The sequence below is a fragment of the Cupressus sempervirens genome, chromosome 7, assembly GCF_028749045.1.
Source record: "Cupressus sempervirens isolate cs-2001-9-10 chromosome 7, ASM2874904v1, whole genome shotgun sequence".
NCBI classification, from domain to species: domain Eukaryota; kingdom Viridiplantae; phylum Streptophyta; class Pinopsida; order Cupressales; family Cupressaceae; genus Cupressus; species Cupressus sempervirens.
In genome coordinates this window covers 923,909,135-923,981,223 of record NC_143124.1, presented here as the reverse complement: position 1 = coordinate 923,981,223, position 72,089 = coordinate 923,909,135, and the positions used below count along the sequence as shown (strand labels likewise).

The window sequence follows — 72,089 nt, the reverse complement described above, 5'->3', positions numbered from 1 at the left end:
GAAGTAAGTACTCCATTTAATTAAATAATTTTGTTTAATTAATTAGAAATGCCTTTCCCATTTAATTAAATAATTACATTTAATTAATCAAGATAGGCGTATTTATTAAATTAAATAAATTTAATTCCATAGTAAATTAGCCTTAGGATATAATTTAATTTAATTTAAGTATAAATACTTAATAATTAAATTATAATTAAATCAAGTAGGTTTAATGCAACTAATATGAGTATGTACTATAGGAATTAAATAAGAAATATGATGAATGCAGATTAGGGTTTTTCTGCATCTGACAATTAAGTCAAGTAGCGAATAGCAGAATGAGAATTGCCTATTAGAATAGGACTTAGAAATTATCAATTCAAATGGACTAGAATTGGTATAATGGCAATGAGCCAATTTTGGGGTATTACATTTTTCCCCTCTTTGAATGAATGTGCAAGCAACACATTCAATTCAAAGATAATCAAAAATTATGATGCGAACATGAGATTGGTTCCGAAGGTGATGATACAGAGACCAATTGATAAGCTTTTAAGGACTATCTCTAGAACAGAGCTTAATCCTAAGGAATCCAAGTAGAGCACTTAGATACCTAAGATTGATAGTATTTTAAAGATTATCTCCAGAACGAAGCATAATCTTTAAGGATCTAGACAAAACATCTAGATACCTGAAATTCATAAGGATTTAAAAGGTTTCTTCAGAACAAATTTTAACCTTTAAGGATCTAGATAGAACATCTAGATACCTGAAAATAATAGCATTTAGAAGACTATCTCCAGAATAGAGCGTAATCTTCAAGGATCTAGATAGAACACCTAGATACCTGAGATTGAAAGCATTTATAAGACTATCTCCAGAACGAAGCTTAACCTTCAAAGATCCAGATAGAACACCTAGATACCCAAGAGATTGAAAAAAAGATAACAAGGTCCAATCATGAATCATAGAATCATCCCCAGAATGAGGCTTGATCCTCAGGAGTCAGGGTTTAGACTATCCCAATATCCATCTATCAAACTTTCAGAAGAGTTGCTATAAGGTTGATCAATTGATGAAAAGATAAGATACATGGCAAAGATGCCAAATAGAAGGGAACAAAATGCCACGAGTGATGAGATGCCCCAAGTGATAAGGACATAAGATGGGAACTAGATGCCCCAAGCAATAGGTATTCAATGATGTAATCATCCTGCCCCCTTGGGAGCGAAATTGAAAGATGACACACCAAAAATAGATGTGAAGCAATATATCATGAGATATAGAAGAAATTTGAGATTCAATAGAATGTAGAAGAGATCAAAACGATCTGAGCAATAAAGAAGAGATCAGAATGATCAGAAGAAATATGAAGAGATCAGAATGATCTAAAGAAATATGAAGAGATCAGAATGATCAGAAGAAATATAAAGAGATCAGAATAATCTGAAGAAATATGAAGAGATCAGAACGATTTGAAGAAATATGAAGAGATCAGAAGTGATTTTGAGATCCAAAGGACCAAGTTTGAGTTGAAAAGATTCCAAGAATTGCAAAGTATCAGAAAGATTTGGATTGCACAAAAAAAAATTAAAATGCATTTTGAGCCACTTAACTGTGTCAGATTTTGAATTTGATCCTGAAAAATGGGTTCAGAGAAACCAAAGTAGCCGAGAGGGTGATTAATCAATCATTGTGTAGTTCATGAAAGAATATGATACTTTGAAGAGATCAGCAATCCCTCATCAGAGAAGGTGAAAGTAGATTTTCAATTGAATCGCATGCTTATGCAAGTGAAGTATGTAATGCAAGACTATGTTAAATGCAACCCTAGGTCTGGTCATTGCGCCTCGACGATTTATCATCATTAGATATAAAAGAAAGCTCGTATGTTATACAATCCCCACTGACATTGCAATCATGAAAATATGAATATAACATACGTTATTGGGGTGTCAGGATTAAATGTAAGCATTTGAGGCACAAGAAGCTAGAATGACTAGAACATTTGTCCCTTTTAATGTAGCAAGTTAACATAAGCATCAGAGCATAAATGCTAGGATGACCTGAATGTTGCTTGCATGACAAGCACACCAAACACACGGGAGATTCCTCTTATGCTAAGTATTCAGTATTCATTCTGTTTGCAACGACCCTTGCATTCGTAACTTGAGACAGAAGTGTGCTAGATATACTTGCAGTGACCCGTACGTTCACTTAATAGGATGAGTATCAGTATGTACTATAGCATGAAGAGTTCACTCCAACAAACAAGGAGAAGAACCAATGTCATTGACGTATCTGTATAAAAAGAGTTGAGGTAAACACGACCATCCAATACAAGATGGAGGCTCTTATAGTGGACACCCTTCTTATAGGAATAGATCAACTTATTGGAACTAAATCGCAAACAGAAAGCAAAGAAAAAGATCATGCCCCCAGTCATTAGTTCTCTAGTTGAAGATGACATCATCAAGTTGCTCGAGGAGATATGATAAAACAAAACAAAGCAAAAAAAGAAAATGCTCAGCATATCCAAACAAGTATATCATTTTTTTTGCGTTCAATGTTTTTGGGATTGATGTCAAGTGCTAATGTCCAGAACATGTAAGAAAGAAATCTCTTCAGTAGGGTGACAACAGTAGGCAGACACAGTCAGAATGACTGGTGACTGAGGTCAAAGAGGAATCTTTACGATGAAGAACCTAAGAAAGACTAAGCGACAGTAGACAGACACAGCCAGGATGACTGGTGACTGACGCAAGAGATTTTCCATAAAGGAATCTGGAGACATGACTTAGGAAAAGTAGACAGACACACCTAAAACAATTGGTGACCGTTGTGAAAGAGAGATTATATGAGGAGAATCGAGAGAGAGAGAGAGAGAGAGAGAGAGAGAGAGAGAGAGAGAGAGAGAGAGAGAGAGAGAGAGAGAGAGTTTTTAGATTAAGGTAAAAGCAGGTTTTGAAGGGGCCCTGAAACCCATTACATGAAAGAGAAAGATAAACCATTAAGCACAACCAGGTGTAGGTGTGTGTGTGTGTTAATGTCTAATGCCAATTGAATAGAATGTAAGTTGAGTTCTATGTATGCTATGGTTTATTCATGTTAATGTTTTTGCTAGCTATGATCTAGACACAAATTATAAGCAAGGTTCTAACAATTGAATTGATTTATTTGATACTAATTGATATTGATGTGTGAGATGTAACTTAGAGTCTTCTATGATTTATTTTTATCAAGTTATTGTGTTTGATTATTAAAGTTTATTAGGGTGATGTTTTGAAATACATCATCTAGATAAAGAAATTGAATCTTGTAGTATGCTTGTCAATGTTTAATGTTCATATTCCTAGATTGTTGGCCTTCAAATTAGGATTTTCAGATTTTTGAAAAAGTAGACACGAAAATATTTCACTCATGGTCTCAAATAAAAAGGTACGATGCTCAGAATAAAATTAGTTGTATTGAAAAATATATGACACAACTTAAGAGGTTCAAATAAACTCAATAAAAACACCCAAAATGCAAAAACAAATATTAAAATTACAACATCAAGACAACTCCACAAAGAAAACATAAAAACTTTAAAATAAAATTGAGAAATATTATTTTTCCCTAAAAAAGTATATTATCGTCATAAATATACCTATATCCACAAGAACGATAAGATGAATGATTTCCTGTTTTTGAAATTAGGTTGCTAAAATCTTTTTCAAAGTATTTAATCCCATACATTTTTTTTTCAATATTATGCTCAAATAGCGGACTTGGAAAACCATTTATTCGTAAACCTGATTTGTTATACATCTACAAATACTACTATATAAATATACTACTATATAGTGTGTGTGTGTGTGTGTGTGTGTGTGTGTGTGTGTGTGTGTGTGTGTGTGTGTGTGTGTGTGTGTGTGTGTGTGTGTGTGTGTGTGTGTGTGTGTGATGTTCCTTTTATATAACAATACTACTATATAGTACACATAAACGCACAACAAATAATTTAAATGTTCAATGAAAAATAATATAACCAATAAACAATTAGGTTTGAAGTAATATGAATTGAGACTAATGCATGTTAAAGAAAGGGTATTTCTTAGCTATTTCAAAGTGACTATTGAAATTTCTCTTGAATCAACAAATGTATTATGAGGAGTGATATAATCGAAGGCTTGATGTTAAAATGATGTCAAATTATGGATTTATATTAAATTTTTTTAGCATCAAAGATGTCTATGTATTCACATTCTATTTGCCCCAACATGATAGTGTCCTTCAAGTGTGTTCCTATTCTCAATACCTACCAAATTTGTAAAGTTGTTTGTGTTTTCTTCTATCTATATCAATAATGTATTGATCTAAATGGATATTGAAAAATGACAATTCAAATATGTGATTTTGAGTTGATAGTCATTTGATAGTGTTGTACATAGAGAGAAAAACATAGAGAATGCACCATGATTCTACAAGTCTCTTAGAAAATATCATACCTACAAAAGTGTCTATTGATATCTATAATATGTCAAGATCCAAACAAACTATTTATTGTTTCTATCTTATCAAAAAAATATTATTGGGCATAGGTGGTGCAAGAGCACCTAAGGGTTACATGTTTTCAACCCTCAAAATTTGGTTTGTAAGATCCAATGAGGATCATGATGTGAATAAGGGCTAGTCAAGAGTCCTCTAAGTGAAGTTTGAAGGTTTAGAAGTTGTTTATTTGTGTTTTCCAAGGTCAGGAAAATCTTGTCAATATGTTGGCAAAAAGTTGCAATGTAAGCCAAACTTGGCCTAGTGTAGGAAATGGCTCAAAATGGTCTAGAAAGCCATGATTTAGATATAGACAGGTTTGATAGGTGTTGAGACATCATTTTGTATCATTGGAGTGCAAATGTGTTGAAGGAGACAAAAATTTACATTGATAGCAAGAATTTGTCACCATAACTTTTACATTTTGCGATGTTTTCATGACACCATTTGAACAACATTATGCATTTCACAAAAAATAGTAATGGGTTTGAACTAATAGTTGGGACATGATGGGATGACATATATAAGGCTTAAAAGGCATTGTATAGAGGTTGGATGACATTTTGAAGTTTGATAAATATAGTTGCAAGCATTTTTTTCTGGAAATTTGGTCATAGTCTCATTGATTTTGGTGTAATTTGTGCCAAATGGATTGAATCCTCAAGTTTTGCATTGTAAATAGCTAGAGCAGGTTGTTTTCTTTTATTTTGTGCTTCGGTGTTGGATCTTGTACAATTTTGATTGACTTAATAAAAATCAAACTCCTGATCATTGTTCATTGGTCAGTTGAGGGTTTGGTTTAGAATAATACCTTAAATCTCCATCGCGAGAATTTCATGGCTATCGGAGGTCTGAAAGTGGGGCCTATGTACATAATGCTCCTTTTTGTTGGAGTCCAAAAAACCATGTTTGCTATTTTTAAGCTCTAGCCTTAGGCGAGCTCTACCACAACCCGACTAGGGAAGAAGAGTAACGAAAGTTAAATACTTGCAAGAGTTGATTGGATTTATCAATCAAATGATGTTAGTAGATGTAATAGATCCTAATGAATCCTTGGTAAAGACTAGTAAGTTGTTTGAATCCATTTGAGGAATTTTTCAACTTCAAGATTGGTTGCTAGTCTATTTCCTTTGAAAATCACCCATATTAGGTTTTGGTGTTGTACAAATAGTCTTAAAATAAAAACTTCAAAAATATCAAAAAGAATAAAAAAAGGTTATCTTGAATGGTAGTTTTTATGCGGTTATTTGGCATGTTTTCAAGCTAGAGGCCAAAAATCTAAAATAGGGGCCTAATTGTTGTCCTAAAAGGGCTAGTTGACCTAAAGAGAAAAACCAAGAGATTGGTAAGGAAAAGGTTGTGGAAGAAAAACAAATGGAGTGTTTCATGTTTGAATTGGTTAATTTGGAAGCCCTAGACTCTTGCAAGGTAAATGTGGAAGGGATAGTAAGTGAAGCTTTAATTTATTATAGTGAACTTGAAGAATAAGGGATTGCGTTTTGAATTGATAGAGGAGCTTTGAGAGGGGAGGGAGAAAGTAGGTCAAGCCTCCTAATCTCTAAGGAAAAGTTTGAATTCCAGACAGAGCCATTCTGTACAGAAAGAGTAGTCAGCAGTTGGACAGAGGATCCTCCAGTAGATAAAGGAAAGTTAAAATCTATCATAGTGGTTAGTCACAAGGAGTATCCAAAATTGACAAATGATTTAGATTCCACTAAGAAACAAAAATCTAAAGGGAAAATAAAAACATCAAAAAAAAGTAAGGGCTGGAGCAAGAATGGAGACAAAGTAGATCAAGGTCCATAGGAACATCAGATATATAAAGAGAAGGAAAAAGGAACTCTCAGCACTACTACAACCAAGCATAAGAAGGCAGAGGCTACACCTAATGATAAAGACACAGAGTTTAAGATATTTATGCTAGCAAAGATGTCAAACATAGAGAAAAAGTTTAGCAAGCAAAAGCTACACGGGATAATCAAGAAGGCAATATAGAGGAAATTGAGAATTCTTTGATATTTAATTCAATTGGGAAAAATGAAATGCAATTAAATATTTAGAAGGAAATGGGACAAATGAAGCACTATTAGCCTCAGAAACCTAATAACAAAATGGAAACTCCAATCACAAAAAACAAGTTCTGGCAAACTCTTGGTGCCACAATAAGCTCTCCATTTACACCCATCAATATTCAGCAAAATAGAGGAATGAATACAAAGAGAGCAAATAAGGTGTCGATAAAGGAATTTTATGACTTCTTGAACAAGGATAGTACTTTGGATACTATAGTGGAAAATTTGAGTGTTTCAAATCAGAAGAAGCTAGCCTGAACAATCTAACTAATGAATTGATCCAAGTGTTTTATTTTGAAAATATTGATAAAAGCACTAACGTTCAAAAGGAAGAATTAATGTAGAGAATCCTCAAGTTAGGTGGGAACAATTATACTTATGAAGATCTAAGAAAAGATTTATTAAAAATTGCAAGTGAAGACAATAAATTGAGCCAATCCTAGATGATAGAGCTTGGTACAACTATGGAGCAAGAGGGCAATGATATTGTTGGTCTGATTTTTCACAGTATAGAAAAATTCTAAAAATTTGGGTGAAAAATCATTTAAGTCTTTGAATTAAGAAAATTAGGGTTTTCATTCCTCATATTTTCAAATTTTTAGGTTACCCTAGTCGTGCTCTGTTTCATGTGTTGTATTTTCCTTTTAAATTCTCAAGGTTTGTCTCTCAGCTTAGTCATTAAAATACCCTAAGTGTGAAAAACCCTAGGTCTCTTTTTAAATTTTTGAAAAGATTTGTAGAGCGCTCAAAATTTTCCTTTTACGGTCTTATGGTGTAGGGTTGAGCAGGTGAGCGCAAAGGGTTTGAAAAGGCATTCCCGGGCATATGCTTAAGGTGATTTGCGAGTAAGCATAAGGGTTTTAAAGGAAGACGTTATATTGCTTTATGGGGATACGAGTAAATAGTTGAATGAAAGGGTAGAGAGGTATTGTGTTATGATTTACGCATATACGTTTCAATGGATAGCATAAGGGCGTAATACCCCGGCATAGCGTAAAGCATGATCTGAAAGGGTGCATGAAAGGTTTTACGGTTCTACGGGTAAAAGGATTCCATAAGAACAAAAGTAAAGTTCAAATGTGATTACGTGCATACATTTTTTGAGCTCGTGGACAATCGTAAAGCCATGTTTTAGTAATAAAAGTGTCGAGTGGGACCTGTCAAATTGTTAGATGGGCCCTGGTGCAAGCGAATTAGATTAAGACACGACATCCATGTCAGATGGGTCCAGCCCGCGTGGCATACAACTTAAGGTCTGAATTTTGTATGTGCACAAAATCAACTGCAATGTTATTTTTTAATTTTTTGAGATCAAATTTGGGTCGTAGATACTTAAAAAGGGCAGTTTTATCATTATGCCATTATGCTTGCAAGCTAAGTGTATGAACAAAGAGCCTTTTTATCCTTTCTCCGTGGTTACGAGTTGAGTTTCAGCATATAAGCATTGTATGCATGAATATGTGGCCTCTGCTAAAACACACACTTCAACATGGTCATTGTATGCGGATTCATCCCGAAATGAACATTAGATTGTTCATCGAAAAATCAGCCTGCAAAGCGACCTGTTGCCTTCTATCTAAAGGGATTTTTCCTATTAATATCCTCATAATCAAGGTGCAGGCAACCAGACCCTGTAAGAACGAAGGATTTGAATGCAATTTAAGCTATATGAATATGCAAGTAACCTAGATGAAGTACAAGAAATTATTCTAAGAAATAAAAGACATTAAACTAAAAATGCATGCATTATTAGGCTAGATGAATCTAAACTAAGAATGCAAGATGTATGTAAAAATATGAGCAAATGTGAGTATGAATTCTAGCAGTAATTCAATGCAAATTCTCCAAATTCATCCTCCAAAATGAAGAGATGAGGGTCTCTTAAATAGACTTTCCTGAAATTCATCAACGGTTGAGATCAATTCAGATCAACGGTCAGGATTGAAGATAAGGTTCAATCATATAGGGAGATTCCCAAATTAAAGGGAGTTAACAAATTTAATTTGAGTAAAATAAGGAGTTAACTGATTTAATTTGACTAGAAAAAGGAGTTAACTGATTTAACTCATTTTTTATCAATAGTGAACTGGAAATTTCCCTTTTTGAATTGAAGAGAGATTTTATTGAGATATTTAAATTAATAAAATGAGATATGCTCTCATAATTACTTTTTCTATTTAATTAAATAATCTTTAATTAATTAGAGACACTTTTCTTATTTAATTAAATAACTTCATTTACTTAATTAGGAATGGCTTCCCATTTAATTAAATAACTTTGTTTAATTAATTAGAAGTAAGTACTCTATTTAATTAAATAATTTCGTTTAATTAATTAGAAATACCTTTCCCCTTTAATTAAATAATTACATTTAATTAATCAAGATAGGCGTATTTATTAAATTAAATAAATTTAATTCCATAGTAAATTAGCCTTAGGATATAATTTAATTTAATTTAAGTATAAATACTTAATAATTAAATTATAATTAAATCAAGTAGGTTTAATGCAACTAATATGAGTATGTACTATAGGAATTAAATAAGAAATATGATGAATGCAGATTAGGGTCTTTCTGCATCTGACAATTAAGTCAAGTAGCGAATAGCAGAATGAGAATTGCCTATTACAATAGGACTTAGAAATTATCAATTCAAATGGACCAGAATTGGTATAATGGCAATGAGCCAATTTTGGGGTATTACATTTTGCCCCTCTTTGAATGAATGTGCAAGCAACACATTCAATTCAAAGATAATCAAAAAGTATGATGCGAACATGAGATTGGTTCCGAAGGTGATGATACGGAGACCAATTGATAAGCTTTTAAGGACTATCTCTAGAACAGAGCTTAATCCTAAGGAATCCAAGTAGAGCACTTAGATACCTAAGATTGATAGTATTTTAAAGATTATCTCCAGAACGAAGCGTAATCTTTAAGGATCTAGACAAAACATCTAGATACCTGAGATTGATAATGATTTAAAAGGTTTCTTCAGAACAAATTTTAACCTTTAAGGATCTAGATAGAACATCTAGATACTTGAAAATAATAGCATTTAGAAGACTATCTCTAGAATAGAGCGTAATCTTCAAGGATCTAGATAGAACACCTAGATACCTGAGATTGAAAGCATTTATAAGACTATCTCCAGAACGGAGCTTAACCTTCAAAGATCCAGATAGAACACCTAGATACCCAAGAGATTGAAAAAAAGATAACAAGGTCCAATCATGAATCATAGAATCATCCCCAGAATGAGGCTTGATCCTCAGGAGTCAGGGTTTAGACTATCCCAATATTCGTCTATCAAACTTTCAGAAGAGTTGCTATAAGGTTGATCAATTGATGAAAAGATAAGATAAATGGCAAAGATGTCAAATAGAAGGGAACAAAATGCCCCGAGTGATGAGATGCCCCAAGTGATAAGGACATAAGATGGGAACTAGATGCCCCAAGCAATAGGTATTCAATGATGTAATCATCCTGCCCCCTTGGGAGCGAAATTGAAAGATGACACACCAAAAATAGATGTGAAGCAATATATCATGAGATATAGAAGAAATTTTAGATTCAACAGAATGTAGAAGAGATCAGAACGATCTGAGCAATAAAGAAGAGATCAGAATGATCAGAAGAAATATGAAGAGATCAGAATGATCTAAAGAAATATGAAGAGATCAGAATGATCAGAAGAAATATAAAGAGATCAGAATGATCTGAAGAAATATGAAGAGATCAGAACGATTTGAAGAAATATGAAGAGATCAGAAGTGATTTTGAGATCCAAAGGACCAAGTTTGAGTTGAAAAGATTCCAAGAATTGCAAAGTATCAGAAAGATTTGGATTGCACAAAAAAAAATTAAAATGCATTTTGAGCCACTTAACTGTGTCAGATTTTGAATTTGATCCTGAAAAATGGGTTCAGAGAAACCAAAGTAGCCGAGAGGGTGATTAATCAATCATTGTGTAGTTCATGAAAGAATATGATACTTTGAAGAGATCAGCAATCCCTCATCAGAGAAGGTGAAAGTAGATTTTCAATTGAATCGCATGCTTATGCAAGTGAAGTATGTAATGTAAGACTATGTTAAATGCAACCCTAGGTCTGGTCACTGCGCCTCGATGATTTATCATCATTGGATATAAAAGAAAGCTCGTATGTTATACAATCCCCACTGACATTGCAATCATGAAAATATGAATATAACATACGTTATTGGGGTGTCGGGATTAAATGTAAGCATTTGAGGCACAAGAAGCTAGAATGACCAAAACATTTGTCCCTTTTAATGTAGCAAGTTAACATAAGCATCAGAGCATAAATGCTAGGATGACCTGAATGTTGCTTGCATGACAAGCACACCAAACACACGGGAGATTCCTCTTATGCTAAGTATTCAGTATTCATTCTGTTTGCAATGACCCTTGCATTCGTAACCTGAGACAGAAGTGTGCTAGATATACTCGCAGTGACCCGTACGTTCACTTAATAGGATGAGTATCAGTATGTACTATAGCATGAAGAGTTCACTCCAACAAACAAGGAGAAGAACCAATGTCATTGACGTATCTGTATAAAAAGAGTTGAGGTAAACATGACCATCCAATACAAGATGGAGGCTCTTATAATGGACACCCCTCTTATAGGAATAGATCAACTTATTATAACTAAATCGCAAACAGAAAGCAAAGAAAAAGATCATGCCCCCAGTCATTAGTTCTCTAGTCGAAGATGACATCATCGAGTTGCTTGAGGAGATATGATAAAACAAAACAAAGCAAGAAAAGAAAATGCTCAGCTTATCCAAACAAGTATATCATTTTTTTTGAGTTCAATGTTTCCGGGATTGATGTCAAGTGCTAATGTCCAGAACATGTAAGAAAGAAATCTCTTCAGTAGGGTGACAACAGTAGGCAGACGCAGTCAGAATGACTGGTGACTGAGGTCAAAGAGGAATATTTACGATGAAGAACCTAAGAAAGACTAAGCGACAGTAGACAGACACAGCCAAGACGACTGGTGACTGACGCAAGAGATTTTCCATAAAGGAATCTGGAGACATGACTTAGGAACAGTAGACAGACACAGCTGAAACAACTGGTGACCATTGTGAAAGAGATTATATGAGGAGAATCTCAAAAAGAGTGACACTTGTGACAATAGGCAGACGCAGTGAGAACCACTGGTGACTGTCACGAAGGAGATTCTATGAGGAGAATCTCAAAAATAGTGACACTTGTGATAGTAGGCAGACGCAGTGAGGACCATTGGTGACTATCACGAAGGAGATTCTATGAGGAGAATCTCGAAAATAGTGACACTTGTGATAGTAGGCAGATGCAGTGAGGACCACTAGTGACTGTCACGAAGGAGATTCTATGAGAATCTCAAAAATAGTGACACTAAGGGGGAATGCCCCCGAGCTGTGACAAGACTCAATCCATGGATACATGAGCAGGAAGCAGGAAAGAAAAAGCTTGAAAGTGACTATACAGAATAGCCAGAAGATGTGCTGCAAGATGGAGCATTGGGAATAAGAGGTGCCTGTTTACTAGGTTTTCACCTTCTTAGCAAAGTGTTTTTTTTTTTTTTTTCCAGCTTTTTTTCTGATTTTTAGATTTTTTTTCAGAGATTACTAGCTCTCAAGAAGGATTACCTTGATTTTGTTCTAGTGTCTAGCAAGGTGCAAGACAATATGTAGGATGAGATGTAGTAACAAGCTGGTGGATAAGTGGAGATGGATAGGCAAGGAGTATGAAGCAGTGAATGTTACCCTCAAGGAAAGCCTTCACAAGATTACCCAAGCTAGGGAAAAGGATATAACAATATAAGCCCATGGTGTAATGAAAGGTGTCACATAAGTAATCCAAGAAAATGACCATGTCAAGAGATTGCTAAGAACTGAGTTTTCTTCTTTCTTTCATTGATCAAGACCAAAGGGTTAACTGAATAGGACAACAAAGTTTGTTATGGAGTTTATGAGTGAATGACTTCAGGAATGAGGACATCTGAAGGATAAGCAAGATCATGATAGAATGTCATGGATGGAAGAATTATGCATGATGCTTGTTTACCAGGTTTTCATCATGGTACTTATCCAAGGTGCCACAAGAAGTGGTTTTCACCATAGGATGGATTTATTTTTCTTTACTTTTGCTACCAAGGCGCTTGTTTCCAGGTTTTCACCAAGGCACTTCCTTTTTTTTGTTTTTCTTTTTATTTCGGATTTTCAAAGTTTTTGGAAAGAATTCAAGCCTTCTTCAATTTGAATAGTGCTCCTATAAGAAAGATAAGGTATGATAAGCCAAGGCCATAGCAAGGTACACTCAAAGATGTTGATAAGGTAATGGAAGGGAAATGAAAGGAAAATGAGAGGTAGATGGAGGATAAGGTTGTTGGTTTTGGAAGACTGAAAAAAGCAAGGATGGCAAGCAAACATAAGATTTAGAGAATCTCATGAGGGTGGATGAGATAATAGGCAAGATCAACATTGACACACACCTTGAAGGGTAGTGGAATGATGAAGGAAATATGGATGAAATAGATTGAGGCTTAGTTATATGAGGTAGCAAAGCCATTTTGGAGAGGGTTGGAATAGAAGGTTTTGAAACCTTTTTAGGAAGATGTTGGAAAGGAGATGGAGTGGAAGCCTTTGGAAGCTTAAATGTCAACTTTGATTTATTTTCAATATTCAAGTCCTTCAAAAGAGACTTGGGAATCCATAAAGCTTTTGATTTTTCATTAGATGCTTTGGAACGCATTTCTTCAATAACAGATTTAAGAACCCATACTTTCTTTGGTTGAGCTCTTTGAATAGTGGACCTTTGTGGTCTCTTTTGTGTATTTTCCTTCTTAACATTCACATGTTGATTAGAGGAGACAGTGAAATTTTGAGGATGGATTCATGCACTTGTCTTTGAGTTGATCATCCAAATTGCTTCCAAAGGACTTGGGGCTTGTGGATGAGTGAGGCCAATATGACTAGTTTAGATGAAAAGGTGAATGTGAATAGTTCAAGTATGTGTATCTTTGTTGATCTTGAGGAAGGGTAGGAGGAACATGTAATGAGCTAGTAGTGGCAATAGGAGATAGAGGAACATAAGGTCCCAATATGGATGGAAGACTTGAAGGTTTTAGCTTAGAAAGGTAGGGACCAAGGATAGATTTAGAAGATGTGAATGGACCATGAGTATGGATATCAACATCTTTAGAGTGAGCAATATGACCAAAGCCATCAATAGATTTATGAGTAACTGTTATAGGAACAATACCTTTGATAGGATTATTTAAAGCTTGAGCATAGTTTGGAAGTGAATGTAGCGAGGTAGAATAAGAGAGCGAGGGAACACTTTTCTCTTCAAAAGGAATTTTAGGTAACATAGGAAAAGTATCCTTCTCTTGGTCTTTTATAATCTCCTTAAGGATGGTGGAAGGAATATCTTGATCTTGCTTAGTAGAGGTGCATGGCATGGGAGATGGAGGACTATGTGGCTCTTGAGATGGAGGCATGAGATCTTGGATGAGGGAGTATCTGAATCTGTATTCAAATATATTTCTAGAGTCTCCATAACAGGATCTTGAAGGGACAATGGAGGAGTAGTTGGATTGGGGATAATAGGAGGAGCAACACATGGAGGTTTTGGATCTTTGCTTTGTGTAGTATGTCAGAGGTTTGCAGCTAAGTCAAGATTAGCTTGAGTTTCCCTTAAAGGTAGTCCTTGAGGGTACACATAGTCAACTGGGAGAGTAGTGAATTCTTTTGGTGAATATGTGTTAGAAAGATTGGACAATTCAGAAGCTGGATGTATGTTGGAGGAAGTAGAAGTTGTGTTTGAACTATTACTAGATATGGTTTCATGAGTTTGATCCTTCTCGAGAGTAGAATCTTTAGCAGTTGAGAGCTTAGATTTTTGAATTATGCCACTGTCAAAGAGATCTTGGATCTTATTTTTCAGCTCCTTACAATGGGAAGTTTTATGTAAATTATGTCTATGATAGGCACAATAGTTACTCATAAGGGAAACTCCTGCCAAAGTGAGCTTAGGTAAAGTAATGAGTTTTTCTTCAAGAAGTTCTTCCAAGGTTAATTCATAAGATTTTCCCAAAGGTGTGAAATCATGCTTTGGTTTAGGTTCCCAAGGTTTGTTTTCAAAGATATTCCTAGATTTCTTGGGCGTATGTGAGGTGTTCTCAGATGTCTTGGATTCAAGATCACAAGAATGTGATTTTTGGTTGTCATAGGAGAAAGGGAAAATTTCTCTCAAGGAGAATTTGTTTGATGATTTTTTTTCCTCTTCTTTTAGTCTTTGAAGTTGAGCACATATCGTTTCAATTTGTTTCTTCATGTTTGTAATTAGAATCCCTTCTTCCTCACTACGAATATTGGATTTAGCACATTTGTTGTTAGCCATTTTGATGTACTATGTTTCAAGCAGTGATAGCCAATTTTTAGAACATAAGTCAAGTTGCCACAGTCATAGACAATGATAAAAAGTAAAAGCTTAGACAAGGACCACACTAGAACTTAGTCTCAATGGGACAAGATAAGAGTGTTGTATACTAAGGCATGAATAGTCTAATTTGAAGGCTAGAACAGCCAAAGATTATGACTATCATAACACGGAGTACAACAAGCACTAAAGGACAAGAGCAAGATAATTGAGAGAGAAGACTAGTTAAAGTATGGATCACAAGTCATTAGCTAAGCGGGATGCCACTATTTGAGACTATTTTTAGATAGAGAAGCAGTAAACTGATGCAAGAAACAAACTTGGTATAGAGCACAGATAGCTCTAACAGACTAACTTGATAGTTGAGACTCAAGATCTCATGTGAAGATCCTCTGAAAGGCACATGAGAAAGTACACAGAGCCATGCAAAGACTTAGGATAGCATAAATATTTCACACGAGGATGTGTTTTAGGCCACGCAAAGTTGTTCAAGGTTAACTTGGATAGCATAAAGATCTCGCATGGAGATGTGCAACTGTTTGCATGAGAACTTGGACAAAATTGCATGAAGAAGTGGTAGGACAACAAGTATTCACGCAAAAGTTCGCAAACTATGTGCGAAAATGGAAACTAGACTGACAACTGAACTGGATTTTGAAAAGACTTTGAAGATTTCAGACAGTTTTGGATAGATTGTTGATTCATTTCAGTAACCAGGCAGATAAACAGGCACGTAGAACAACAAGCAGGTGATTTCAAGCACATCTGAAAACAATGAGCAAGGGCAAAAGCAACCTTGCACATGAACAATCAAGTGACTTATTCTGTGCTAAGCCCTAGGAGAGCTATTTGTGTATGTTTTCAAAGAGTTTTGCAATCATTGCACACATTCCTAGAAAATAAAAGTTGGCTTCTCTAAGGTTTTTAGTAATGGTTTGACGCTACAACTTTTATGACTCACAGGGGTGACCTCCAATCTCGGCGTACTTAGGTTTTGACACAATCCGAGAACTTAATCTTCAAGAGCTACTGGGGAGATCTGACAACCCACAATGAACCACACCCATGGAGATTTCTTCCACAAGGACATTTATATAGTGGTTGTCACTACCATGGCAAAAATGGCTATTATAGCTTGAGGTTCCGTCAACGCAATTCGCCTTGTAGAGGGATTGTCTGCTAGGTTAACCCTCTCTAAAGGTGACTGACTCACAATAGTGTACCACAAGGGGACTTAGCTTCTAGATTCAAGGTTTTGACACCTTTTCACTTTTAGCCCAATCAAAGCAGACAGATTAATCTGACACGCTAAACTAAGAGTATCTCTTAAAGATCTATGATATCAACTCCCAGTGATCTATCAACCTCTCCAGAGAAAGGATACCTTAATCAACAAGTTGAAGATTCATCTATCTACGAGATGCTCAAAGTATCCTCCCCGCCTACAAGCAATCCATCTTAGAGAGGAGTTTCACTAGGAACCTACTCCCTCAAGATCCACGAATAGTGTTCATGGGGGCTTAATTACTATGTGTGTACATATGTTAATCCCTGAAAACAAATCTATCCAAAAGCAATCAAAAAGCACAAGGTGGTACACTTAACACTTTAACTAATGTGAGGTGAGTCCAAAGATGTGGAACATTTAACCTCTCACACAAGCCAAAACGAGTCCACAACTCAGAAATTAGTGAGTTCTAGAAAGCACAAAAGGGTTTCCTTGTGGAGCCTTTAACACTTATGTCCTGTAGACCCCTCCCCTATTTAACGTGGTGCTGAGCTTGCAACCGTAGGGTGGAACGAGGGGCCGATGGATTAGCGAGTCCAATAACCCAAGATAGCTAATTAGATCTATCACTAAAGACTAAGCCTGCTAGATGAAACTAATAGAGATCACAACCTAGTATCAAATTATGCATGTGTTGTAAAATGAGAACATGAAAGAAAATACACACACAAACTTGACACAAGAGATGTTCATTTTAGCTCCAAATGAAGTGTTATAAATCAAAAATAATTACCTGGTAATCCTCGCAACGTGCTTAGTAGATGTTTACCTATTTCTGGCAACTTTAGCATGCTTTTCCCATTGTCCCGCAAACCGTTGTTATGCTATTCCAAAAAAAATCAGAAAACACAGAAACATGAGAAACTGCGAACAGTTAGTAGAAAAACCAGAAAACATGAAAAATAATGCAAAAAATTATCTCTGTCAGTAGAGTTTCGCGCGAAATTCCTGACAATCCACACGAAGAAGTTTTACGGCCTGTGCAAAATTAAATTCGGCTCACGCGAAATTATATTCGGCTCGCGCGAAGAAACAGGTTTTGCGCGCCAAAGAACTTTCTCGCGCGATGCGAAAATAATCTTTGCACGAAGATTCTTGATTCTCGTGCCAAAATGTACAGTCTCGCGCGAAGATTCCCGAATCTGTATGGAACAGTATGGATAGAGAACAAAAAATGATTAAAAAAATACAGAAAGAGGTTAGAAAAACTAATTTTCGGGCCCCACTGTGGGCGCCAGAAATGTATGCGTGAATATGTGGCCTCTTCTAACACACACACACTTCAACACGGTCATTGTATGCAGATTCATCCCAAAATGAACATTGGATTGTTCATCTGAAAATCAGCCTACAAAGCGACCTGTTGCCTTCTATCTAAAGGGATTTTTCCTGTTAATATCCTCAGAATCAAGGTGCAGGCAACCAGACCCTGTAAGAACGAAGGATTTGAATGCAATTTAAGCTATATGAATATGCAAGTAATCTAGATGAAGTACAAGCAATTATTCTAAGAAATAAAAGACATTAAACTAAAAATGCATGCATTATTAGGCTAGATGAATATAAACTAAGAATGCAAGATGTATGTAAAAATATGAGCAAATGTGAGTATGAATTCCAGCAGCAATTCGATGCAAATTCTCCAAATTCATCCTCCAAAATGAAGAGATGAGGGTCTCTTAAATACACTTTCCTGAAATCCATCAACGGTTGAGATCAATTTGGATCAACGGTCAGGATTGAAGATGAGGTTCAATCATAAAGGGAGATTCCCAAATTAAAGGGAGTTAACAGATTTAATTTGAGTAAAATAAGGAGTTAACTGATTTAATTTGAGTAGAAAAAGGAGTTAACTGATTTAACTCATTTTTTATCAATAGTGAACTGGAAATTTCCCTTTTTGAACTGAAGAGAGATTTTGTTGAGATATTTAAATTAATAAAATGAGATATGCTCTCATAATTACTTTTTCTATTTAATTAAATAATCTTTAATTAATTAGAGACACTTTTCTTATTTAATTAAATAACTTCATTTAATTAATTAGGAATGGTTTCCCATTTAATTAAATAACTTTGTTTAATTAATTAGAAGTAAGTACTCCATTTAATTAATTAGAAATACCTTTCCCATTTAATTAAATAATTACATTTAATTAATCAAGATAGGCGTATTTATTAAATTAAATAAATTTAATTCCATAGTACATTAGCCTTAGGATATAATTTAATTTAATTAAAGTATAAACACTTAATAATTAAATTATAATTAAATCAAGTAGGTTTAATGCAACTAATATGAGTGCATACTATAGGAATTAAATAAGAAATATGATGAATGCAGATTAGGGTTTTTCTGCATCTGACAATTAAGTCAAGTAGCGAATAGCAGAATGAGAATTGCCTATTAGAATAGAACTTAGAAATTATCAGAAATAGACCAGAATTGGTATAATGGCAATGAGCCAATTTTGGGGTATTACAAGCATAAAAGGGTAGATAAAGGAGATGAAGAAAAGGCTTTACACTTCTACGAGAAAGGGTAAACGTAAGAGCAAGATATCATCTGAGAAGGCTCTTCAAGGTTACGAGGTAAAGGCAACTCGTAAGGGCATATAGGCGTAAAGGGTGAAGAAGGCTATGATAAGGGTTTTATGCTTATACGATGAAAGTCTAAATCATAAGAACAAAAGTATCAAGTGAAAAGGTTTGAGGTCATACAGGGTAAAGGTCATCATAAGAATGTAAAAGGGATTTTCAATATAGTGCCAAGACATCATTACGTTCTTACATTTAGGGTATGTTGAAGTGTCTTTGAGTGAACGCAGAAATTCATCAAGGGTATCTTCGGTGTTACGAAGATTGAAGTTTGACTAAGCGTAAGAATGGGAGACCATAATTTGAAAGAAAGCAGCTGATGTGTCATGCCAGGTAAGCAGGAAAGACAAAATCGCCATAACCAAGTAAAATAGAGCTTTGAAAAGTACATCAGAATCAAATTTCGTAGCTGATATACCTTGATGACAACTTGCATGAATAGTTTTAAAGCTCATGCATGCCAAATTTATTAACAAAGCTAGTAGTCGCATGATTAAAACATCAAGGGTTTAATTAAATAACAAAATATTTGCGACTTCGAAGAATTTGTTTTCTGTTCCATTCTGAAATCTACCAGTTGCAGAATTTTGTGTATCCTATGTAAAGAGTCGCGAGCATACTTATAGAGAAGATGGCAGACAAGGAAGTTGAAGAAATGCATGAAGAAGAAGTCAAAGTTGAAGACGAGGGTGACGATGTTGTAGAGGTCACACTTGAAGGAAAAAGGAAGAAATCTACTGCTAAGACTAAGAAGAAGACAAGGGTCAGGAAACCAAATAAGCATGCTGAGGATTGGCTAAAAATTCTCCTAGGATCATCAAATGGGATTTCGAAAAATGATCATGTTTTCCAAGACCCATATATTTTTGTTGGAGATGCTAAATGCCCTAGAGTGACTGGTTATGATATTTGTAGGTACTACTATTAGAATAGAATAGAAAATGTGCCAGTGTGTAACCCATGGAATAGAAGTATGGAAAAATTGATATTTCCAGAAGTGTTCATTGATGTTGATTTGTTGAAAGCCCTAATGAATTCCTACAATCCAATAACCAGAACATTCCATAAGCATAATGGGAGCATACTATGCATGTTGGACAAAACTTCTTTTGTTGAGGCCTTTGGATTAATGGGACAAATGGATGTACCTATTGACATTGCATATTTACAGGGAAAGTTTGACAAGAATAAAACATACTTTGTGAACAATGTTATGCTATCACATATTCCTTACAAGGTAAAAAAGGCAGGGTTACTTCCAAAAAAGGTGGGGGATTTTCTACCTTCGAGTAGATTTAAGAATTATTTCAAAAACACAGTGTATGGGTTGCACAAAGTGATGGGAAGTGATGGTGCAGAAGATTGTGTGTATGGTTCCCTTTTTCTGATGGCATGTGATATACAAGACCCTTTCCACCACAAGGAGTATGATTATGTAGCCTTCATCATTAATAGTATGCATATGCAGATTTGTAATGCAAAGAAGGGAGAGATGAAAGACTTCAAGTTCCACCATTATTCACTGCTGATGCACCTTATCTTATATAACAACATTGGATACATCAGCGGGGACTTCATTGATCAAATTTCTGATGAATTTGGTGAGTTACCTATGCAACTCTGGACTCGTATTTGGCATAAGGATTTCTATTATTCAAATGCCCTTGTGTTCTTTAATTTGTTTAGTTCTATTATTATGAGGATGGTAGACCATACCTTTTTTCAGAGCACCAAATGTTTTAAGACCTTTGCTTAGACCTACTTTCCTAGATGAGAAAAATAGGATAGATCATAATTGGGGGGACATCTTTTTGTTTAAGGAGTACACATCATTTAGGGTATATGCATGTCCACAGCATCCTCACATTTTACCCAAATATTTACCCCCCAGATTGGCCATTATTGAATTATTTTGGCAATTTCTATTGATGAACAAGGAAATGATCCCCCCTACCTTACACAAGCATGCATTTGTTTGTAGAACTTTTAAAATAGGGGATTTTGAAATTGGGAAAAATGCATATGAGGAATTGAGTGAGTATTTCAGCCAATATAAATTTGCTACTGGGCCATATAGGATGTTTGACCCTAAAAATTATATTACCAATGAGGTTAAGGCCATTAGGGGATATGTCCTGCCTCCAAGCAAACCTAATGGTGGAGAATTTTGACTACATAATATCCCAAATGCCACATGAACCAGAAGGAGAAGAGCCCATTGTAAATAGGGAATCACCTAAACCAGATGTGTAGCTGAAGGATGAGTTAGAAGAAGAACAACCATCAACCTCAACATGGGTCCCTAAGGGAAATAAATGACAAAAAATAATGCATATCTTGGAGAAGGTAGTGAGTAGAGCTTTGCAGGTAATCCTAGGAAATGACGAGTAATTTTTTTTAAATTAGGCAAAATTATCTATATCAATGAGCTACTAAAGTAGAAAAGGCTTCCACTAATTTACAAATTGCAACTTCAAGATTGGATGACAGGCTCATCCAATTTGAAAAATTATAGAAGATGGTGATTTTATTAAATCATCAGAGTTTAAAAGTTTCTTGTATAAAATAAAACAAAATGAGCACACTTTGAGCCTTATGCTAGGAGAAGACCCTGAGAAGAATAAAGAACTGGTGGACAAACTGCTTGCATATGATCCTGAGACTGAAACAATGACCCCTGCAGAGGCTAGGGAGTGGTATGATTCTTATACCACATTGGGATATTGAAAGGGCATTTGTTTTGGATCAAATGAGAAGACAAGACAAAGCTATCAGTTATGAAGCCTCTAGCAGTGAGGGTTTTAAAAGAGGGCCAGGGTTTAATATAGACAGAAAAACCCTAGCAGTGTGGACTGTGGCCCCTGACACTAAAAAGCCCAAAGTGATGGATATAGAGGAAACTCCACAAGGCAACATGATTGTGTGGACCTTGGAGAACACTACTGGGAAAGAAATCTCTAGCTTAGTCAAACACTTTGCTCTCATGAATGAAGTAAAGGTGGAAAAAATTGAAGACAAGCTAGCTTCATTGTATAATGAATGTTTAGATATAAGGAAGTTGTATGAAGAAGAGCTCATGATGAGCCATGTGCAAAAACAAAAGATAGAAGAGTTGGAGGGGAAGATATAGAATTTAGAAGCAGAAATAGTATCCCTTAGGGAACAACTCAAGGTAGCTTTCGAAGCAGAACATGCACCAAGGCAGGAAATAGAAGAAAGGCACACTGTAGAAGCAGAGGCCCAAACAAAGGAGATATCTATAGGGGTAATAGTGCCAGTGCCTATGATTAGTGTGGACGGGAGCTTCCCAATCTGACAGTGCCACCAAGAAAAATGCTTTGATAAATGTATTAAATCACAGAATAAGCACTCTGAAAAGAATATCTCAAGATGCTTATAATGCATTCATCAATCTACAATTTGCAGAACAAGTATGCAAGGATGCAATTGGATGGCTTGAGCCTATTTTTCAACAATGGGGGCCATATATGCAATTATTTGATAGGTTGATACCCTTGTTAGCCAAGAAGCTAGATATCCTAGATAAATTTATTACTATGAAGAAAGGTAAGGATAAACTGAAAGACTTATTGCAAATTTTCACAAGGAAGCTGGCAGTAATTCAAAGAAAAATGAAAGTGCTGACAAATGGTTTTTATTCTTTAATTCTTCTTGTTACTAATTCTGATGACAAAATGAAAGATTTCAATGAATGGTCTAATTCTTTTGACCATATTGTAGACTTGCCACAGGTGGCACCCATTTTTCAAAATGATATTGATGAGTATGTTTTTAATGAACTAATTGATACCCTATTCAAAGTTGAAACTGAAATGAATAGGTTTGACATAGAAGGAAGGATAATTACTGATGCTAGGTGGTAGAAAACTATTGATGAACTAACAACAGTCAAGGAATGTAAATGGCCCACCAAAAGAGAACTATTTGTCTAGGAAGCGATTGCAAAAATCAAAGCCATACCAACAGGGAACAGTTAAAGAAAAAGACAAAATTAAAGATCTTATGCTCTAGCTGTCATCTGCAACTATTTTTTGTTTCTTTTTGAATTAAGGTGTCTAGATATTTTCGAAAAAGGTTGATGTACTCATTTTTGTAAAAGGACACCTATCAATCACATTTTCCCTTTGCTTATTGCAACTCATGCCTATATAAATGAGTTTTCAAGGCAATGTGAGGGTCCAAAAACTTGTATAATTTTTGTGTTTCTCAAGAAAAGCACACACAATCAGCCCAATAGTATGTAGTTTTTTTGAGTTTGCTTCCACTTGTACTCTCTGATGACATAGTGGAATGACAGAAATAGCAATCTGTTCTGGGCTTTCATTTGATTTCTAGTGGTCATTGTATTAGTCATCTGGAAGGATAATACAAAGGGGTATTTACACTATATTTGTGTCTTCAATTTCTATCTCCTTTTTATGGGTTTGTCTACTTTGAAGTCATTTTAAATAAAGTTTAAATTGGCTGAATGCAATTTGGATGGGTTGTATGCTGATATCACCGTTGCTTTTAATTCAAAGAATTATAGAAATGCTTTAATGAATCAGTAGGGTTTATGAGTTTATAGAAAGGATACTTCATAAGAATGGAAATGGGTGATTACAATTGATTAATTCATTTACAAGTTTTTTTTGAATTAGATCTCCTGCCAATAGTTAATTTTATGCCTAATGGATAAGGCACTGGTCACATAAGTCAGAAGTGAGCAAGGGTAAATTCTGCTGCTACATATCAAATCATTTAAAAAAAAAATCAAAACCATTTTATTCCATTTTGTTTAAAGCTACAAATTCTAGTTACCAGTCGTTTGCATATAGCGTTTTGAGTCTTAGATAGCCACTAATGCTAGGAATACTAGTAAACCATAGGAGATTTATAACAAGATCTACTTATAGGGGATGCCTATAGATTTTAGAAGATTTTTAGAGAAAATTGATAAATTATGTATGTTCCTAAGGGTAAAAGATGAGAATCAGAATGAAACTAAGATAATTTCATACCACAGTTTGCATTAGAATCATCCCTAGGCATACTCGCGTTGGTTTAGTAGAGCCTAAAGAGTAGAAAACCATTTTTGGTTTTGTTGAAGTTGGGTCAAAGTGGTTTATTCATATAATTGCTATTAGGAATTGGCTATCCTTAGATTGTGTGAGTAATTTCCCTGTGATATTAAGCATTTTGTTGCTCAGTAGTTTCAAACACCAACAAATATCAGCAATGACAGCAAATTTGGATTTGATTTAGACTCAGGGAAGCATTCTAGTCTCCTAAATTAGACATTTAAAGAATTTGAAAATGAAGAAAATGAAAAGAACGTTGTCGAGAAGATGTCTACTGTTCAAAAGGTGAAATCATGTTTAGATCAGCTTGAGATTCATATGAATCAAGGCCTCAAATCTCCTATTAGTGGAAAAATGAAAGGTAAAAGAGGAAGAAGATCATTAAAAGAGCTCAAGGAAGCAGATGGACACAACAGAGAACAACAAAAGATAGACCAGATTTTCAATAGTGGGAAGCGGAAGTGCCTTCCTGAGGAGGTATAAAGATCACCACATGGAATGCTAAGGGTCTTAATGCCCCTAGCATAAAGATGTTATTAAAACATAACTTCAAAGCCTTTGAATCTAATATTGTTCTAATTTAGGAAACTAAATTAAATAAGCTAGAAGGAGTTAAACTAGATAAGATGTTAGGTCTTTGGAGTTCTATTTTTCAAGAATCGTTAGGGGCTTCTAGGGGTTTAGGCATCCTTTAGGATCCCATGAAGGTTTGTATAAACACTCTATATAATAGTAACAACTGGATTAGTGGTAGTGTACAAAGTTTAAAATCAAATCTTAGGTTTATTCTCATTAATGTTTATGGTCCTATTAGCAATCTCGATAAAAAATTAGTTTGGGAAGATATTGGCCTTTTCATGAATAATCATAAGGGTAGTTTGTTTCTACTAGGGGGTGACTGCAACACAATTTTAGATATTATTGAAAAGGTAGGTGGCAATAAACAATTATCACAAGCATATAAAGACTTCAAAGATTGGTGCTTTTCGCATAAGTTGATTGATATTCCAATTAGTAATGGGATTTACATATGGAATAATAGGAGAAAGGACTTCACATACATTGCTGAAAAACTTGATAGGTTCTTGATTAAAGGTAATTTGGATGATAATAATCTAAATATTCAATCTACTATGTTGCCTATTGCTGGGTCAGATCATTTTCAAGTCAGATTTGAATTTTTAGAGCCACATAAACCGGCTAGGAATTCGTTTAAATGTGAAAAAATGTGGTTCTTAGATCCAGGTTTCACCAATAATATTAAATAATGGTGGGCACAAGATAGTTTAGAAGGCTCAAAGATGTTTTTTTTTGTCTCCAAAATGAAGATGCTCAAGGAACGAATACTTAAATGGAATAAGGAACATTTCAATAACATCTTTAAAGAAAAGCTAGATATAGAGAAGCAACTAAAAGATTTAAATGTGGAAGTAATTAGTAAAGGTACGAACAATGACAACTATCTATTAGAAAAAGATTTATTAGGAAGGCCAGAGGATTTATTAACTAAAGAGGAAATTTTTTGGAGACAAAAATCAAAAGAGAGATGACTAGCTGAAGGGGATCAAAATACAAAATTCTTTTATAACTCCACTTTATATAACAGGTTAAAGACTAGAATAACTTTTGTCAAAAATCACTTGGCCATTCTAACTAATAATACAAGTGAAATTGCAGATACCTTCATCAAATACTATCAGAATATTTTAAACAATCATGAAGGTTCAAACAAAATAGTACAAGCTAATCTTCTTAAAGTAATCCCAAAAATTGTTACAACTGAAGTTAATAAGGTTTTAAACAAATCTATAACATTGGAAGAAGTCAGGAAGGTAATCTTTGATATGAATCTGGATAAATCCCAAGGCCCAAATGGTTTTCAAGCCTTCTTTTTCCAATCATGCTGGGATATTATAGGTTCATATCTATGGAAGTCAATTGAAACCTCTAGGAACGGGGGTGCTCTTTTATCAGAAATCAATCATTGTTTTCTCACTTTGATCCCTAAAAAGGCTAAACCTGAGACCCCAGGTGATTTTAAATCGATCACACTTTGCAATACTCTGTACAAAGTTTTTTCCAAGATCCTAGCTAATAGGCTTAAAGGTATCCTTCCTAAAATAATATCAGAGGAACAACTTGACTTTACACCAGGAAGATCTATTCTTGATGGAATTATTACCATTCAAGAGACTATTCATTCAGTATGTAAGAACAAAGAGGCATGCATGTTCATGAAATTGGACATTCAAAAAGCTTATGATATGGTTGATTAGAGGTTCTTATGTAAGGTTTTGGATGCCTTTGGGTTTTCCCATCAATGGATCAACTTCATTTTCAAATTTATATCCACCCCCAAAATCTTAATCCTCATAAATGGAATGCCGAAAGGTTTTTTTGATATATCAAGGGGCATTAGACAAGGATATCCACTATCTCCCTCTCTTTACATCATCATGGTAGAAGCATTTGGGAGAGCAGTGACTGATGCACATAAAAAGAAAAGGATTTCAAGTATTACTGTTACTAGAAATATGCCTAACATTACCACCAACAATATGCGGATGATACCATCTTTTCTGAAAAAAGTACAGTCAAAGAGGCGCTTGGCTAAAAACCATCATAAAAATATATATGGAAGCCTCCAGACAGAAAGTCAATGAGCTTAAATCCAAATTTTTCTTTATCAATACGAGACTAGATATAGAGCAACAAATATGCAAGATCATGGGATATAAAAAAGGTTTATTTCCCTGCAAGTATCTCGAAATTGCCTTAGAGAAAGGATTGAAATCAAGTAAGGTATGGTGTAACACCTTGGAAAAAATGGATGCTAAGCTTGGCTATTGGAAGGATAAATGGCTTACAAAGGCTGAGAAAAGCACCAAGATTAGATATGTGTTGTCAACCATTCCAACCTTCCCGTTATTTTGTCTTCCTATATCCAAATGACACCTCCTCAAATTCAAATCCAAATTGTGAAATTTTCTTTTGAAGGATTGTGAAGAGGACAAAAAATTGGCGTTGATCAAAAGGGAGAACATTTGTAAACCGAAGGATTTGGGTGGGCTAGGGATCAAGAATCTCCTATGGCAAAATGAAGCCCTAGGGGCGAAACTTATCAGGCATCTCTATAAGGAAAGAGAGCACAAATGGGTAAAAAATATACACAATAAATATCTTAATGTAGAGGACCCACTTTTGATTTTTAGAATGAAAAATCCTCCTACAAGATCAGAAAGTTGGAACTTTATGTTAAAATGCCACCACTTAATCTGTAAGTTTTTAACCTGGGATTTTGGTAAGGGTGATGAGGCCTTTTTTTGGGAAGATTCTTGGGATGGACATCCACCCCTATATCAGAGCTATATCCCAAGGGATCTCAAAGATACACTTATTAATCTGTGGGGCAACAAAGTTTGTGATTACAAGACTATGGTTTATGTTGATGGTAGTCCTAAATGGGTGTGGAAATCTTTGGAGGGCATGGGTATGGATAGTGAGTCAGTTAAAGTTTACCAGAAATTATTACGAGATAGGAGGACTAAGCAATCAGAAAAGAAAGATGAACTTATTTGGGTAGCCTCTAATGATGGGAAGTATTGCATTAAAAATGGATATAGGGCCTTATTAGATTTCCAAAATTGGGACAAAGTGGATATCCTGCTACAGCTGTGTTGGGATTCTTCATGCCTTCCAAAAGCAGGATTCTTTTTATTCTTGGCTTTCCAAAATAGAATTCTGACCATGGACAGGCTTTGTAAACTCAATTTTTAGGGTCCTTCTAGATGTGTTCTCTACAAACAAGACAACGAAGATGTTGATCACATTCTTTTTAATTGTTCTTTCTCCCAAAGCTGTTGGGAATGGCTTAGGCACATGCTGGGATGGTCCACCCCTTTCCTGAAATCACTATGTGATCTTCTGAAGGGATGGCCCACGAATTTAGTCAAAGGTGTATATAATAAGCTTTGGAATATTTGTCCCTCCATTTTGGTATGGGAAATTTGGAAGGAAAGGAACCATCTTATATTCCTTAACTTAGAAATAAAGCTTGAAGAATTAATTATAAAATTGGAAGCTAGCATTGTTGAGACTACTAACTTGCATCTTAGAAACTCTCTGAAAGATGAAGGATTCTTCTCCAGTTGGGATGAACAGATGAAGAAGCACTCGCCAAACTTGATTAATCCACCTCTGTTCTATCTAATGAATAGTAAGGAGGTAAGAGAAAACTGTAGATGGGCTTCTCCACCAAATGGTTGGGCTAAACTAAACTTTGATGGTGCCACTCGAGGTAATCCAAGTGCAACTAGTATCAGATGCATCATTAATGATGACACTAGTCACTGGGTAGCAAAAAAAGTTATGTCTATCCAACCAACCTCTAATAATCTAGCAGAATTGGAGGCTCTAAACCAAGGTCTTCATTTATGCCATATGTTAAAACTATCTAAAGTTGTCATAGAAGGTGACTCACAAATTGTCTTAAATGCAATTAGAAAACAATCTACGCCTAATTGGGTACTCAATTCACAGTTAGAAGAAGTCCTAGTGCAGTTGGACAAGCTTGAAGATAGTAGGATCTGCCATATTTTTAGGGAAGGTAACTAGATTGTAGTTCATTTAGCAAATTTGGGGGCAGATGGGATCAACTCCTTGATCTTCAAAAATGGATCATCCTCTCCATGATTATCTGGATTGTAAAGCATAATTGATGATCAATTCCGATCTTCTTTCTTTTATCACTCCTCTTACATTATATATGTTTTATTACATAACTATATATATATTCTCACCGTTATTTGTTTTATTCTTTATTTGTATTTCTCCTATTTCCTACTTTGTCATATCACAATAGTCTCATATTCTATATATATGACAGCCTACCTTAGTGGCGATTCTTAGTTATTCTTTATGCAATTGTTCTCATCATGAAATGGGATGATCTTATAATTGTCCCTGTATTCTCGGTTGGCAGTAGCCTTTATTCTATGATAATATCGTTATTTAGTGGCTAGGGCCAGTTCATAATGGATGACATCATCTCATAGCATCATACTGGTCTATTTCTAGGAGCTTCTTTTCCCTTTTTAACTAGGTGTCAGATCTTGTCTCCATCATCTGTCATTTTTTGTCCCTAAATATGGATTCAAATATCTTTGTGTTTCATGCAACTAAAAATTGAACTATGGCATTCTATGGAAATGTAAAACTAGAGAGATGGAACAGAATTCTCAACCTAGTTGATGATATGACTCAGATTGTCATCAATAGGGTTATTCGGGAAGGGGTCTTTGACTACTAGTTTACATGGAGGACTAACAACGAAATTATTGAGTCTTTCATTAGATGCTTGGCTAGAGCAAAAGTTGAGGTAGGGGACATAATCAGATTTTGATGTGACCTATTTGTTCCAACATGGATAAAGGGATTGGAAAAAGTAGTACACAACATAGATGATAAACTGCAAATCCCTTTGCCAGAACAATATATGAAGCTGCCTTTGGGGTCTCCTGGTTTAGTAACTACATATCGACGTCCATTATTGGTAATCCGTGAGAGCCTTGCCTTTTATTGGGAGTGGCCTAAAATGGAGGTGAGCATCCATTTTTTTGCTTCATTGGAGACGGATTATTGCGGATGAGAGAAAAGACTGGTTAATTAATTATCTACATCTATCGAATGCCTACATTCAACTAGGAGTGGTGTTTGATAACCTTGACACCCTGAATTTCTGCACATTGAACTCCAAAAAAATGAGTAGGGCCAAAGTCGACTTTGAATTCCTGCCTAACTATTATGAGGAGCATCTAATGATATTCCTAAAGTGATTATAGTGTACTAGAAGTAAGGTGATGACTAATGGTTTTATAGAATTTTGCGTTTGTTTTAGTACTCTGGTAGCAGATAGGTAACTTGTTTAATATTGTTTTTTGCTAGACTTTAGGACTGATCAATCTATTATGTTATCATAATTAGGCTTTAGGATGATATTCTATGTTCTATTACCCGTAGTGAGAACATAGGTTAGTAGGGTGTTAGTTTTGTTTAGATAATCTTCGAATCTTAAGAGATTTGATTTGGTTGATTGGTGCTTTTGATTTAGTATATGGACTCTCTATTCGAATCTATATCTCTTAGTTTAAGGCTTGATTGGTTTTTCTTTATAAGTTATCTTTCATTAGTTTTATGACTTTGTTCATTGTTTAGTGTTGTTGTAGTAGTTTAAATATCTTGTTAGGTTTATAGAGTAGTCTAGTTTATCCTTGATATGGTATTATATAATGCTACTTTAGATGGTTTTATATTTACTTCGTATCAGATGGTGCCACTTCCTAAAGTAGTGTGCAATATTATATGATTAACCTCTTTTGATTGGCAAGATGGTTAGACAGGTAAGCTCGTTTCTGGCACCTATGCAAGAGTGTAAAGTATGAGATGGAATTTCGTTAAGGAATTTGTAATACTTCAAAGAGTGTATGCTCCAAGTTTCTATGTAATTTGATGGTTATAACATATGGGACATAATTTATTGGATTGGGGTAATGCCCTTTTTATGTTGTAATAATATAGGACTTTGGTCCCACACTAGACTGGAGGTTTTCTTTCCCCGTTTTTTCCTACTAGTGATCATTTGAACAGTGGAACGCTATTGTATTTGTATATTTATTCTTATAATAATCAATTATCATGACCATTGGCCATTTACCGATAATTTTTTTAAAAAATTTAAATAAATTATAAAAAATAATTTAAAAATTAATAATTATAAATATATGTTAAGTATTGTACAATTAAATTATTAATTATACAAATAAATTGATAGAAATTAAAGAATGAAATGAATATTTATGTATATGTATAATTAAAATTTGATAAAATTAATAAATTTTATAAATAATAATTATAATTTAAAATTTTCAGTGTATAAATATTTGAACTTTCTTTCTTATTCCTCGCATAAGATAGGGACTCACATAAGACACAGACTCTAGGTCAACAAGAACTCTTGTTTACTTCACATTTAGATTGTGTAACATCATCAAGTCTTGATGGAGGAAGAGGACGACGCCAGGATGGAGGCAGCGATGGCTGCTACTGATCTTCTTCAGACTAATTTTCAATCCAGTTCAATCTCACACACCCAGCTATGCAAGCTCAAGGTACGTCCAACCTTAAAGTCTTCATTTCAAATAAATTTCACTATAAACTTTTGTTTTTGGCAAATCGTTGAGATTATTTGCTGTGCAGTAAGTGTTTGAAAATATTCTTAAGATTTATAAACATATGTCACACTCAAATGCATCACAGGATTGTCTGATGACAGCCTTACTAAATGTTCTCCAACTTGGGGATTTTTACAATTCGGGGGAATTTGCATCATCTAAGTAATTTAAATTGATGGACACGGCTTTAGGTCATGCGAATTACCCTAAATTGTAAAAATCCCTAAGTTGGAGAACATTTGGAAGTTTCTGTGAATTTTTTAATACTGCTTCTTTCTAACTATTAGATTATGTCAGATAACTATTTCAAGTGCATTTCTTTTAAGCATCGAATTAGGAAGGAAATTGTACTATAGATTTCCTCACCATGATGCCATTGAACATCTCTCATTTATGGCGGAGGTTAGATCCCCCCTGCCTTATCACCCTTTGTGCTGCCCACTGTCTCCATCCACTGGTGCGCTCGGGAAGCTCTTGAAGCTATGACGGTGCAGATGCAGGCCCTACCTAATCTCCGATGCATAAGTGAAAAAAATTGGCATACTTTGGAATGAATGGAGAGGGATAGTGGCAGTTGTCACTGGCTATTCAAGGCTTGACATATAAGAACTTATAGCCAGCACGAATACACTCATGCCTTCTTTTTTCAGCTCATCGAGCACTCTCTGGTAATGCATTCATGGCTTCTTGGTATGTTTTTTTTACTGTGTGTTTGTAGGCTATGAATTGAGATGGAATTCAAAAGATCCATGCTACAGTGCTTTGACTGTGGGAGGGATTCCCTTTGGCATTGCTATTTTGGATTTCGGGTGATGTACTCTGCACACATGACCTTCCATTTGGGGAAGACTTTTAATCTAAGTTGAGAAATTGAATTTAATTATCTTCAGAAATTCAATGGATTCTGGGTAGGATCATCCCTACTAATGAGGTGATTTGTTCTGGTTCTCCAAATATTTCAGTCTTTCTAGATGTGAATTCTGCCCCCTGGTTGTAGTAACAGACTGAAATGAATCCTCTCTTCCTATGTGTGGCGTCGGAAGAGCTAAATTGTCCTTCTCCTTGGAACTTGTATTTAAAATTTACCCCAGTTCTGTGTCTGAATTAGGATCATTATTTGGTTTGTCTGATGTTTTTGTGGGTCAGTTTTTTGTTGTTTCCTCCTTTTGGATGATGTGATCAGTATCTCTGTTTTAATATTTTGTTATTTTCTTGTTTCATTGCGGCAGATGGTGTAGAACCTACTTTTGTTCACCCTTGTAATGCTTTTATTCCAAGGGATCGCAAGAAAAGACTCCACCAATAAGAGATGCTAAGTATGCATTATCTTTGATTTAGACCACAGCATGTCACACAATTCTATCTTCCTCCAATATAGAAGCACTTGTTTCCCTGTGCACAGCCTCTTTACTCCAACTTGTCCCTTTACTTGCAATATAAGGAATACCTCTACATTCAACTATTCATTTTACTTTCTACTTCCAAGGAGCTGATTTTATAGTTTTGTAAAGAGGTTGTATGTGGCAAACTTGGCATCCAAACATGACTCTTTATTCTAATCTCAACCTTGATTTGCTTCCTACGAATATCATAATATGTAGGATATAGGTTTTGGCTCCAAAAATTTCCCTTTAACCTAAGCAACCAAACATGGAAATGAAACATCACATGGCATGTAACAAATGAAGGAATATGAAGAGATACTTGTTGCCTCTTTCCAAATGCCCACTTGGAGAAGCCCATAGTCACTCTTTTGTACTTGTCACTTGTCTTGTACCATCGCATTTGAGGCATCTCATATGGAAACAACATTAATTAAATATTTATGTACACGAGTCACCTTTACCATTGCTACTGGAACCCTTCGTCCTTTATAAATATATTATAAACAATGGTGAGAATACATATTATAATTTTTTTTCATATACACCCAAGTGCAGAAGGATACTATCCAATGATGTTATAATAATGCATTGTTACATAGGATTTTTAAGGTAGATGATATCTTAATCCTAACATTCTCCCACTTGATATTATACATTGCAAATGCACCTATAGTAATCACCAACAAGGGAGAAACATCCCTTCAAGCAAAAAAATCCTCACATCATGTCACCATGATTAAACAAGGAACATGCCAAAGTGTAGCATGCCAATTGTCATTGAAATCTGCACCAATCTTTAGATGAGTACAAGTGTCAAATTCAAATCATAACAAATGGCTCTGAGTAATTGCCTTACAAATAGTAGTTGGACTTGGAATGGCAACTAAAACAATTTGCAACTCATTAAGCTAACCATACTTCAATCTATGGTATTCAAAACATCATAGGAAGAACTCCTTGTTATAAACATATCAACCCACAATCAGCCAAAAAGTCCTTGTATGTGACCACAAACAAGGCTACGTAAGGTCTGCATTAGTTGTGAATCAATCTTGTGGGTACAGACAATTCACATTCGAACCATCCTTCTCTAATAAATAGTCTATACACACCTACAGATTTCATACCTCATGTATCCAAAATAAATACAACGAGAAAACTCATCATCACATTAGTATCTTGCGAACCAAAGTAACAAGGATAACCTACCTACGAACAAACAACATATCCCAAAACTCCTGCATGGGTAATGTCAAATATGAAAACATGTTCAAACCATTACACAAGTCTGCCTCTTGCAGAGTTCATAGAGGATGTGGCTAATCCCTCAATCACATAGTGCAACGATAATCTCTAACCAGTAGTCTTCATAGCTCTCCCAAGTTCTCCACACAAAGAGATCAAGTAACCTCTATGTTGCCACCCAAGAATAATGAACAAGTCATGACCACAAACATACTGATTACCATGGCTTCCCATAAATATCAAATCCAATGTAATGTGAATACAAACATCGGCGAAGAAGAACAAGATTAAAGAAAGAACCTGGAAATCAAACCATATCCTTATACCACACTAACATGTGCCAAGCTATGTGAAGTAAGATATCTTTAACATCCAAACATGAAAGAATATCAACAGAAGTAAGATATTCTTTAACATCCAAACATGAAAGAATATCAACATCTAACATTCAGATTATGATGAAAACATGGCAGCAATAGATGTAAGTTCCTGATATTGAAGGTAGATAAAAGAAGCCAAACATTCCCACATTATAAAGAATATGCCCAAAGCAACATACCATTTCTTGTACCTCTCCAAATAAGTCATTAGATATAGATCCATAGCTCAAGATCAAGAAATAAGGAGAACAAAAATTCATTAAACCGTGTATCTTCTTCTTAACAAGTCTTTAGAAATTTGATATTCAAGACTGACCCATATGAGAAGACAATGGTATAAATTGAAGACTGCATTTGATGTTCAAGTGGGCAATACCTCTTAGATCATTCACTCCTTGAGTAGACCAGAAGGGTGCCACAAGATTGTCTTACGCGTACACTAGCAAGCAATTGAAGCTTTATAACAAATGCCAATATTTTCTTCAAGTTCATAATGCATTATCTTATGCATACACCACCAAGGAATTAAAGCTTATGACAAATGCTAGTTTTCTCTTTAAGATAAGATTAGATAAGATAATAGAATTAATGTCCAACAAAAGGCCACAAAGGGTCTGTGGGACTGAGAGCTTACAACAAGATAGTTGACAGAAGTAGGAGCACCAAATGGTGCCCGAGAAAAGCAAACAAGAAACAAGATACAAGAAGAGAAGAGAAGTGCCAAGGCAAGGACTAGGAGTCCTTTGTTGACAAAAAGAAATCGGTCACAGAAGGATATGATTGTGGGTGATCATGAGCCCTGAGTTGTCTATGTGAGCTACTAGAGGAGTGTCGCTATTGAAAGAAATTGCTACGGAATCTGACAGACCTAGAGTGACTGGTGGTACTGGATGACCTTTTCACATCTCGAGACGAAGATAAGGGTGAGAAAAAGGCAGTAATGAGCTGAGCAAAGGTATGTAGGGAAGGAAGTAGTGACTGTAAACTACTATCGTGGAGCAGGGTAGCCTCTTGAAGGTAAAGTGCAAGTCACTGCTGGTCAATGTAACTGAAGAAAGCTGAAAGAGAAAAACACTCATGGAAGAGACAATGAAATCTCCCCTTGATCTCATAGAAGATAGAGCAACAGAAAATATAGCGAGTCTTTGTCTTGACGTCTGCTAGAGTACACAACTGACAGATCCGGTCTTTGCTATCCATATGACAGTTAGTCTGGGCCCAAAGACAGTGAGAACCAACTTTGAAGGAGCCCAGAGAGATATGTAAGGCATTACAATGTCAAGATAGGTAGCTAGGACGAACAATAATCCCATCACGGATCTCTAGAAAGTGCTCAACATAGAAGGCCATCCTCAGACGTAAACCTCTAGGAGGGTTAGTGATAGTGGATTGTCTATAGGTATCAAGTTTGACATGCTCATTCAACTCCTAACAGGGAGGGGGGGAGATGAGTAGGGGCATCCAACGAGAACTGATATGGAGGGAGGCGGTCAATATCAATCCTAATCAAACTTAGTAGAGAGGTTGCTTGAACATACTAACATTGAGCTCAAGAGTTAGTATTAGAACTCACAGTCATACCAGAAGAGTAGTAGGCCAGGTAGGAGCATATATATCAATCTCTAGTCAAATCTGTAGTAGGCCAGGTAGGAGTATCTATATCTATGTTTTAGTATCATGATGGATTCACGTCCCTAACTAGGTTTAGGCTCTTTGGTCTTTTTGTTAAAATACTCATAGCAAGTAACATTTCAGCACACATCTCTATGCAGAAGAGATACTAGCTATTGATCTCCAAGTCATGTTGCCTATCAGTGTCAAATACTTAGTCATTTCCTAGGCAAAGCTGGTCAATCATTACTGTGACCGAGCCACCTAATGAAGGCCCAATGATGCATTTGAACTTGTTCACATTTTAGTTTGAGCCGAGCAAGTCTTCGATTGTCAAGCACCCCAATATGTACTGAGTATTCACGTGTCGAGTAAACTAGTTTTGGTATATGTGTTTGGAAAGGCACAAACACTTATGTAAACCATTTTGGCTGACTTCTATACACGATTTAATGATTATTGAGACAGTTAAGGAGTTGTTTACGCATTTTTTCAGAGCTCATTAGTCCCTATGAAGGCAGTGTAACCAATCAAAAAAATGGAAGGATTAAGCGACAAAAGGGAGAAATCTAGATCATTGATTATGATCCAAAATCCTCTCTAGTTGGTTATTTAAGGAGGATACAAACCATAAATTAGAAGAGAGAGCGAATGAGTGAGTGAAGGAGAGAAGTGTGTATGCAAAAGGGGCTATGTTTGAATGTTAGAATCAAGAACCAGGTAGAGAAACCAAGTAATGAAGTACATAACAGAGTTTATCAGATCAAAGAAAGGATCAGGAATTGGAAAGAGGAGATCTGTAATCAAGCATCAGAGTGCTAACCGAAGGATCAAGTACTAATAGATTCTAGCAAGTGAATTAGGGTAATTCTCTTAATAGAGTGGTCCTAAGAGACCTGTACACTTAGTTGTAAGTTTAAATCCTTTAATCAACGTAGACTAAATAAGTCTTGTAAGCTCTTAGTAGGGCAGACCCCTTACCGGGTAGATCATTAGAAGTGATCAAACACTGTAGCGTTATCAGACACACTTTATTGCTGCAATAGTGAAGATTTGTGGGTGTCATCCCCACCCCAGTTTTACCTTCACCTTGGAGGGTTTCTAGGTAACCAAATCTTTTGTGTTATGTGTTTACATTTACTTTCATGTTTATGGATGTAATGAATAATTAGATCTATTTCAGTTTATGGTTATATGATTCATGATGCTGATATGAGATGGGTTAATGGTGAATGCATTTGATTTGTTTGAAGAAGATAAAAGTTTTATAGATCTTGATTCACCCACCCCTCAGTATCTTACTAGTTTCACCTAAATCTCACTAGTCTCCATGAGTATCTACCAATCGTTCCATGCCAACTTCAAAGGCAACCTGCAAATCTTGAAGCTCAAAGAAAAATAATTAATACCAAAGGAAGATGATGGCAGATCTGGAAGGTAAACTTGGAGAGGACCCCTGCAGATCACAAAAGGCAAAGGGGAAGATGAGGAGACTAAGGAAGATGAAGAAGATGAATCAAAAGGAAAGGAATTAGTAGTTGCCAAGCCCTAGGCACCAAAATGAAAGACTATTGTAATTGTAGATCCAAAGGTCAAGAGGAATCTAAAGAAAGGGGTTACACATCCCTCCTCTACAGCTCAAAGGAGAGTAACCAGGCAAGGATCTAATGCAACATCTCTTGTAGCTATCGAGCCAAAGAAAGGGACTGTAAAGATTACAAAGTTAGTTAAGGGCAAGTCCCCAACAAAGAGGAAACCAATAGCTAAAGGGATTGAGAAAGGTCAGAAGAAGAGACTGAGGAGGAAACTAATAGTAAAGCATGAAGATGAAGAGGAAAATGAAGGAGAAAGAACCAAATTTGATGACATGAGCAAATTGCAGATTGTTTCCAGGCAACCTCCTTAGGAATCACGACAAAGTGTTTTTACCACTAATGTCAAAGGAGAAGATTGTTGATCTCCAAGTCATGTTGCCTACTAGTGTCAAATAGTTAGTCATTTCTTAGGAAGAGTTGGTCAGTCATCATTGCAACCAAGCCATCCATTGAAGGCTAAATGATGCATTTGGACTTGTTCACATTTCAGTTTGAGTTGAGCAAGTCTTTGGTTATCGACCACCCCAATATGTACTGAGTGATAGTTTATGTTGAGTAAGTTAGAAGTCAGTAGACGCCGAGCTAAACAAAGATAATTCATGCCAAGTTAAACAGTTAGTGCAGAGTAGTCAAAAGTCGAGTGACAACATGAGTATTAGTCATGACTGAGCATTAGAATATTCATGTGCTGAGAAAATAAGTTTTGGTATATGTGTTTGGAAAGGCACAAACACTTATGTAAACCATTTTGGCCAACTTCTATACATGATTTAATGATTGTTGAGACAGATAAGGAGTTTTTTACGCTTTTTGTCAGAGATCATTAATCCCTATGAAGGAAATGTAACCAATTAGAAAAATGGAAGGATTAAGCGACAAAAGGGAGAAATCTGGATCGTTGATTATGATCTATAACCTTCTCCAGTTGGTTATTTAAGGAGGATCTAAACCCTAAATCAAAAGAGAGAGTGAAGGAGTGAGTGAAGGAGAGAAGTGTGTATGCCAAAGGGACTATGTTTGGATGCTACAAAAAAAAGTTTATCAGATTAGAGAACGGACTAGGAATTGGAAAGAGGAGATCCATAATCAAGCATCAGAGTGCTAACCAAAGGATTAGGTACTGATACATTCTAGCAAGTGAATTAAGGTAAATCTCTTAACAGAGTGGTCCTAACATACCTATACAAATCTCCTAACAGAGTGCTTACTGAGTTGTAAGTTTAATTGCTTTAATTAAAGTAGATTGAGTAAGTCTTGTAAGCTCTTAATAGGGTAGACCCCTCACTGGGTAGATCACTAGAAGTGATCAAACATTGTAGGCTTAACATGCACACTTTATTGTTGCAGTAGTGAAGATTTGTGGGTGTTATCCCCACCCCAGTTTTACCTTCACTTTGGAGGGTTTTTGGGTAACCAAATCTTTTTTGTTATGTGTTTACATTTACTTTCATGTTTAGGATGTGATGAATAGTTGATCTATTTCAGTTTATGGTTATATGATTCATGATGCTGATATGAGATTGGTTAATGGTGAATGCATTTGATTTATTTAAAGAAGATAAAAAATTTATAGATCTTGATTCACCCCCCTCTCAGTATCTTACTAGCTTCACTGAAATCTCACTAGTCTCCATGAGTACCTACCAATCATTTCATGCCAACTTCAAATGCAACCTGCAAATCTTGAAGCTTGAAGAAAAATGATTAATACCAAAGGAAGATCATAAAACAACAGCTTAAACAAAATCTCCAAGTCCTTCATGGAAAACCAAGATGTCAGCCACTTCCTGGAATGAGCTCTGATCAAGAATGCAAATCTGAATAATCTAGATTATTCTGGAAACTTGAAAGAGATTGAATCCAAGCAATAAGATATAACTAATATGCAATACTGTACTACAATGAGGAGTTTACTGATATTGATTCTAGACTATAATAACCAGCACACGACAACACACTCACAGCTGGGTGTTAAAGTTATAAGTTAACATGACCAAACACCACATTGTCACAGATATAAGAAAATGTGCACACATCAAGAATTCTAACTTCACTACAGCAGCTCAATGATCATAGCAAAACAAATGTATCCAATTTGTAAAGTACTAGGCAGGATGAAATACATGATAGCCTGGGGTGTGGTCCACCCTCAGAACTTGGTCCAACCATGGAAAATGGCTCCTTATCTAATCGAAAATCTAGCAACTGCAAAAAACTTCTTCAGAATGAAATCGTTGGTCAATCTCATGCTTCAGTCCTCCGCCCATCATGCTTGGCTCGCCCATAGCACCATCTTGCTAGAACTCCGACCCTGTGAATATGCCTCCAGTTCAAGCATCCAATGCTGAAGATGATCCACATCTCAGTTCCTAAACAGTTGCGATCATGTGCAATTCATCCAATGTTAATGCCCCATGAATGCATAACCATAAAATTGATTGGAAAAAGAATTGAATCCAAATAGGGGCTATGTCCTATTCAGAGTTCAGAGCGAAGATTGCCCCTCAGAGAAATGGTAATTCACCTTAGTGAGAAATCTGTTCTTCATGCAAAAAGTGACTCCCTCCATGCTTCCCATCCTAAAGAAATGCTCGGCCCACTCCATCGAATGCAAGAATGGATGTTATGCTGGGTGCAACATGCAGCTCCAGACGTTACAAAGTCCATGACAGAAGGTGGCTACGGTGGCAGTCAGAAGGAAGGGAGTTGGCAGTCAACTGCCATATCAGATAGGGGACCACCACTACTGTAGAATGAATAGAAACAACTTAGATACAGTGGAAGGTGGGTAACATTTGATATTACTAATTTTCCACCTCCACACCACGACACCTCTTGTTTATAACTTAGGCCTATCGGGGTACAGAAATAGGCTAAGTTTAAAACCATAGGCTATAGAGCGGGAGGGGAGATGACATCTCCAATCACTTGAAGCTAACCATCCTTTGTCAATAGTATCAACAATGTCAATGAACTTTCACATAATAGGGACTCTTAATGACCCCAATAGGGACTCTTACGAAAAATCATTGTGAAAGATCACCCATCTCTTAATCAAAGATACCAATAGAACAAGATGACCAAGAATAGTGAATGAAACAGAAACTTAATTATGAAGTCCACATAAAAAATAGATTTAACATCTCATAGTAATATGGATATTAAAAACAACCAGAGATCACAGGGAGGTTCCAAGACTTAAACAACAGATTATTGCTAGAATCAATTTGGCTAGCCAATCTGCAAATAAAGTGACCATAGTTTTAGGGACCTAGGTAGGCAACCATGCAAACCTGTAACTGTCTTCATCTAGAACACACTAAATGTCGACTTAACGTAAATCTACATACCATAGATTCTGGTTAATATGTAAAACCTGCAGAACTATCTTTGTAAATCCATGTAATACTTGTTGTTTTGTAAAAATATGCAAATTTACAATTTTATACTCTTTGAACCTATTGTGTTTCTTTCTTGACTTTTATTAGCTGGCAAACTTGTTTCAAATTGTATCCTTTCCAAATGTGAACTTGGGCATGAACCTTGTAATGTAGCATACAATAATGTACCTTTGTGGAAATGTGATATTCTGCCTCAGTCTAAATTGATGTCATCAATAATTGATGCAAATTGGCTTGAATATTGTGATATTGTTGGGATTTTGATAACTGTCTACCTATGAAAGGAGGCTGGCTTCATAATTAAACCACATTTTTAATTGCATTTTCATCCAGGGGTGTTTATTAACTTTTCTCTTTGCTTGTGAGTGATGGGAAATGTACGTCATCTTTCTGATTGCTTGTTTTATCTCCTTTGTTCAGGAGTTACGTAGGAGACGTTTACAAATTAAGAAGAATACTTCATATTTTAAAAAGATGAAAGGTACAGCTGCAAACAAGTTAGCAGTTATCTGGAACCATCCACAAATTAGGCTCATTGCATAATGTATTTCTTTCAGAATATTTTTTTCATTTCTAGGTTGCAATCTATATGACTTGTAACAATAATTCTGAAGGAAAGACAAATGGAGAGAGGACCAATGTGGTGGGTGAAATTGGTGGGAAGAAGGATATTATCCAAACAGAGTTTCAACAAAGTGTTGTGCTAGAGGAATCATTTCCATGTGCTAGGAATGAGTGTCGCAATACAGAAAGCATGGTTAATAACTGAAGATCCACAAACATCACATTTGAAAATATTTGTTAGAGATAAATTTGAGTGTAAATCAGAGAGATTTAATTAAAAAAAGAAGATTACTTACTTTTTCATCTTTACTTGTTTTACTTACCTGTTGTAATCTTTTATTTAATCACAGAAAGAGAATACATCATTGCCACGGAAGAAGCAACAGAAGCTATACTGGGGGTTTGCTTTTTCCATTGCTTCATATAGCTAGGATTCAGGAATATATTACAAAATGAAAAATGTTTCTTGATAAATCATAAATACTAGGTATATTGATATTTGATAAGAAGTTGCAATAACTGTTAAAAGCATTAGTGAGAAAAAGTTTTAATTATAAAGAGTCCTTATAGGATATTCAATATAACGGGGGCTAAAGGCAAGAGATGGAACCAAAGAAACACCTGACCAGTGCACATCTTATAGAAAGGAACCTGGAGGGTATCCCTGTGCCTTACAGAAGTGGTGGAAATATAGACTAGATCCATATGAAAGTTAGAATTCAAATGTCTAGTGGAAAACATGTTACTGCCATCTAAGAAGATTGTTACTCTTTCAGTGGCTTGTGGAAATTTTTAAGATAATCCATTAAAATTGGGGAATTGGGTGGCACCAGCATTCAACAAGCCTGTAAGATTTAGGCATTTCACTATTGGTATTGCAGAGGGATGTATTCACAAAGCTAGATAATGTGCCTGATGTGGTTACTATGAGTGTAGGCTGTTTGAATAATGCGGTCAGTGTGCTAGGTGATCCTTATCATATTGAATCACTTTTGTCTTTAGCTGGATGAGGCTTATCTAGACTTTGGATGAAATACACCTCGGCAACTTCTTCTGCACTCTTCTTTAACACCGCTTTTTGAAGTGACTTGTGGTCATGTTTATTATAATTCATTCTATTGCAGAATACCATATCTAAGCAACATGGCTAAATTGAAGTTATGGAGAGGAATGTTGTGAAAGAAAAGCCAATATTTGTTTGGATGTTTGACACGTTATTGTTATCACATTGAATGAGTTTTATGTCTTTAGCTGGATGATACTTATCTAGCATGTTTGTCTGTAGCAATGGTTGCTTTAGATGAAAGACACCTCAGCAAATTCTTCCCAACTATACTTGCTTGTAAAACTACATTTTGTAGTGACTTGTGGTCATGTTCATTAGAGTTCATTTTTGCATAATAGTTGGGGGCAAGCCTCTGAACCCCTATCATCATTAATCAGCAGTAACCTTATATTAATGCAAGGTTGAGACACCATTTTCCTAGCAAATGAGAGAATCATTTCTTCCAGCAAAGGTGTTTCACATCCCTTTCTTTAATTTGTATTCTTTATTTTTTTAAATAATAGTGCTCAGCATGTGGCACCACACATTCATTCACAAGATTCTGTCATTACAAAGCCTTCTTCAAAATTTGTTTTTGTCCCCTAAAAAACTCAATTATATATGGGATCTCATTCTCTTTAAAGGTTGGTTCATTTCTCCCAAAACTTACCTCTAAAATGCTCCTTTTAGGACTGAATTTTTATCTAGTATGGTGTTATTTTTAACCTTTGTCCACAATTATATAAAATCTAGTTTTAAATCTGCATTGTCCCTACTAAAATTCAAGAAGAGGTATCTTACATTCCTCTATTTAATCTGCAAAATAGTCATCTTTGCTAAGTGTTCACACTCATAATGCCTAGCCAATTTAAAATAATCAATTCAGAACTTTGGATGTGTGTATCCGGTGCCAAAACAATCAAAATTTTAAGTAACTTTCACTTGGAGCTTGAAAACATCTAAAAATTGGTGAATATGTGAGAATATATCCATGTTGACTGCTACGAAGATGGGAAACTTCTAAAGCAATCATCTAGGGGAGACAAGTTAGAGAGACCTTATTTGGTGCTATCTAGACGATACAGTAATAGAGCCGCTATCAAGGGGAAACACTTCTAGCAAAGCCATTTGCCATATTCTAGACAAATCTATGAAATTTAAATTTTTCATAAAACTGTTTTTACTAGTTACAGTCAAAGAAAATTAATTTCTTGAAAACTGTGAGGAGGAATTATGTCTTGAATTCTTTAGAACATTTTCTGAAATTCCTTTATTTAAATTCCCCTCAAAGAATTTTTTTGTAGCCTTCACCAATTCTGAAAATCAATTTTGTTTTTAAAACAACCTATAGTGAGTGAAATCTGCCTGAAGTAGAAAACTCTAATTTCACAAATTTGTTTTTGGAAAATGCATGATTACCTGCAGACCCGTATGCTCTTGCATCATTTTCTCCTGGTTATGTGAAATTTTCATGAGAAGGTGTACTCCAATGATACAATGAGGTCTGAGTTGGTGCTGGAATGTACTATGAGTCTATGTGCAACTTCATGAGTAGTTCCTAATGCAAGGAACAAGCTGTGTTTAAAAGCCTGCCTTTCGAGAAAAATCTGTCTGAAAGTCCTTAGCCTGTTCATAATGGGCAAGTGCTCGAAAATTTTGGGAAAGACCTTATTACTAAGGTTTGTGATGCTTGCAAGGTTAAGAGGGAACTTAGTATTACGATTGGAGAGTCCTTTATGAGTTTTCTCCTCTGAACAATGAAAGAAAATTCTACTCATGTCTTGCCTTTCTTTATAGGCCTTTGATAAAGTTTTGTTTCATGCCACCTTGACTGACTAGTTTCTGGCCTACTATTCGGCAGTTGCTCACAGTTATGCTCTTCTGCTGGTTCTGATGTTCTATGCTGGTCTCTGTCTCATTCCTTTCTTCACACCATCTGTACTAATTCCCCAGTCAAGGAAGAAAATCATCCCATGTCAATAAACATGGTGTATCTTGAATCCTTTTCATATGATGTTATTACATTTCCCATGTCATTCATCTCAGCTGCCATTTCCACTTATTTAATATACCTTCATTTAGCTTCATTGTAGCTGTTCAATGCATATCCCCATCTGGTAATGCTGGGCACCGTTATGTATGATCAACTGTGATGAAGTTCCTTCCAGTACACTCTACATGCTGAAAGAAATAAATTATGACAAGAACAACATAATGTGAAAGACCTGTGTCTCCTTACATGAAAACTCTCTTAACTGAAGCTTTGATCAAATTTAATTTTACCAAAGGCAGTTGACCTTCCATTCTATGCATAGGCATAGTTAACCAGTTACATTGTAACTGAAGATATGCTGTCTTCACAATGAACTAGTTTCATTGCAACTGAAGATATACTGTCTTCACAGTTAACTAGTTTCATTGTAGCTGAAGATATACTATCTTTACATTCTAATATCTAAGATTCATCATTTGAATATTATTAGTCCTGATAGCGTGTTAATAGTTGACTATCTAAGATCAATGTGAGTTGTCAAAATAAAACTGCTATCTTGCAACTCACACATTCCTCCATATGATCCATGTCCATAATGAGTATTAAAGGAACCATTTCCAAATCTCTTAATAGTTCGTAGAGTCCTATGTTACCCTTGACAGTCCCAAATATGATAACAATGCCATAATCCCTTTTTGTTTGGTGTTATGTTTGTGAGTTGTAATAATTCTCAGTTAAGAGATTGCCTTGAGTACTTGTCAATGTATTACCAATAGTTGATTTGTTAAATCTTGAGCCCACAGGTCAATGATAAAGAGTAATAAGAAAATAGTCAAAACTAAAACAATAAAACACTAGAAATAACCTGGGAAAACCCTTCTAGAATGAAGGGAAAAACTCAGCCACACAATAAAAGATCTTATTTATTGATAATAAAATATTCAAGTGTACAATCCTTTCACTTGAAGCAAAATATATAACCAATAAAGAGATCACTCAGATAACAATCAAAAGTCTCTTCAATTTCTCATGACTCCTATAATTAATTACAACTCTTCAAATATTGGTGCCTCAACACATATGAATGACACATGTCATTTACAGTTAATATTACAATAAATGTCATTTTCAGCTGAAGGTGACCATAATGGTAATGACATCCAGATTTTGAGAGATAAGGATCTCTATTTCACGTACAATCTTTAACACTCCCTCTAAGAAAGAGAGAGGTCTTTAGTTGAATAGTCACACAGAGCTACAACCAAAATATCAATCATGAAATCTAATTACATAGATCCTATACAATTCATGGAATCACTCAACATGAAAACCTATAACAATTACTCATTCATGGAATCACTCAACATGAAACTTGACAAAAATCATAATAAACTATCATCACGGATTCACTCAACATGATGCTGTCATGGTATCTTTCAACATGACAAGTTAGTAAGGTTTACAATCAGCATTTTATCGTGGACTCTCTCAACGTGATCTGTCATGGAATCTCTCAACATGACATCCAACTCCCATCACAGATTCACTCCACGTGATGTCATCATGTATTCTCTCCACATGATGATCACTCCTAGAGTGGAAGAGTTATCAGATTGTCTTTACTAACAAATTATGAATAAGAACTTATAATCAGCAAGACATGCAATCATAGTTTAGACTCATTTCCATTAAGAGTCTTAAAACCAAAATATTATAATGTAATTTTTTTTATAGTGATTCCATAAATTCTCCTTCTTAATCAAGAATTATTTTGAGCACAACAATAAGCAAGAGAATGTAACCTTCCTATGAGGTTGTACATCTCCTTCTGAAGCACAAGCTCCCTTTGAATCTCATATGCAAATTAATCCAATTTAGTAAGCAACATCCTCATCTCATCTTGTTGCATCCTACAAACAAGAGAGATTAATAAAATCAATCTATCATAAATTATATATACATTAATGCAAAAAATCATGCATTATTTTCCATGATATGATTACCAACTAATTATTCAGGGATAAAGGAAATCTTATCTCATGTTTATCTTTTCTAGATTTTGATCTTTATAAAATGGTAGGATACTATGCCATTGCCCAGTATTCCAACTTTGCATGCTTCTTTAATCCATCCAGTTTTGCGTAAAATTACAGAATTTGTCGGTATCCTTCACATCTCCCTTCAACTTGTTGTACGATGTTATTCAATGATAAATTTGAATTCTCCACAAAGCTTTGAAGATTGGTTTGCTCTGCGTGAATGAAGAAATGTCGCTAGATGTTGGATGTATTAAAGCCTTCAGTAAAATTGCTGAATTTTTCCCTTTTCAAACTTTCCCATCATTTCATACACAAAAATTTTAACGCCAGATTGAAGGCTTTTTCCTTGACTTTGAAACAGTCCCTTACAAGAGCTTGATACAAAAATAGTAGAAAAAACACTACTCCTGATTAAGTATAGGTCTCCAAAAGAATTATGAACAAGCATCCAACTTAGAATGTATAGAAAACATAAGCTTTACTCGATACACACTCAAACATATAGCTCAAGAATAATCCAAAATATAATAATCATTAGATGAGAATTGTTGCTAGAAACAAAACATGGTATTATCTCCAAACCATTGATCAACAAGAGAGAGATGCGAGTCGTAGAACAAGAAATGTGCAAAAGAAATTACCTTGCAGTTGATGTTAAGGTGAAATGGGAGCAAAACCATCTTACTATACCATCTTAAATTGGAAGCACTCTAATTTAATGAAGGTTTAGCACCTATTTAATGCGAGATCATCATTTTCCCCCTCTCTTTCATTTCTTTTTCCCTTTTCCATCATTTCTCCTAGGTGAAATTGGGGTAAAACCTAATAGATCCTCTTTAAAGCTCATATTTTCATGGTGACAAGCTCGAGATAGGATCTATTTCCCTAGGTCCTTCCTTTCCATCCACCTTTCCACTTGGAATCTACTCCTTGCACCAAAATAGAGTTTCCTTAGAATTTGAACTTGATTTCTGGGTTACGACACCTATTTTGGGGTCCCTAGATTGTTCCCAGGGTTTGTGCACTTGAGAATCAAGGGCACATTGCACTCCTGATGCATCAGGGGCGCACTGCACCCCTGATGGGCTAGTCAGGGGCACACTGTACCCTTGATGAGGCCCTATTTTGGCCCTTTTGTCTAGGTTTCATGTTTCGGATAATCGAGTGTTAACTTCTATGACAGCCGGCTTGCGAGAGTTAGTTAATTCTGATCTCTATATAAACCCCTCCATTTGCTCCATTTTTCATAGTAATTTAATCATCAAGCGATCAAACATCCTAGCATTCAAGCTCTTGAGCATTCAAGTTTCAAGCTTTCAAGCATCCATTCAAGCATTCCACTATTGAAGATCAAGGATTCAAGCATTCAAGTAATTGAAGGAGTTTATCTTCAAGATCTTTTTTAATATATTCAAGATTCTTTGGCACATCTTCTACATCCATCTATGTTCATCTTCTTGGTCTAAATCTGTTGGTGAAGTCAAACACATTGCATTCAGTTCAAGAGATTCGCCTTTGTAAGGTGAATTCATACATTTACTTTACATTCATGCTATTTCAATTATTCCTAAATTGGGGTTTGACCAAGGCAAACCCCCCATCAATAACAAAAACCTCTTTTTATTGCAGGTTGCAAATATCAAACTAATGAATAGGTTGCTGATTAGAGTACCGTTTCCGGCTTTCTTTGAAAATGTGAAAACAAAATCAATATTGGACATAGTCAATTAGGGTCGCATTGCACTCCTGATGCACTAGTTCGCCCATGATGTACCAATTTGCCCTTGACAGATCGTTGAAAGATTTCTGGGTTTCGTCTGTCGCACAATTTCAGGCCTAAATTTGAAGATTTCCTCCCATTTTGATCACTACAACGAGCACAAAACAAATTTCAAAAGGCGAGTTCCCTTTCCTTTCTTTGTCAATTCAACACATCTATATCTAGCACATATACACATATTAAGGGTCCTTAAAGATTTTAGATATCTTTCCCCTATTCTTCCTAGATCCAATTTGCATTAGTGCTCCTTATTTGTTCTTTTAGCACTAATCTCTCTAGACCTAGTCCTCTAGAATTGGGATTGAAAGGTATCTTGATGCAGAGGTACACCTTATAAACATCTTTCTTGGGGTTACTACTCAAGAGGCTTCAACAATGCATTCTTACACATTAATTAAGGAACTTTTACCAATTTATTCATCTAGGATAGAATATAAACTCTCCAAAGAACCATTAATAACTTTCACAAATGAAGATATCAAACCAATTCCTTTTATGAGAGTATATATATCAGTTAAATACGTTTTTCCAAAGTTATACTTCAAAATTATAACTAGAATAAAAGTTATATGTCTTCTAAAATTGCTTACACAAAAAATCAGGTTCAGACCAGTCTACACTCAAATGCTCATAACTTCTTCAAATCACAATGAAATTCAACCAAACCAAAACCAAAAGAAAGATAACTCAAACAACTTTCCAGAAATATAAGTTTTAGGTCTGTATCTTTTCATATGAATTTGTACCAATAGAAACAACAGTCAGGTTCGTGGAAAATTACACAGAAAATTAACGTAAAACTTGCAAGACAAAACCTTATTTCATTTTTATTCAACTCAAAAAGTTATCCAACCATTCAAATCTATAAATCATGACCATTACATGATATTTTAATGTCCTTTAAATTTCTCTAACCTATTGGATGTAAAGTTTCTACAAATTTTGAACAACCAAATCTGATATGAAGCCTTTGGACTTTGCTGAAGATGATCTTTATCAACACCAGCCGGTATAAACAGTATCCTTTATCTGATGTATAATTTTGCAAATATATATTTATATCTGCTATTATATATTTATATCTGCTATAATTTGTAAGAGGCAATGAATGCTAAAGGAGCAGACTTAGTATTTCTTGTGTGTCCTTTATCCACATTCACTCCCTATTTAAATATAGTAACCAAGGGGCATGTCCTTAGAAAGGACACGTCCCTTCCAAAATTGGCCTTAATTGCTCTCTTAAAATCAATGACTTTACAAGGAGACATATTGTTAATATATAAACTAACCAAGACGATTAGTTAGTCTTTAACTATGTTGGCCAAAGGAGATGCTGATATCTAGTAAGGAGAAGACAATTATTTATAGGACTAACTTACTAAGGGATTCTATGCAAGAACAAATCTGTACGATCTCTAATTAGACCAGTATGATATACTAGTGTTACAAAATTAATGCTTCCGCTTAACTTGATAATTATACTGAGAGATAACATATCTAGCAACATCAATTAAGATGAATAAGCATATATTGATACTCCATATCTATCTGAATCTTCTAAGCATGTGGTATCATTGAACACATGATACAATATCATATTACTATACCTATGATATGACTTATCACTTATACTAGTGATAACAATATTGCATGGAATGCAACATATAGGATAAAATCCAGAGAATGATTAATGTCTTCTTTTATCCAAGTTGTGACTCATAGGTACTAGCACGCCTATATCACAGTATGACCTTGAGTTAAGATCTACCAGTTCACAGGATAAAATCTGGAGAATGATTAAATTCATCCTTTATCCAAGTTGTGACTCATAGGCATAAAAATGTCTATATCACAATATGATCTTGAACTCATCCAGATCTGACAGTAGTTCTCTACTGTTCAATACATTATCTAAGAGATCGTTATCTCTCATAATGTCTTTTATACAAGTGTTTATTATCTCAGAGATCGTCACCTCTTAAATAATGAATACAAGTGGTGGAGCCCATAATAGTCAATAGCCCGACAATAATAATTTTAACTCAAAATTATTTCATTAATAATTGAAGAATACAAATGTATCATAATTCAACCATATCAAGTCTTTTCTTAAAGTGATTCATCTTCACTCAAGAGAGAGGTTTGGTAAGAATATGTACTATCTGATCTATAGTGCAAATGTATTCTAATTTTACAGTATTCCTATCTACCATATCTCTTACATAATGGTAAGGAATCTCAATATGCTTGGACTTGTCATGGAAAATTGGATTTACATAAAGCTTGATGGAACTCTGAAATTTAGATGTCCTAACCTTCTGTGCCATATTTCATTTATATCAACAACTTCATGAATTAAGGCTTGAATAGATTGACTAGGTTCTATATTTAGTTCATACAAGAATCCCTTTCTTTGACCAACAACTTTGATTTCTTAAATGAAGAGTTCTTAGACTAGGTCATTACTTTATCGTCCATGAATGCAACATTATGTCCATCATCTTCAAGTGCTATAACAGAGATTAGGTTCCTCTTTATTCTTGTTACTTAGAGTATTTAAAAAGTAGAAGAATACCTGACTTTAGTTTCAATATGTAGTTCCCAATTTCCTTGACTGAATGAGAGGAATTATCACCTATGGTAAGTTCGCCATCAACTTCTTTTAATATTGAGTCTAGTACTTCTTTGTATCTTGTAATGTGTCGAGATGATCCACTATCAATTACCCATGCTTTCTTGATGCTTCACTTGATAGTGTAGAATACAATACACGATTCTCAGGATCATTGTTTTCTTCTTTGCTAGTAACGTTTGTACTATTTACTTGCTGCTTTGTATTCTCAGGGCAATTAGATCTTTAGTGTCCAAATTTTGCATATTTGAAGCATTTTATTTTGGATAAATCTTTCGTAGGTTTGTCTTTTCTTTGATTACCCGTCTTCTTCTTGAAGTGCTTCTTCTTACGTTTATAGGAATTTGTGTTGAGAACATGAAGTTCTTCATCTTTAGTTTTCAATTTTCCTCCCTTCTTAAGTTTCCTAGATTCTTCTTGAAGGAAATCTTCTTTAAGTCTATTGAAGTCTAGGAGATTGTCTCTAGCACTTACTCCTTGTGAGAATGTTTCCCATGATTCCGGTAACCCATCTATAGGCATAAGTATTAGCTCTTTGTCTTCAATTATGGTCCCTATACTTGCAAGTTCATCTCTTTGACTAGCCACCCTAAGGAAGTAAGAATTCATAGATTCTCCCTTCTTTATTTGTATATGATTTAGTTGCCTCTTTAGGTGCAAGGGTTCTAGTCGCATTATTAACCTCATACATTTAATAATGCATTCATCATATTAAATGTTGTCTGATGTTTCATTAGCATAGGTACTGTTTCATTTTTAACCCCATCTAATATGATTTGCATGGCTTTCCTGTTTCGTTTAATCCATGTAGTTTTATGAGGATTAGCATCATGTCTCTTGGATTCTTTATCAACAAACTGTATTACATCATTGTCTTCAAAAATCATCATAATTCTAAATTTCCAAGCAACGAAGTGTTCTTTTCCATCAAACCTATCTTCGGGTCTAATTGTGCTAGCCATTTAAGGTAGAAGGACTTGCTAGATATTTTAAATCTGATTGTCAATTTGCAGAGCTTAGGTTCGACTACCAGAGCTCTGATACCATGTAAAGTTTCTACAAATTCTGAACAATCAAATCTGATATGAAGCCTTTGTACTTTGCTGAAGATGGTCTTTATCAACACCAACTGGTATATACAATATCCTTTATTTGATGTATAATTCTGCAACTATATATTTATATCTGCTATAATTTGTAAGAGGCAATGAATACTAAAGGAGTAAACTTAGTATTTCTTGTGTGTCCTTTATCCACATTCACATTGGATACCTCCTATGACCTTTCACCTTCTCCCTTATATCATCTTTTTCATATTATCACATTTTATGACAATATTTACTTACATATTTGACATTTTTTGTATTTTCCTACAAATGAATTATAAAACTTATAAAACACCTAATAACATATCAAATATGACACTCTATGACATTTTCCCTTTCCATGGGTTTATTTACATAATTTGACCATACTAGACAACTTGGACAATCTATTATAGATGACTTTATTTAGCTTTACACATTGACTCAAATGGATTCAAAATACATTTGAAAGATCATGATGAGTAATTAAATGTCTTCTATACTCATGGAGCCTCATATTGTGCCTTTGTTTTATGGGTGTTACTGCACCATACTCCCAAGGACAAAAGAATCGAAGTCCCTTGGATTGTCCTTCCTCTTTCTTGTCTTCCAATTCTTTGGTATTTGTTGTTTGTACTCTTGGCAAGTACTCAAGTCAATTTTCATATCTTCATAGACTTCTTCCACATAAGAATACAAGTAGAACTTTTGCCTCCTTGCAATAAATGGATTAAAAAAAATAAATGGGACCTCATCATATATCAATTCATCAATTTAGTTCACTATAGGAACCTTTGCATCCTTTTTTTTCAATGTCTTTGTGTTGCAATATCTCCATGCTTGGAGACAAATTCATCACTGTTTGAGCCTTCTCTATCCTCTTGGCTTCATCACAAGTCTTCTTCCTTGCTGCTACTATTAGCTTTTTGATAGGCCATACCACTTACTTACTTAACTTCAAATGCCATCCCATGGTTCCATCAACAACCGTCACATCCATATCTTTCCCAGATTTATGAACCTTTTCATCATAAGGCTCATTGACAACTAGCACTTTCATCCCTTTCCTATCTTCAATAACCTTTTCATCATAAGGTTCATCAAGAACTATTTGCTTCAAATATTTTATATCAGCACCAATTTTTTCACTTTGTCCTTCCAATGGACAAGTCTTCTCTTCATTGGTAATTGGGTTCTCTATTCCATCTTCACATACCTTCGTATCCACAATGGATGACTGCTTCAAATCACTAATTTCCTTGTCCATATTTTTTTTCAATTCCTCTTTTAGTCTTTCTAAACTTTCTTCCCCTTTTTTAAGTTTCCTTATTAAGAATCTTATTTTCTCTTCTATCTCTTTTTCATTCTAGCTTCCTCTTCTCTTTTATTTGCCTCTTCCTTCTTTTTCTGAAAATCGCAATATGAAACCCATAGGTTCTCTTTTCAATCTGTCACAACTTACACAAACTAACAAACTCACCTTTGCCCATACCTTTTTCTAAGCTTTGATACCAAAAATGATGCACGCCTCTTTTGGGATTACTACTCAAGAGGCCTCAACAATGTGTTCTTACACATCAATTAAGGACCTTTTACCAACTTAATCATCTAGGATAGAATATAAACTCTCTGAAGAACCATTAATAACTTTCACAAATGAAGAGATAAAACCACTTCCTTTTATGAGAGAGTATATATATCAGTTAAACACGTTTTTCCAAAGTTATAGCTCAAAATGGTGACTATAATAAAAGCTATTACTCTTCTTCCAAAACTACTTACATTAAAAATCAGGTTCAAACCAGTCTGCACTCAAATGCTCATAACTTCTTCAAATCACAATGAAATTTAACCAAACCAAAACCAAAAGAAAGATAACTCGAATAAATTTCCGAAAATATAAGTTCAGATCTGTATCTTTTCATATGAATTTGTACCAATAGAAACAACAGTCGGTTTTTTGGAAAATTACACAAAAAACTAACATAAAACTTGCTAAACAAAACCTCCTTTTATTCTATTCTCCTCAAAAGGTTTTCCAACCATTCAAATCTGTAAATCACAACCATTAAATGGTATTTTAATGCCCTTTAAATTCCTCTAACCTATTGGATACCTCCTATGACCTTTCACCTTCTCTCTTACGTCATCTTTTTCATATTGTCACATTTTATAACAATATTCACTTACATATTTGACAACTTTTGTATTTTCCTACAAATGAACTATAAAACTTATAAAATACCTAATAACATATCAAATATGACATTTTATGACATTTTACCCTTCTATTGGTTTATTTACATAATTTGACCATACTAGACAACTTGGACAATCTATTACAAATGACTTTATTTAACCTTATACATTGACTCAAATGGATTCAAAATACATTTGAAAGATCATAATGAGTAATTAAATGTCTTCTATACTTATGGAGCCTCTTATTGTGACTTTGTTTTATGGGTGCTACTGCACCATATCTCTTCCTTATTTACCCCTTCCTATATCACACACTTGCATATGTAGGTGGGTTATGTAATGAACTTAGGGTTTGTATCCTTGAGTCATATTTCCCACACCACATTTATTCGTGAACCCGACTATCAACATTTCCACTTTTGATTTGGTGTTAGATCTTTCATTCAACATTATCTTGTATTTTTACATGCTTTATAATTGTTAGATTTGGAGATCGTTGCAAATCTACTAAGCATTCCCATAATTTGTGGTATATGTTTTCCAAATGCATCGATCTCTTTAAATTTGTATGAGGAATAAATTGAGAAGAGACATGTCATGGGAAATGTTTATTCATCAATATAACTAATATAATATCAAACTTAATTATATATATATCATTGTAATTATATTAACATCTCTATGATCTCACAAGTTCATCATACTAAAGCTAACAAAACATCAAAACTCCCAATTAGCTAGGGAGGATAAACACATGACATTATATTAATTAAATGTACTATACAAATATCTTTGATCAGAAGATGTTCAACATTTTGATATCACAGTTGATATCACGAGTCTTGGTCTCCCAGAATATCGACATTCAATATCCACCAAGTATTCAAAAAGTTTTGGTATCACATATGATATCATGAGTATTGGCCCCCTAGAATATCAATGATATTCACAAAATACTCTTTGAATAATGACCTTCCAAAATGCGTGCAAGACATTCACCAAATACTGTGAATAAATGACCTTCCAGAACATCAGGATGCATGATATTCACCAAGTACTTTGTGAGTAATGGCCTTCCAAAATATCAAGACTTATGATATTCAACAAGTGCTCTGAGTAATGGCCTTCCAGAATATCAATAACATTCTCGATGTACTCAAAAATTTTTATAAGGTATGTGCACACGCATTCTCATAATGCTTACCATATAAACATCTACTAAGCAAAGTATAATCTATCATGATTTGCATAGACATTGTAAGATATCCATCATAATAGAAAATTAAGTTATTGTAAGATCATCACCATTCAACAACTTCTGCATCTTCAAGTGGTGATCATTTGGAAGTCGTCACTTCCTCATGATTTACACAGGGGGTAGGCCCATTACATAGTCATAAGATATATTCATGAATTGTAGTCCTCTTGACTGCTACAATTTATTGATTACTAGAGAATCCATCTCAATACGGTTTACTCCCTTTGAATCAATATGACTGAGATCACCGAAGGTTGACTGAATCATATCCTCTATACACTCCCTCTCTTTCAAGGTTGCCTGAAATGTCAGCCTCCCTTTGAATCTCAATCTCCCTTTGAGTCTAAAATCAGTTTCTTTTCCTACAATGACATTCTTAGTAAAGATCGAGGCAAATAACTCATATAGAAAAATTTAACTACAAAAGTAAATGAAGTTAGTTCACACGAAGTAACAAGAACTTATCTTTCCCCTTATCTTGAATTCCACTTGATATTATGGAGGATATCATATCATTCATTATTTCTTAGGATTTCATTATATATGTATGTATGTATGTATGTGTATATATGTACACACACACACACACACACACACATAAACACACACACACAATCAACTTTATCATATGAGATAGTAAGAGATAATATTGATATCTATAAAACATCAAATATCTTTAATAAATACAATATCAAAGTGAAATGATCACTTATATACATTATATTCTAAGGATATCATATATATAGTCATATATATTATATAATTATAATATCCCATCTAATGCTTGTTTATAGAAAGGAGAAAGAAATATTAAGACACATTATACATACCTTTAATAATATTCTCTTAATGTTCGATGCCTTTCTTAACTCTCTTTGTTGTGGGCTTTTCCGCATGGTGGTAATCTATTCTTACAATAATTTTTCCCTTCTCATAAGATTGTCTAGTAAAACATGGGTCGAACGTTGCAGAGGAGGTGCAAGATTGAAGAATGAGTTTGATCAGCCCAACCTAATTTGTGTAGGACACCACTTGTAGACTATGATTCTTTATTTAACATTGAAGGGGTTAGGGTACTAATATGTCATTTTGACGTCCAAATCTTCCACATATATCTCAATATTCAATTCCTTCTTCCCATACAACTTTACATGTCTTCTTTTTGTTCTTTCACCCATTGTTCGATGATAATCACGTGGGGTGCCCTTCGACTTGTCCTTTGTATTTGATGACACTCTCAAGGGTTGACAACTCCCGATCTTTCTTGCAAAGGTCTATATGTGATCGACAACCTTGGACAAAGATGGTGGGTCGATTTGATGTGGATTGTTCGAGAATGGTGAGAGGTTTGGCTCATACACCAATGGCATTCATATTCTAAGTAAATGTAGAATGCCAAATCAAATCTCAAAATGGTGTCAATGAGATAATTGAAAACCGTAGAAGCCCCAACTCTGTGAATGTTGCTGTAGAGGAACCGCATGTGGATGCTTAAATGAGATGAGCTAAATTGACAACTCAATGATGAATGAAGCTACACAAATTTTTCATGTCAAGTCCACGATGATTGGATCTAACTATGTCTACATGCTATGATGACAATCTTCTCGCCAATGTCAAATCAACTTGGCATGAATGGGAGGCCTGTGTTGGCTGGGGTCAATGCATGGTTTACCAAACCTCTTGTCATCTAAAGGGTGCAACAATTTGTGCAATACTCAATATGATGATCAGGGTGTTATCCAAGTCTTTGATTTAATGGGCTTGTTGGATCACGATCAGGAGGTGGGCTGCAAAAAGTTTGTGAGCCGGTTTAATTTGGTATCTACAATTCTGATATGCATGTCACTTAAATTGATGTGTTGATGAGATGGATGCCAAATCACTAGAATGTGGATCACTATGTGCTCCAATCACCTTGACTCATAAATGGAACTATTACAGATCGTCATTCACCAAAGGAATGCACGAATAGTCATTCAATCACGAACAACTCTCTAATCAAACCTTGATTCGATTTACATTTGCAACTAGGTTGTGATACCATGTTAGTTTTGGAGTATTGCTGCAAATGTACTAAGCACTGCCATAATTTGTGGTATATGTTTTCCAAATTCATTGATCTCTTTGAATTTGTATGAGGAATAAATTGAGAAGAGAAGGGACATGTCTATTCATCAATGCAATTAATATAATATCAAACTTAATTTTATATATATATATAAATCAATGTAATTATATTAACTTCTCTGTGATCTCATAGGTTTATCCTACTAAAGCAACCAAAACATCAAAAATAGTTCATATCATGAGGTTAGATCTCTTATTGTCTCCTTGCCTTGTTTGGTGTATGAGCTTTACTACTTTTAGTGTTCCTTATAGCATTCCCGTTAGGAGAAGTCGTAGACTCATGGCTCTTTTTTATCTAGATTCTTCTTCTCCTCTTCTTTGAAAGCTTGGTGGCCCTATGGTTTCTCTTGACCCTAATCCTTCTATGGAGCATTACTCTTCTCACTCATCTCATGATGAGGATGAGGCTTTAAGAGTTCCCATGAACAAGTTGATAGGTTTGGTATTGAGATTGATAAAATGCATAATTGTTTTTTACAAGAAAATCACAACACTGAAACTATTGTTGCTTTTGATTCTCTTAAAAAAGTGATCCATAATGATGTTAATCTTTTGTATGGTCTTACTCATCTTGTCCATACTCATGTTAAACTTTTGAATCAAATTTCTTTTGAAGCAGGATTAGCTCCTCTTGTTTCTACTCTTGAGCCTATTTTGCCTGCCTCGATGCCTATCTCTAGCATTTCCATTTATGTCCCTCCTATTATGACTACTTTTGTTCAGGTATCTAATCCTCTTAGTGGTCTTCCTATTGCTTCCTTGCTTGTGAGTGTTCTACCCATTTCATTGCCAACTTCACAACCTTCACTTATCCAAACCCTTCTACTGTGATTCCCAGTGTTCTCCTTGTAGTCTCTTCCTTTCCAGCCAATTCATAAACTTTTCCTAGTGTTTTGAATGTGCCTATTCCATCTGTCTCTTCTAATGATTCTACTATCCTTAGTTTTTCTTAGACAATGTCATCTTTGCAACAACTTGCTTCTTGCACTTAAACTAAGTTCAATATTCCTTCATGTGAAATGGCTAGTCCTTTGTCTTTTGATATTATCCATACTGCTTCTCCTTTAAAGCTGATATACCTCGCCTTGATACTTAGAATGGTAAAGGTGATCCTGTGACACACCTCAAGACTTTCCAAGTTCTATATAGTGATTATGCTCATGACGATAGGATTTTAGCTAAGTTGTGTGCTCCCACATTTCGTGACAAAGCTTTGCAATGGTATTGCTCTTTGCCACTTTATTCTATTGATTTATTTCATAAACTTGCTAATGCATTTATAAAACAATTTCAGAATAATATTGGTCCTTTTGTTTCTATGACTAATTTGATGCATTGTAAATAAGGTCCTAAGGAGAAAGTGACTGATTTTAATGGTAGATTTAAGCATTTGTATGATTAGATTTCTTATCATATGCCTCCTATTGATATACAACATATGTTTATTGCAAATTTACAAAAATATATTAGAGATAAGATTCTACTTACTGAGTTTACCTCTTTTTCACAACTTTGTGTAGCACTTCATCATTATCAATTACAAGTGATTCAATTTGAGAGCACTTCTCTAATGGCTCATGTACCTACTAATAAGAGTGATGCCACACCTAACCTTAACAAATTCTACAAACCTAAAAACTATGTCAAGATCAAAAAAACCACGAATACAGTAGATGATCAAGTGTTGTTGCCTCTCGGAGTGCCACTACTTCTTCTTCTGTTTCTCGGATGAACTGTAAGTTTACTTCTCTCTCTAAATCTCTGTATTCCATTATGACTAGGTTGGTTAGTGCTAATATGATTATGCTTCCTCTTGTTAAACCACTTTTGCCTTCTACTACATCAAGTCCACACTTTAATCCTCAAGCTTTTTGTCAATTTCATCGCCAGTCTAGACATGATATTGAAGCCTGTTATTCTGAAACATAAGATTCAAGATTTCATTGATGCTAATGATTTATCTGTTGCAAGTCAAGATAATGGGAATAAATCTGTGGCACCTCCTAATTTAGATCTTCAAATCTACACTAATCCTTTACCTCAACACACTACAAACACTATTGTTCAACATCTTTCTTCTTTTGTTCCTATTGAAGTGAATGTTTCTAATAATACTTTACGAGAAGAAAATGATAATATTGTTAATGTCGTGGAATGTATAGTTCAACCTCCACCTGTGCCTAAGGAAGACATTCCTTCTACATCTGATGATCAACCTAAACCAAAATGTAAGCTCAGTAGAGCCCTTACTATTTCATTCATTGATGCTGATAAGTTTAAGGCTCCGGATGGCCCTCTCTATATTGCTATTTTGATTGCTAAATATCCTTCTTATGGGTGTCTTTTTTATCCTACTTCTATGGTTAACATCATCACTGAAGAACATCTTTATAATAAAGGGAAACAACGTAACTTTTATGACTCAACTGATACTTGGATTTAGACTTGTAATGGTTTCTTGTACCCTCCGCAAGGTTCCATCTCTTTTCCTAGTTGAGCTCTGTGGTAAAGTGTTGAATAGTACCTTTGTTGTCATTCCTACTTCCGATCAGTTTCAAGTGACGCTTGGCTTACCTTGGTTGACTTCCATGCAAGCTATAGCTTCTCCTATTCATCAATGCATTAAATTCCCTTATGATGGTGATATTAAGAAGATCAATTATAGTCTTTATCATCCTTCTAGACCTCGACATTGTGCTACTCTTGACTTCTTTTGGCCTTCTCTTCCTACTACTCCCCCTACTTGTCCAGATGATATGTTCTGTTCATATCAAGAATATAAATGTCAAAAGATTGCCGAGTTAAGTAAGCTCCGTAGTCTTTTTCCTACAATTTCAACACCCATCTCTTTAGATTCGTCTATTTCTATTGGTCAGCCACCTCTTTCATCTCTTGACCTGTTCCTTCTTCTACATCTCAGCCTTCTATTGCTCCACCTCTTGTGCCATCAAAAGGAAAGGAACCTATGGTTGTTCATCCTCCGTCGTCTTCTCAAAAAATTTCTAATAAAACTAAGCGTAACCGACATGATTGGGAACGTCAAAAGAACCGTCAAGCTTGTGCTAAAGCTCGTATGAATGCTTCTCAACAGTCCACATCTGTTGAAGAGGTTAATAATATGCATATTCTTATTTTGTATTCTATAACTATTAACTTAGATGAGGAAGATATTTTAGATGGTGTGTGTGAGATTATTGATATTGATGTTGATTTACCTAACATGCTTTCTACTAGTTTACACTTACATCTACACCTCAGCATAGTGACTCTCCTAAGAGTCCTTTGGATTTAGCTATTGTTACTATTGTGTTGGACATAGCTCCTCTTGCAAGTTATCGACCTTCTCTTATTACTACTAACCAAGATAGGAGAGGAGGGAATCATGTTTGAAGTGAGTACTCTAGCATAGTAGCTTTTTGTGTGTTTTCTTGTTGTTATGTGCTTCCCTTTTATCATAATTGTACATTCAAATTTCTTTAAATGACCCTTGTTGCTTTGTCGATGTACGGTGATAAAGAAATCACAGCGTTGTGACATTCTTTTATTTTACTACTTCTATTTTTTGTTCTCTGTTATGTTGTACATGTGCTATTGTTCGTACTTGTATCCTTGTGCTGTCTTCTTGGATTTGCAACATGGTAGCACCAATTCTTTTTGGTGTTTGTGCTAGTGGTCCAAATAGACTCTTCTTTGTAACTCCTACGTGTATTTCTTCCATTGTGTTGTAGTTTTACTCCCTTTGGGAGATGATGACATTTCATACATGGTTTAATACTTATTATCAGATGATCATACTGACCCTAGAGTTAGTAGATCCCTTCTATGCTCTTGCATGTTATGTTTTCATTTCCCTTGATTTGTCCGCTATTGGGGGCATCTCATAGTGGAAACATATTTCAATCATTGTACATATACTCTGTTAAATCCATTGCTCCCATTAAAGTGTTGGCAATGACTTTAACGTGAGGGCATATGCTCTACTCATCCTTGCATTCCAATCATGGGGTAGTGAATATGGATTATGAATCTACTTTGGGGTATGTTAGCCTTAGTTGCTTAGTATTCTTTCTAAGTATCACATTACTACTTCATCCTTCTCTTTCAATGCACATATTTCATGAATCTCTTTATGGATTATGCACAATCCTAATGAGATGCACACATTCAATCTAGAAAGTGAATATCCTTGACATCGAGTCTCTCTTTCCTTTATATGCACATATGCTAAATCTCATCTATGGGCTACACATAACAATTTGCTAAAGTCCCATGTACGGGTAACTCAAGAATGTTGACCTATGGGTGGGTCCTCCAATGGGTTGACTGGCGGTTACCATCCCATTACACTATTTCAATGCCATCTTTTTTAGCAGCTCTTTCAGTGATTCACAGTAGGATGGACATACTACTGGGCGAGACAATCACCCCTTTTCTTTTCAATCAATGATCTCTCTCATTATAATTTGGCAGTTACAAAGTCTTAAACCCTTGGGGGCTTGATTCTTTCTTTCCTTGGGGGCTTGATTCTTTCTTTCCTAGATCTTAATAAGAGTATCTTATGCCTCGTGCTCTACTTTACCAAGAGTTTGGATTGAGTCCAACCTCTTGCTAAAGTGGGGGCTAAATGTACTGTCTTAAATTGGAAGCACTCCAATTTAATGAAGGTTTAGCATCTATTTAATGAGACATCATCATTTTCCCACTCTTTCATCTCTTTTTCCCTTTTCCATCCTTTCTCTTAGGTTGAATTGGGGTAAAACCTAATAGATTCTCTTTAAAGCTCTTATTTTCATGGTGATAAGCTCTAGGTAGGATCTATTTCGCCTAGGTCATTCCTTTCCATCCACCTTTCCACTTGGAATCTACTCCTAGCACCGAAATAGGGTTTCCTCAAAATTTGAGCTCGACTTTGTGTTTTGAGACTTATTTTGGGGTCCCCAAATTGTCCCAAGGGTTTGTGCACTTGACAATCAGGGGCATGCATCAGGGCTGCATTGCATCCCTGATGGTCTAATCAAGGGCTCATTGCACCCTTGATGAGGCCCTATTTTGGCCCTTTCTCTTTAAGTCTTGTGTTTCGGATAATCGAGAGTTAACTTCTATGAGAGGGCCTACGGGAGTTAGTTAATTCTGACCTCTATATAAACCCCTCGATTTGCTCCATTTTTCATAATAATCTAATCATAAAGCGATCAAGCATCCTAATGTTCAAGCTCTCAAGCATTCAAGTTGCAAGCTTTCAATCATCCATTCAAGCATTCCTCCATTGAAGATTAACCATTCAAGCATTTAAGCAATTGAAGGAATTTATCTTCAAGATCTTCTTCAATCTTCTTCAATCTATTTAAGATCTTCAAGATCTTCTTCAATCTATTCAAGATCCTTTGGCATATTGTCTACATCCATCTATCTTCATCTTCTTGGTCTAAATATGTTGGTAAAGTCAAACGCATTGCATTCGATTCAACTTTGTAAGGCAAATTCGTACATTTAATTTACATTCATGCTATTTCAATTATTTCAATTCAAGGTTAATTCTTAAACTAGGGTTTGACCAAGGAAAACCCCCCATCAATAACAAAAAACCTTTTTTATTGTAGATTGCGGATGCAAATCAACAAACAAGATGCTGATCAGAGTACCCTTATCGGCTTTCTTCAAAATTGTGAAAACAGACAAAATCAACATCGGACACAATCAATCAGGGTTGCACAACACACCTAGTGCACTAGTTTGACCCTAACTAATTGTTAAAAGGTTTCTGGGTTTCGTCTGTCACTCAATTTCAAGCTAGGATCTAAAAGATTTCCTTCCGTTTTGATCACTACAACAAGTACAAAATAGATTTCAAAGGTGAGTTCCCTTTCACTCTTTGTCAATTCAACACATCTATATCTAGCATATACACACATATTGGGGCTCCTTAAGGATTTTAGACATCTTTCCCCTATTATAACTAGATCTAATTTGCATTAGTGCTCCTTATTCGTTTAGTTAGCACTAATCTCTCTAGACCTATTCGTCTAGAATTGGGATTGAAAGGTTTCTCTTCCTTATTTACCCCTTTCACACACTTGCATATGTAGGTGGGTTATCTGATTAACTTAGGGTTTGTATCCTTGAGTCGTATTTCCCACACAACACGTATAAAATAAGAGATTAAAGAACCGATGAAAGGAAGATGACAGTTTCACCAAAAGAATAGACTCACCAAGAGAAAGATTCCTTAAAAATCAATCACTATCTTTGAACTCAAGCAAGGAGTAAAGCATAGCGATGATGTTCAAGAACGACTCCAACCAAATTTTAAGAAATATTGCGATGGTTTTTCCCTAGATTCTCTTTCAAATGACATGATCAAGGCAAGAGTCCCCAATAACATTTGCCAAGTCAACATTTATAACTGTCGACCAACTCTACTTAAAATCGAACGCATATATATTTTGCTCAAAAAAATGGAGGAATTACACACTCAAATGAAACCACTAATAAAGACGATCCCTGACAAATTATGAAGAATAGATCTTTGAAGGAATTGCAAACGACAATGTCTACCCAGATAACTGTGGTCTGAACATCACCCACAACTCTGCTGAAATCATTTGAGACATGGTACAATGTCCAACAACAGTGATGCCATCTTCTCAACGACATGTGATGGTTTAGTCCTCTGCATCACGTTCCTTCTTGCAGTCAAGGATAGTCAAAGGACGACTGGGAATCTGGATGCCCTTGCACTAAAAAATTGAGGCACCGACTCTTTAGAGTAGACAATCGTGACAAAGATCAAGAGCTCCCGCAAAATGTCATTCATTCATTTGCGTACTTCTTGGATCATTTTTGCCACCCTAGTCTATTCCATGGCTGACCAAAGCTCATCATTTTTTGCATTGGTTGCCAGCATCAAAATTTTAGGGATTAGCCTAATATTGAATCCTCATAGGCTAATGAGGATGGTTAGAGGGTCTTCTGAGGATTGATTCATTTCCAACATTCAGTGATTTATGGATTTGGCCTTCGTTTGATGTCATTTGGACTCCATTTACCATACTTACTATGTCTAGTAAGTCAAGGGTAATAGAGATGGACCCTTTCTATTTTTAGAAAGTGTATTTGGTCACATGGGGAATTATGAGGAGAGATTCTTATTTCAGACGGCATGTCAATCAGACAAGTATTTCAAGAGATTTTAAAGTTCAAGTGACTTAAGTGATTTATTTAAATATTTTAATGTTATAAAGTTAAGTGACTAAAAGAGAAAATTTGCTTTTAATCCCACATTGCCTAGTTATTTGTGTCTTCCCTCATATCGAGATTATAAAAGTGTGGAGCTACATTGGGATTGATACCACGAATATATGTTATTATTCAAAGCCTAATCCATTGCTTGAATGTGACTATGTCTTCTTAGGGACAAAAACCCTTAAGAAAGTTTGAGAAGTTGGATGTAGCCCTGGCCCTCTTGGAGATTTCAATAGCTGCAAGTAAGGAGTTACAGATTATTACGTTATATCAGAAGTCTACGTTAATATAGGAAGGCGGTATGTATTTCTTTGGTTATACTAGTTGTTGATAACATATGATTAGATGGTTATTATATTCAGAGTTGAATGAGGGATTGCAGTGCAATAGTAGACACCTACAACAATCGCCAAATCATTTGAAGAAGAAGAAGGGTAGAGCTTAAGAGTAATCACATGTTAGAGGGTTGACGGTTCATTTAGACCAATCACGTTGCTGCCTAGCCGTGTGTTCTACCCGCACCTAACAGTCACAGCCGGATTACTGGTCTGATCATAGGAGTGTAGCGTGAGAACAAAATATGTTCAAATACCCATAGATGGTAGGTTCTGGATAGTGGGAGAGCCTAGGTTGAAGCAGTTATCAGTTGGATGATGTAACAAGGGGTACATTGACTACAGTCAGGAGAGGACTTAACACCACTATCAGTCATCTTCAAATTTGTGTTAGCTATAACTGGAGTGTAGACGGTCCACATTTGTGGTCTTCAAGCTTGACTAAACACAATACAACACCAGTTGATTCACCACCTTGGGACAAGCTAGTGTTGATAGAAGCCATACGTTTGGAGAATTGCGAGAGATCAGATTGACTTGTATGCATTTGCATGGTTCGAGGTTTCATCATTTCTTGTTTGCGGTTTGAAAGACTATCATTAAATGTTTCAAATCATTGCTAAGGCCATATGAATGAGTTTAACTTTCTTTATTTAGCATCCAAAATAGTAGACCATTCATGGAGTTGAATTTGATGTTATTGTTTTAAGCATTGTCATTGTAAGTGTTTCATTTTAATTTGTATGAAATCCTCTGCCATTCTCGCTGCATTATTGGAAATTGAAATATTTTAGTGGCATTATAGCATAATACTTGGATTACAAACCAATTGTTTGACAAAATATCACTAGTTCTAATTTGAACTCTTTGCTCAAAACAACGGGGACTATTATAGTGGAATCAGAGTTGGTCTTCCTGCCAGCCTATGGATTTATAACAGAGGCAAATTTTTATAAGGATTTATCAAAAATAGTTTAAGTTGAGAGGTGGAGATTGTGGAGTGAATTTGTAAGGCATGTTTATGCTAGTAGAAGCCTATTTGTGAATGCAATAGTGCAAAATCGTAGTTTTGGGAGATAGTGGTATTGTGATTTTTGCTATCATCACAAAAGTAATAAAAGCCAGAAACCAGTAATGCTTATGAAATGGAGCATTGTTCAGTAGCAAGTACAGGAAAGAGGAAGTGAAACACGTACAAGACACTCAAATGGTTCGTAATGAGAATGAACAAGGACGGGAAAGGAGGGAAACTTTGAGGGCTATTAGAGATGGGTAGAACAATATAGCCACTACACTTCAGCAGCTTACAGGTGCTATGTAGCAGTGAGCTCCACCTCACAGGGCAACCTCGAGTCATCACAGGGGGAGTGGTAGTGTGGCAGGATCACCCCAAGCTGCTAGGGCCCCCACATGGAACATTGACAGGCCTTTGATGCTCATTTTTAATGTAGAGGAAGTGGTAGCACCACTTGCAACACCAAACTCACTACCAGATAATGTTATGGCAATGTACGATGAATGAGATTTATTCCCTGATCCGGTTAAGCAGAATTTTTCCTTTGTTCAATACTTAAATTAAAAAATGGAGAGCTTGTTAGATCCAAAGACAGTTGAGAGGACAGCGAGGTAGACGGTTTCTGCTTGTAGAAGGCCGAAATCGAGATTGCAGGGAAGGAAACTTGAGTTTTACCTGACACCTGCTAGTCCTATCTGTCATGTTGATGATGGTTTTACCTGACACCTGCTAGTCCTATCTATCATGTTGATGATGGACCTAGTTCACAGACATTAGCAAATGTGTCAATACCCTTGGTGGATAGCGGCACTAAGCATCAACACGTTGAGGCCCCTAGAGATGTTGCAGTTAGTGCAAAGACAATTGATGCAGTTGTTACTATTGATACTTCGGGCTCCCTTGGGGAGGGAATTATTATTGGAGATTTGTATGGGAGTTGTCATTAGTGTAGCTCCAGTGCAAGAGTCAGTTGCTTCTTCAGGTAGGACCGATGCATGTATGGAGTCACCCTACTGTGATGCCAATGATTTGGGTGTTACAAGGGAGTTAGTAGATGTGGGTTCATGCTCTAGCATTATTGATTCATAGCCTGGCATAGAGTCATGTGTGTAGAGTTAGGTGACGACAGTTGAGACCCTATTAGGTGATGGGGATGCAAGTAGTATGGACACCTCTGTTGATTTTTTGGATGATGCTATGATTTGCACTGGGTATGATACCCCTTGTCAGATAATTGGTGATGACTCTTATGAGATTTTGGATGAGTTAGGGGATCAATGTTTATAGGATCTTACTATTGAGGTGGAAGCTGAGACATGTGGGGAGATTGAGATTGCGAGGGCTTTTATTTCTTTAGAAGAGTTGTTTGAGGTACATAGTAGTTGTATCTTGGATGCAGTTTTGTGCAAGGACTATAGCACATGTATGAGTGATCTTGTGGTGGACAATTCTAATTTAGTTCCTTATCATAGTACAGTTAGTGAGACATAGAGCTTGCATAGGAGTCAGGGGTTACAAAGGCCTCATGTGACTTATCAGCTGAAGGTGAGTGATAGTGACATTGATTCATCTCTTGATCGTTATGATGCTATTCAACATATGCTAGCTACATCTAGTTGGGGTGCCCCAGTGTTAGATGAGCATGGTGATAGTACTCTTTCCCTAGCAGAGGCTCATGTGCTTCGACAGAATGTTAGGATCTTGAAGCATAGTTACTCTCAGTCAGTTGATGATAGAGATCATCTTCTGGAGTGGGGTATCACCTACTATGAGGCATTTTTAGGGAAAGAGGAGGAGGTGGCTGAGCTCACTCGGGAGCTTGAGGTGATGGTGAGCTCTCTTCAGTATACTCAGTTCGCTCTTTAGGTGTCAATCACAGTTGAGTGAGGTTACCATGGAGTTAGAACGGGTACAGTCGACACTAGCCCCAGACCCTATTCAGTTACATATTGTGGTTGGTGGTGAGTTTGCTTCTATAGTTGAGGATGAGGGAATTGATGATGTGGTGAACACATTCGTCCAAGATATTAGTGTAGTATGTACAGAGGAGGCGAGAGCATCAGTGGAGATGGACTCTTATGGTGATTTTCTTCCTTCTACTGGAAGTGAATCTATTTCTTCTTTTCATACAACTGGTAGCATCGAATAGTTGGCATTGTCACATTTTCAGAGAGATCAGTTGTGGATTGTGGGGGAGCGGATTGATGCTTCCACATATAATTTCTACTATACTGAGTCATTCATGAAGTATTTGCTTGAGAGCTCGGATTTGCAGGAGGTTTCATATAGTATATCTGAGGGTTCTCTCATTCGAGGCTCTTGTGCTATTCAACGATTGGTGAGAAAGATTGTAGAGACCTTGGCTGCAATGCTTCCTAATAGGGATTTTGTGGTTGAGCTTGTTGAGAGGGTTGCCCAAGATCTTTCTTGACCAATAGTTTAGACTCAGAGATTGGAGCCATCTTCTAATTTCCAATTTGATGACAATGAGCCCTTAGCAGAGATTGGGAGTTTTTATCGGCATTACACTTTGAGCAGTGCTCATCACTTTTCTTTTAACCCACAGGTGGAGGACTTGGTTTTCAGTGTTATGGATGGTGATAGAGGGTTTGGTATTGTGAGATTATGAGATACAGGATATTGTGAAACAATTAGATGTGCTAGTGAATGAGATTAATCAAAATCACAAACAGATGACCCAACTGATTTCAAAGACGAGATTTGAGTAGAGAACGATATCACTTTTTTTGAGAGCGAAAGGTGATGATACAGTTGCGGCTTCAGATTTGCAGGACATTTCTTATGAGACACTGCATGAGTTGGGCACAATTGAGGTGGAATGTGATGAGGATTTATGTCAAGTTAAGTCAGATGATGCAATTGTTGGCATGAGTTCCCTGGATCGTGTATTTGATGGCAATGCAGCGATAGTGGGAGTAGGAGCATGCAATGATACTGTCAGATCAGCAACCACTTCTATGTTAGTTGAGCCATCCAATGAGGAGTTTAGCAGTATGCAAGTGGTTGTAAATGTGTGCTCTAATGGTAGTACACTTGTTATTGTTGATGAGGTGAGCAGTGTAGTGATAGAGTCATGTTATATTGTCGATCAACAAAGTGTCGATGTTCACTTTATGAATAGCCCTACGTTTGACATGGGTACAACATTGTCTTATGACAATCCATTGTTTGAGGTTAATTTTGATCACTCACTTGAGTGGAGTTGGGCTCAGTTTCACCATCTATAAAGATTCAGTTTTGTGTAGTGGTAGTTAGTAACATTCCTGTGTCCACAAATTTTGACGTGGCTATACTTATGGTTGATACATTGGGGATGAGTGCATATGGTTCTATTGTAGCTATGTCTCTTCAAGGGATTGTTGATCTCAATTCCAATCTGGTTTATATTATATGGGTGAGAACCAGGATGAAGATATTTCTTGTGAGGGATTCTTCTAGTGTTATTCTAACTCCTGCATCATTAGCACAAGTTTAGAGTGCTATTGCAGATTATTTTGTTGGTCCTGATCATGTTAGTGGCATGCAGTTGGTTCAATGTTAACAGGGGTGTCACGTACTACTTCATTTGGGATCCAGGTGGAGGTTGGAGTTCACTGTTATTGTTGGATTGCTTGAGGGCAAGCAATCTCGGGAAGGAAGGACTGTAATGGCCCCATTGGTTGCCAATATCAGAATTTTAGGGATTAGCCTAATATTGGATCCTCGTAGGCTAATGAGGATGGTTAGAGGGTCTTCTGAGGATTGATTCATCTCCAACATTCAACAATTTATGGATTTGGCCTTCGTTCGATGCCATTTGGACTCCATTTGCCATACTTGCTATGTATAGTAAGTCAGGGGTAATAGAGATGGACCCTTTATATTTTTAGAGAGTGGGATTTGCAAATTTTGAGTGTGTTGCTACTTCCTTCAATTTGTGCAAATTAGTTTTGATGGGTGTAGACATGGGTCTACATTCCAACATTTGAAACCTCTTCAAAATGTCAATAGTATACTTCCCTTGATTAAGAGTGATGCTATCTGACTATTGTCAAACTTCTAATCCATGAAAGTAATGTAAAATGTCCAAGTTCCTCATGTCAAATTATGAAGCTAGATCCCAAATATATTGAGAGATTAGGCAATCTTCTCTAGTGATCAACATGTCATAAACATATAAAATAAGTATTAATATCACCATTAATTACCTTAAAATAAAGGTTTGGATCAACATCATTATTGGAAAACCCTAGTCCCACAAGATAGTAAGCAATCCTTCCATACCAAGCTCTTTAGGTACATGAATGTAGACAAGATACCCAAAGATTCTTAGATGACTTATATCAGGCTTGATGTCGGTGAATTCTTTTTTAGGGGTTTTATTATCTAGGGGTGAATGGGGACATGGTATCAAAGCCTCGCTAAGGAAGATTTGATTAGATTTGAGAGTGCAAACTACCTAGAATATAAATGTGCTCTTACAAGAATAATCACATTCCATTCTTGAAGGAACATCTAACTTTGTATCTTGTAAGTTCAAAGTTATGCTAATACTGAGAAAATAAAAAAGACTCATTTGTGAACATAAACACATTTGAACTAGAGAATGATCTTGAGAAAATTCAATGGAGCGAGAACAATGGAAAGGCTATGAAAATAATTGTGGATGTAGTTAGGGACCATATAGTACCAATTATATCAAAATATGATACTGAATACCACATGTTCAAATCACTTGAAAATACATATGAAATAAACAACAGCAGCAAAGCTCTCATATTGAAAAGACAACTCCATCCTGTGAAGATGAATAAGCGAGAAACTATCACAACATACTTTATGAGGATCACTGAATTAAGAGATTAACTTTCGACAATTGGTCCTCTGATTGACAATAAGGAGTTAACATTGATGACTCTAGGTGGACTCCTGACATCATGGGAATCATTTATTCAAGGAATAAGTGCACAGTCAAAATTCCCTAAATTTGATTGGTAAAAAATAGATTACTTACAAGAAGAATTCAGACTAATCACTAGAGGGATCAACCAAAATACCATCAACGAAGATATTTATGTATTAAACACTAACACTCATAAGAAAGGAGAGAAGAAGAATTTCAAAAGGAAGAAAAATACCTTATGGAAAAGGCTCTTCCAAGAAGAGGAAGGACATATCTCAAATATAAAGTCTCAGATGTGATAAGTATGGACATTATGCCATAAAGTGTCCTGATAGTACAAATCAACAAGCCTCCTTTGCTGAAGTTGGAAAAGCAAACCTAGAAAATGGTTCAGAGAAACTTGTCTTCTATTCAGCCTTGTCGAGTTTCAATAAACTCAAAATTTGGGTGATTGATAGTGGATCCTCACGCCATATTATAGGATTTAGAGAACATCTGGACACTATGGCAGAAAATAATGATGAGGAAGTAACTATTGGGGATTATTCTAACTACACAGTAAAAGGGATTGGAACTTGCACCATAAATTTGAAACTAGGCATATCTCTTCAACTCACACGAGTATTATTTGTGCCAGGAATAAAAAGAAATCTAGTCTCCATTTTTTCACTTGAAGATAGAGTAGAATAACCTTTATAGATGACAAAGTTTTGGCATGGCCAAAGAATTCCACTATAAAAAAAGCACATACTATAGGAATAAGACATGGATGTCTTTGCAAACTTTGCACTAATTCAAATCATGCCCTAATTCATGAGACTTCTAACTCAAATGAGATTTGGCACATAAGACTAAGGCATCTTCACTTTTGTGCCCTATCTTCAATAAAGAAAATGGTGACTAGCTTGCCCAAACTAAATCAAACACATGAAGGAGCATGTGAAGGTTGTGCTCTAGGAAAGAATACGAAGTGAACTTTTCAAAATAGTGTTAGTAAAACCAAAAATGTACTTAAAC

The 72,089-nt window shown here is 35.5% G+C and overlaps 1 long non-coding RNA gene across 1 annotated transcript; it reads left to right on the top strand.

The window, feature by feature from the left end:
• Window positions 1–31,029: 31,029 nt before the first annotated feature.
• LOC149550566 (uncharacterized) lies at window positions 31,030–41,779 on the top strand. Its single transcript, XR_016354534.1, has 2 exons — window positions 31,030–31,169; window positions 41,270–41,779. It is a non-coding gene; the product is annotated as an uncharacterized LOC149550566 (long non-coding RNA).
• Window positions 41,780–72,089: the final 30,310 nt, after the last annotated feature.